The following is a 72,089-nucleotide window of genomic DNA, read 5'->3' on the forward strand; positions in this document are numbered from 1 at the left end:
GCAAAAGAATCATTGTAGTTAAAAATATGTATGTAGCGTATTTCAAAAAAGTGATTATGTAAAAAAGATGTATATTTTAATGTAAAATGATTTATGAAATGGGTCTTAAAGTGCCGTTATAGGAACACAATTCTTTTATCAGTTAGACGCCTTTGTTATTTCAATTTGGATAACATTATTCGTTACTTGGTCGGTAAAGAACATGATAGAGTAACCTAGTGACGGAAATATGATTATAGTCTTTTTCATATTCACCACGTGTATCTAATAGTATTTTATTTGAAATATTTGATGACATTATTAATAACATAAATCATCTAATTTAGTCCATCAAATTGCAGTATTCTAATAGTTAGCTACATGCTAATAGATTTATAGATTTATTATCTAAAAGCAGCTATCATCGACTGTATATAATACAGTTTTTAATAACATAAGAACATCTGAAGGATAAGATCTTAACTAAGAACAAAATAAATATCTTACTTACGAGTATTGAGCTTAGGTTTTAGCTGTTATCTTTTCTCAAGATTGTTTACAATTTTACAAATATATGCGCATAAGTGAAATTAAACAAAATAAAAAGAGGAAATGAACTTCCTGACCCAAAATGACCAGAATAAATTTACAAAACGAAATAAGGGCATCAAACGACTGTTGTGATAGAAAACAAATTCTATAGGAAAATCCCGTTGTAGTATTCTAATATTCCAATCAGATTGTTTTGACCGGAACCTAAAACAAAGGTTTCTAGATTATGATCGTGTATCGCTCTATCAAAACCTCTTAGTATCTTTGAGTAATATCATTATGTTATAAACTATAACATTATCTATGTGGACACAATAAGAGTAACACGACTTTTCAAAAATGGCGTGTACTTATAACGGTAAAGTTGTATCACAGAATCCAATATGTGTCTACCTTAGGTTTTAAACCATTTTATAAAGCAAGCAGCGAAATGCTGGACTAAAACGAAGGAAAAACTCGTATGTGTGGGCCAGTTAATTGTAAATAATAGACTCTGTAATTAAATAGGGAAGGAACGAGGATCCTTTCCTGTCGTGATAACCACGAACACTTCCTTTAAGACACTGAAGCAACATTATACTAACGCATGAAAAAAAAACATAACATATTCTTAGTAAACTGAAAAAAAGATTGCTTTTCTCTGACAGGCAAGTTATAAATTTTTCACGCATGATAACTGCTAAAACTTACAAAAAAACAGTCTGTTATTGCTTTTCTTTAGTTTTGGTTTACGTATATGAGGTCGTTTTACATTCTCATAGACATTTTTAAACAAAATCGCCTAGAAACAGTCAGTGGCAAAACAACAACTTAACAGGTCATCTGTAACAGGACACTTTCATTACTCCGTACCAAATTGGTATGTTTTAACCTTGTCGAAGATCATTTTCTACGAGGTATATATTAAGGACTACATTTGCCGTGATAGATGACGGAAATTAGAGTCTAAAGCCAAATGGAACGCATAATAAATGATATGTCATTCTGTATATGGGAACTAAACATGTATATCTTATTAGTCCAAAAGTTTTTTTATATTTTGATAATGCTGGTTATTGGCATAAAGTTATTGTACACATATTTTTCATAAAATCAGTTATTAGGTTAACAAAATTAGTTTAAATATATTGATACTATTTTTCTTTTATCTCAGCATACTTTATTATATGTCATAGTTCAAACTTAATACATAAGTTAAGTTTGCTTTTCATGATAAAATGGCGTATATAGAAAACATTTAGTTAGCCGTCTTAATTAAGGATATACCGTTAAAATGTATTTCTTTATTAAATATGTTCATCCTCCCAAGCGTTAAGTAATGATGTCTTTAGTTTTTAATGTTTACTGTGGAACATTGTTGCAAGACAGTGATAGAAATCTAAAATGACATACGGGCCTTATTTTATCTGTATTGTAAATGCAGGTATTGCATCACCTTTTTGTAAATTTTTGAGTTATTGAGGTAAATGTCAGATTTCACGCATAAAATACCTCTCATGTTTTTCTGTATTTCATAACTTAAATATCCATGTAAATTTCATTAAATTCGGTTCAGTAATAAGAAAGTTGATATTTTATAGACTTCAGTAATTCGTGTTTTTATCCCCAAAACCACTATAATGGGCCTCAAATTGTCAATTTCAATCCGCGCCAAAGTAGTTAGATTTCCCGGCTATATCGTGAATCCCGTGGAAATACAAATAGTCGGAGTCCACGGCTTAGCGTGAATCCCATGAAATTTAGTTTTTGGCGGGACATTACCCTACAAATAGACTGGACTAGATATGCCTTGCGCACACCACCTTCCGACATTATAGACGAATCTATGTCTGAATTATTTTCTTGCTAGAAATTTATGCTCGATCGAGGTAAGAAATTTATTTGTTAGATTTTTGTATGATTTTTGCATTACGATTTTTATTTGGTAAATTTTTGTGCATTCTACAGAATTCTGTAACATTTACTTTTCGGCATGTGATTTTGGCTAGTTTCGGTATGTCAGGATAATTTATTAAATTTTTCAGACTTTTGTAAATTATTTCGAAAGAGGAATCTAAAACGTTTCGTTTATATAAGATGTTAGATTTATACTGAAATTTGTATCGTGATAATTGTAAAGCACTGTTTCAAAAACTTATGTCAAACATTTTGTTAATTATGGAACGCCATTACTGCATTTTAATGTTATGTATAAATCTATATGGCAAGTCTAGCACCATGTATGTAATATATTATTGTAATTTGTAATTGTGTGCCAGTCTATAGCACATCTAATTAATGTCCGTTGTAGTGTATGGCCTCACATATTATATGGATGCCAACCATGATATTACGTTTGATTTATATTGAATTTTGTTAATTTGTAGTTGTAAATAATAGCTGCAGTTTATCATGTCCGTATCTATAATGTTTCATCATATACTTTTCATATCTTTTTCATACTTTAATTTTAGTCTTTTAAGTAAGTAATTTTTGTAATAATGGAAGTAATTAGTGACGTATTTTAATCATGTGACGTCTGAACTTAGTAGCACATATATTTTGTATAAGTAGTACGTATTATTTATGGGAGCCTACGGAGGTATGGTGTACCCAAAGGAGCAGTTTTATGCCCTGACTTATTTGTTTTGCTATGGTGCTTACCATATGTTATATATTTTAGCTTCTTCCGCCAGACGATTTTCCTGGTGATGTCATAACCCGGAAGTACAATGCCCGAGGTTCACTTGTCTTCACTCGCCTGGATGTGATATTCCCAGCGCAGAGCTTACGTCCCTTGGTTGTGCCGTAAACTGCAAAGACGCTGAAGTCAGCTGAGGGATGCAATCACCTACCACCATAGGGAGCCAATACGGAATCAACGTATTCACGGTTTAAAGGGACTTTATTTCAAGATACGTTTTGATATTGTTTGTGCTACTTAAAGTTCGCAATTAAATTAAAGAACTGTGTCACGTCACTTTAGAATGGAACTGTAAGATCTTTTGTATCCGGAGATTCTGAACTTTGATATTTTTTTCTTTCTTATAGTCAGTTTTTTTTTTTTCATATCATCTATGCATTGTTAAAAATCATCTTATGTAAATAAATTTGTAAATTTTGTAAAGGGTGTTGATTTGTTTTGATGGTTACTGTCGCCGGTACGGCCTTTCCTGTCACAATGGTGTCAGAAGTGGGATTGGTCGACCAGACATAGTAGCTATTCGAACATTATTAACACCCATTTAACTGCAGCAATAATTTGTAAAGATTCCTCTTGTTTTGTTCTATTGGTACACATCTAACAATTTTATTCATTTTTCAGAGTGACGTCTTACCTCAGACAAGACAAGACAGATCCATAGCTTCAGCTAACCAGCTTTAGTGGTCACAGACTGATAGACAGTTGCTTACGACACTTGGATTCTGGGGTGAGTTCGTTCCTTTTATTTTCCTTTTGGGTTTATTTTGTGTCACTCTATGATTAAGCCACCATATATCTGTGCTGAGAGTGACCGCCCTTGACAAGGAGAGTTATCCTACTCACTTTTACTTGTGCGTCGCCCTACTTCTCCCAGTGATCCTATTAGGTATTAGTGTGCTGTATACATACTAGATACAGTATTTCTTTTTTAATTTGTGTGTGTTAGCAAGCTTGTTTACTTGCAAATACTTTTAACCCACGCTTATGTTTTAGTGCTACACAGTTGTGTTATACCTATACTTTATCTTAAGATAAAGCACTTTGGTTTATTTTGTTTTGTTACACTAAAGTGTTAACACTAGTTACAGTTGATTGATATTTAATAAGGCTAGGATATTGTTGCAGCCTACTGTCACTGTACATTGTTGATTGTTGCCTATGCAACCTTGATTGACACATAGTACTGTTGCTCAACTTAGTGTATTATTATTTTAGTGAGGACGTTTTGTGTAGTATATACGTAGAGTATAGTATTTTGTTTTGGCTTCAGTGGTAACTGTAGAGCCTTAGTGTAAACTAGTGTAGTCTAGTATTCCCTCACGTTTGTTTAAATAGTGTCTCAGGTTGTTATAGTAGCTGTTGTACTGTAGTGTTATATAGTGTTAATGTAGTCTACTCATTTAAACATGACTAGTGTAGTAGAGTTAACGAAGGTAGGAAAGGAGTTAGGTTATGAAGGAGAGGAGTTACGTAACTTTGTTAAGGAAGAGCAGGCTAGCGAACGTGAGGAAAGACATAGTAGATTAGGTTGCAAAAAGAAAAGATAGGTTAGAAGCAGAGAGAGAAAGAGAAAAAGATAGGTTAGAAGCAGATAGGGAAAGATTAGAGTTAGAAGCTAGGTTGCAGAAAGAAAAGATAGAATATGAAAAACAAAGTAGTTTAGAAGCAGAGAGATTAAGAGTAGAAGCAGAAAAGGATAGATTAGAAGCAGATAGGGAAAGATTAGAGTTAGAAGTTAGGTTGCAGAAGGAAAAGATAGAATATGAACGACGTAGTAGCTTAGAGGCTGAGAAGGAAAAGTTAGAGTTAGAACGTAAGTTAGAACTAGATAAGTTAGAAATGGAAAAGGAGAAGTTAATGTTAGCTAGCAAGTTAGAAACAGAGAAGGAGGAAGCAGAAAGTAGGAAATTAGAAACAGAGCATAAGTTTAAGACAGACTTAGAAAAGTTGAGTAAGAAAAAAGTAAAGGTTAAGATGTCTCCCTTTGATGAGAAAATTGATTCCATGGATGCGTACTTAAATGTGTATGAAACGTACGCTGCTGCGCAGGATTGGGATAAAGAGATGGTCACTTAACTTACCGTTCCTTCTAAAGGGTACGGCAAGAGAGGTTTTTGATAGGCTTCCGTTGGAAGATAGGAAGGATTATGATAAACTGAAAGCCGCTTTGCTACGTCAGTTCGAACTCACTGACGATGGCTATAAGAAAAAGTTTAAAACTGAGAGGCCTCGTGATAATGAGACCTTTGTGATGTTTCTAGCCAGAATAAGTAGATATTTAGATGGTTGGCTTAGATTGAGTAAGGTAGAGAAAACGTACGAAGGATTATTAGATTTTATACTTAGGGACCAATTTTTAGATGTATGTAATAGAGAACTATACCAGAATTTGAGTAGTAAGAGGTTAGTTAAAGCTAGGGATGTAGCAGAAGATGCAGATTTATTTGCAAAGACTCGTGGAGGTCCCAAGTATGTCGTGAATCGAACCAATAAGGACCGGAGCTATAAACCATATGAAATACCTCAGAGACAGTATCCTAGTAGTCGTAATGTAGGCACTAGTAATAGAGGTAGTAGCAATGTTGCTAATAGAGGAAGAGGTTATCAACCCTTTGGTGTACTGAAGTGTAATAAGTGTGGTCGAATAGGGCATAGCTCATATTACTGTCGGAGTGGAAAGTACGGCGGTAATAGTGCTAATGCAGCAGCAGAGTTAGAAGTAGAGCAGGAACAGGAAAGTAGTAAAGGGGAGAATAGAAATAGTAAGGAAAATATAAATAGAGGTAGAGGCCGTGACCGATCTAGGAGTAGAGGTAGAGGAAGAAATAGAGATAGAGATAGGAGTAAGTCAAGTAGGTCAGAGAATGGAAATAGTATTATAGAACTAATTGATGTTGAGGAGTTAGTTATGCTTAGTGTAAGTACATGTCCTACAAAACCCGGTACTTGTAATGGTAGGGATGTAATCGCTATGCGAGATACAGGTTGTACATGTGTGATAGTGAAACGGGACTTAGTAGAAGCAAGTCAGTTTTTAGAGAAAACCCGTAGATGTAAGTACATAGATGGGAGTGAACATAGGCTTGATGTAGCTAGAATAGATATTGATTGTCCGTATTTCAAGGGTACAGTAGAGGCGTTGGTTGTAGATAATCCTACCAATGATGTTATAATTGGTAATGTAGAGGGAGCTGTAGAACCTCAGTTTAGTAGTTTAGCGTCAGCAGTAGAAACTACGGCGCAAGCCAAAGTTAAGAAGCAAGTAAGCTTAAAGTTCCGTCTCAGATTTTAGATGTTTCTAGAGAGGAATTCTTAGAAAAGCAACAGAAAGATAGCACTTTAGATTTGTGTAGAAAGAAGGCTGAGGAAGGTAAAATTAAGCAGTGTAGAGGTAAAGGTTCAGTTAGGTTTGAGATAAGGAATAGATTGTTATATAGAGAGTATACCGCCCAGAATTTAGACAAAAGTAGACAGTTGATTGTACCTAAATGTCTTAGAGAAACTGTGATGAAAGTTGCACATGATTCGTTACTGTCAGGCCATTTAGGTATAAGGAAAACTAGTGATAGGGTATTAGGCGAATTTTACTGGCCAGGAGTAATGGCAGAGGTTAGAAGGTACTGTCAGTCGTGTAGTATTTGTCAACGTACTATAGCTAAGGGTAGAGTAAGTAAAGTTCCGTTAGGAAAAATGCCTTTGATTGATACTCCGTTTAAGAGAGTTGCTGTCGACATCGTTGGTCCGATCGAACCTATGACTGATAGGAAAAACAGGAACATTTTGACTATAGTAGATTATGCTACTAGATATCCGGAAGCCATAGTATTGAAACTGAGAGAGTAGCAGAGGCATTAGTAGATATGTATAGTAGATTAGGCGTGCCCGAGGAAATGCTTACCGATTGTGGATCGCAGTTTACGTCAGACCTTATGGCAAAAGTTAGTAGGTTATTGTCATTAAGGCAGTTAACTACAACACCGTATCACCCTATGTGTAACGGTTTAGTAGAGAAGTTTAACGGTAGTTTAAAACAGATGTTGCAGCGTATGTGTAGTGAGAGACCTAGAGATTGGGATAGGTATTTGAATGCTATGTAGTTTGCTTACTGTGAAGTTCCTGTGAAGAAAGTTCGGGATTTTCTCCCTTTGAGTTACTTTACGGTAGAACAATCCGTGGACCGATAACTGTGCTAAGAGAGTTATGGGCTGGTAAGACGGAGAATGATGAGGTTAAAACCACTTACCAGTATGTTATGGATTTGCAAGAAAAGTTGGAGGATACGTGTAAGATAGCTCAGAAACAGTTAGCAAAAAGTAGTGCTAGATACAAGAAGTATTACAATAGGAAGGCTAGAGATAGAAGGTTTAAGGCAGGTAGTAAGGTACTTGTATTGTTACCTACGAAACATAATAAGTTGTTGTTACATTGGAAGGGTCCTTACGTAGTAGCAGAGGTAGTAAATAGACTAGATTACAGAATAAATGAAGACGGAAAGTTGAAAACTTTTCATGCAAACATGCTGAAACAGTAGTGTGAAAGGAAGGATGATAGTAAGTCTATACCAGATAAGGGTATTTTAAGTAAGGTTTGAGCAGCTATTGTAGAGGAGGATCAGAGAGATTATGACAGATTAGATCCGAATGAAAGTAGTGATGAGTTTTCGAGTAGAGTAGAAAAGGATATAGTTTTGTGTCCTATAAAGCAGGGTACAGAAACCTACAGAGATATAGAGATAAATCCAGAGTTACCAGTAGAATGTAAGCAGGAAGTAGTAGACTTGTTAGAAAATTTCTCAAATGTATTGACAGATATTTATTTTGTATGTGTATTTTTATTGATATTTTTAAGTTTATCTCAAATTTTGCCGCCATTGCAGTTCCACTCACAGATTTGACGAAAAAGGGTCAGCCAAATGTTGTAGAGTGGGGTGAAAGTCAAGAAAAGGCTTTCCAGACTTTTAACGCTAGCTTAATGGGTCCGCCTATTTTGAAGTTGCCAGATTTAGATCAGACTTTTATATTGAGAGTAGATGCTTCAGATGTAGGTTTAGGCTCAGTATTGCTTCAGGAAAGTCATGGAGAGAAATTACCTGTAGCGTATGCTAGTAGGAAATTGCTACCTAGGGAGCAAAAGTACTCAGTGATAGAGAAGGAGTGTTTAGCGATAGTATGGGCGGTAGCTAAGTTTCACCGGTATTTGTTCGGTAAAGACTTTGTATTAGAGACAGATCATCAGCCGCTCACTTATTTGAATAAAGCGAAACTTAGCAACTCCAGGCTGATGAGATGGGCATTGGCATTACAGCCATATAGGATCTGGATAAGAGCAATTCCTGGTAGAGAAAATGTAGGCGCAGATTATTTGAGTAGAGTGTAGACAGGTGGCTATATTATATGGTGTACAGATAGTGACAGTGTGTTGTTTTTTCTTTTTTTGTTGTGTTTGCTATTTTCAGTATGTCATTTTGTTTTCATTTAGGAAAATTATAAATTTTCTTTTTAAGGGGGGACGTGTGTCACAAATTGACATACGGGCCTTATTTTATCTGTATTGTAAATGCAGGTATTGCATCATCTTTTTGTAAATTTTTGAGTTATTGAGGTAAATGTCAGATTTCACGCATAAAATACCTCTCATGTTTTTCTGTATTTCATAACTTAAATATCCATGTAAATTTCATTAAATTCGGTTCAGTAATAAGAAAGTTGATATTTTATAGACTTCAATAATTCGTGTTTTTATCCCCAAAACCACTATAATGGGCCTCAAATTGTCAATTTCAATCCGCGCCAAAGTAGTTAGATTTCCCGGCAATATCGTGAATCCCGTGGAAATACAAATAGTCGGAGTCCACGGCTTAGCCGTGAATCCCATGAAATTTAGTATTTGGCGGGACATTACCCTTTAAATAGACTGGACTAGATATGCCTTGCGCACACCACCTTCCGACATTATAGACGAATCTATGTCTGAATTATTTTCTTGCTTGAAATTTATGCTCGATCGAGGTAAGAAATTTATTTGTTAGATTTTCGTATGATTTTTGCATTACGATTTTTATTTGGTAAATTTTTGTGCATTCTACAGAATTCTGTAACATTTACTTTTCGGCATGTGATTTTGGCTAGTTTCGGTATGTCAGGATAATTTATTAAATTTTTCAGACTTTTGTAAATTATTTCGAAAGAGGAATCTAAAACGTTTCGTTTATATAAGATGTTAGATTTATACTGAAATTTGTATCGTGATAATTGTAAAGCACTGTTTCAAAAACTTATGTCAAACATTTTGTTAATAATGGAACGCCATTACGTCATTGTATTGTTATGTATAAATCTATATGGCAAGTCTAGCACCATGTATGTAATATATTATTGTAATTTGTAATTGTGTGCCAGTCTATAGCACATCTAATTAATGTCCGTTGTAGTGTATGGCCTTAGATATTATATGGATGCCAACCATGATATTACGTTTGATTTATATTGAATTTTGTTAATTTGTAGTTGTAAATAATAGCTGCAGTTTATCATGTCCGTATCTATAATGTTTCATCATATACTTTTCATATTTTTTTCATACTTTAATTTTAGTCTTTTAAGTAAGTAATTTTTGTAATAATGGAAGTGATTAGTGACGTATTTTAATCATGTGACGTCTGAACTTAGTAGCACATATATTTTGTATAAGAAGTACGTATTATTTATGGGAGCCTACGGAGGTATGGTGTACCCAAAGGAACAGTTTTATGCCCTGACTTATTTGTTTTGCTATGTTATATATTTTAGCTTCTTCCGCCAGACGATTTTCCTGGTGATGTCATAACCCGGAAGTACAATGCCCGAGGTTCACTTGTCTTCACTCGCCTGGATGTGATATTCCCAGCGCAGAGCTTACGTCCCATGGTTGTGCCGTAAACCGCAAAGACGCTGATTTTTGTTATCCTCTTAAGTCAGCTCAGGGATGCAATCACCTACCACCATAGGGAGCCAATACGGAATCAGCGTATTCACGGTTTAAAGGGACTTTATTTCAAGATACGTTTTGATATTGTTTGTGCTACTTAAAGTTCGCAATTAAATTAAAGAACTGTGTCACTTCACTTCAGAATGGAACTGTAAGATCTTTTGTATCCGGAGATTCTGAACTTTGATTTTTTTTTTCTTTCTTATAGTCAGTTTTTTTTTCATATTATCTATGCATTGTTAATAATCATCTGATGTAAATAAATTTGTAAATATTGTAAAGGGTGTTGATTTGTTTTGATGGTTACTGTCGCCGGTACGGCCTTTCCTGTCACACTATTCTACTCATGTTTGTTCCAAACCTGAGCACTTTTGGTGTTGTTCTAGGAGAGGCAGTCTTGAAAATTGTTTACTTGCAATTTATGGCGAGTAATTGTAACAAAACTATGACACAGGCAAAACTCTGCGAATACTGTTTATGTGATGAATATGCAAATAAAAAAGGTTCTTTTGGTGTCAAATTTATAGTTCCATTTTTTTTTTAATCCATTTCTGATAAAAAAAATCTTTGGAGCCAAGAAAGAATATCATGTTTCTAAGATGACAGTTTTTCCCTTAAATCTGGCATAACTGCTTCCGTATTAGATGCAGCGGCAGCAAAGAAGGTTTCCAATTTCGTGCAAATCATTAACAGTGCCTCTTTAAGTCAGATATAACTAAATAGAGATGCATTTACTCATTCTAATAGAAAAATGGAGACGATGGTCGACGCCAAAAAGAACAATCATCACTTAGTTATTGGAACATTATGTCCGTTTTTAAATATGAAATTGAATTCAAAATGTTTTCAGAGATTTAGAAATATCCACATTTGTAATTTGCAATGATGACATTGGCAAATTATGTATCTTATTTTTAGAATATGTAAGTTAAATGGTATAACTACAAACCTTCAAATGATCAAAAATAAAATTACAGATATAAGTTTTATGAAAGTTTTGTTCGTGTTTATTTATGCTTTGTGCGCAAACAAAATGACACCTCTTACCCAGGTAGGAACCCATCAGGTACATCTGAACAAAGGTATCTATTAATTTAATTGACTTTCGCTGAAAAATTAAAACGGGATTGGACTTGATATTCGAATTAACAACAAAGACATATTCGGCTTACTAGAGGTTTCTGTTTACTTGAAAAACAATTTTCAACTATTCGATATTAAAAATCAAAAAAGGTATAACTAAATAAGACACGATAACTCCTAATTTTACTGCAATGTCGTACACAATACCACTAATAATTTTGTCCTTTACTGTAAATGCAACTTCTGATTAAATTCCTAATATAAACTATTAAGGTATTAGAACACTAATAGTAATGTTTACAAAATGGCCTTTGCTTGGTATATTCTGAAAGGTAACCGTGTTTGCACTATTTTGCAATTTTTAAACAACTTTCACCGTGCCGTTTTTTATAAATTGTGTACAACTTATGGTATCTCCTCAGACTCAAGTACAGACAAATTTCAAAGTGATAGCCACTATCCAAAACGTTTGCAAAGAACTCATTTTACCATTAGTTTTATCAAAAGAAACATCAAACTATTGGTAAACAATTATAAAACACAAAATAAAAATGTCAATTTGATTTCTTCTATGGTGCCTCAAGTAAACGGATTTAATGAGACAGAATTCATACTTCAACATTTAAAAAATAAGATCGAATGCTGTGTTTCTGTTTTGAATTTTTCTTACTCCATTTAAAAATAACATTAGGGCAGACGTAAAACCTACCTAAATTTCTACCACAATATATAATCTAAGAGTGAAAGCAAAATAGATAACTTTCACCATGTGTAAATCAATATTTTTAAAGATGTGTAACTCTACCCCTTCTGTTTAAGTAGTAAATTCACTTTGAACACCAAGAAATCGCTTATAAGATTCATTTTTTCCATTTTTGTACAAGAAATCAATAAAAAGTCTTGAAAGAAGTAAAAACTAATTAGAAAAAAAGGAAAATAAGGGGGGAAAAATTTGGTCCCAGTAGAGCTTGAAGCTACGCCCCCCTAAGAATTGCTGTCAAAGTAGGTTTATGGAAGGAATTGAATACAAGGAGGTTCTCTATTAGTGATCTAATACCTTAATTTTAAAATGAGAAATTCTTCTTTATAATATTTGTTAAAACTGAAACAGATTAGCAAGAATATTTGGTGATCTTGTGCCTCGTGAATCCCGTGGAAATACAAATAGTCAGAGTACACGCATTAGTCGTGAGTCCCATGAAATTTAGTATTTGGCGGGACATTTTCCTACAAATAGACTGGACTAGATATGCCTAACGCACACAACATTCGACATTAGACGAATATACATCAAATTGATTTTTCTTGCTAGATATTTATGCTCGATCGAGGTAAGAAGTTTATTTGTTAAGATTTTTGTATGATTTTTGAATTACGATTTTTATTTAGTACATTTTTGGTCATTCTACAGAATTTTGTAACCGATTTAGTTTTCGGCAACATGCCGCATGAGATTTCGGCTAGTTACGGTATGTCAGGTTAATTTATTAAATTTTTCAGACTTTCGTAAATTTTTTCGAAAGAAGAATCTAAAAATGTTTCGTTTTTATAAGCTGTAAGATGATAACATGATAATTGTAAAGTACTCTGTTTCAAAATCATATATCAAACATTTCGCTGTTATGTGGCAATTCTAGTATCATATATGTGATATGTTATTATAATTTGAAATTTTTGTGTTCCAGTCTAAAGCATATCTATACAATGTCCGTTTTGTTGTATGGCATTTGATATTATACTGATACCTGCTATTGTATACGTTTGAATTGCATTGAATTTTGTTAATTTGTAGTTGTAAATAATAGATGCAGTTTATCACATCCGTAATATCTATAATTTTTCATCATAAACTTTACATATCTTTTTCATATTTTAACTTTAGACTTTTAAATTATTTATTTTAGAAATAATGGAAGTAATAAGAGACGTATTTTAATTACGTGACGTATGAACTTAGTAGCACATATATTTTGTATAAGCAGCACGTATTATTTATGGGAGCCTACGGAGGTATGGTGTACCCAAAAGAGCAGTCTTATGCCCTCACTTATTTATTTTGCTATGGTGCTTACCGTATGTTATATATTTTAGCTTCTTCCGCCAAGCGACATGTACCCCGCCGTATGAACACATTTGCGGATGTCTCTAAATTGTTTTTGTACTTTTAACATGTGTAAATGTTGAGTTCTGCTCAACCCGGGGCTAGAGGGCGTGGACGGTAGCATGCATCTCCACTACCGTCCATGAACAGGCTCAATCAAACCGAGCCTGCAACATTTTTGTTTTTGTTGTGTTGAGCAACCTGTGGAATTTCCACTTTTTCTATTTTAACTGGTGATGATGTCACAACCCGGAAGTACAATACCCGAAGTTCACTTGTCTTCACTCGCCTGGATGTGATTTTCCCAGCGCAGAGCTTTCGTCCCACGGTTGTGCCGTAAACCGCAAAGACGATGATTTTTCTCATCCTCTGAAGTCAGCTCAGGGACGCAATCACCTACCATCATAGGGAGCAAAAACGGAGCTGTTGTTTTTTTTTTTTGTTTGTTTGTTTTTTATGGTTATTGTCCCTGGTACGTCCATCCTTGTCACAGAACTGAAGTCGCAAAATGAGTTAACTGACATAAATCATTGCTTGATTTTGCCGAAATTCTGAAATCTTAGTAACACCATATTGTTCAATGCGAACATTGACACTCAAGCGATTGAGATTGATTTCAATACTTCAATGATACATATATATTTATCAATATAAAAAAGGGTAGGTTAGATGTTTTGGTTAGTACATAGCTGTGCCAGTCAATAGCTATGATTATATTCTATTTTGTAGGTCGTCTGTAACATAAGACTCCCATTATCATTTATGTTTAACTTTTGTGCTATTAGATCTGCTTCAGGAAATTCTTTACTTTCCAAATTAACTCGGGAGTCGAAGGCGTCAGACATTTAGAAGATAACGTCACTTGCTACACGCCGCAAAATGTTAGAAATATTCATAACAAATTGCTTCAACTTTATTCTAAGAAGTATCTCTAGATAGAATGTTATCAGTGGTTCCACTAACTCGAAACCTGTGTTGAATATCTTCACTCTTTACTGACTCCGAGGTGAAACAACGTTTAAGTTTCCAGTCCGCTATGGGTGCCTTGGTAACTTCTAACGAACGTTCTGAAATCCCATAATGTATGGAAGTATAGTCACGTAACTTTAAAATTCCCTTGAATGTCAAGCTCGCCTTTATTTTGCTTTCTTCAATGCCGTTTAGATTATAACTGCCAACCCTTCTTGTGCTGCTGTGCGACACGGACGTACTACTTTGCAGAGTTCTCTTGTAACTTGTACTTTCAACAAAAACGTTTCACAGACACTTTCGAAAAGCACAGCTTATAATTGTGATGATTAAATATGCAACAAACTTATGCTGCACAAAAATCTCTATGAATTACATTTAACGTAAAGAATAATAAACGCTTCTTTAAATTGCTGATTTATACTTTTGTCCTAACAGCCCATTAAGTCTTTGGAGTCATGCTAAAATATCATATTCATAAGAAGACGTTATTTCCATTAATTGCGCAAATGAGTGCTTCCGCTACAGTTACGGCAGATTCACTGACAGTTTCTATTTTCGTGAAAAGCATTAACAATACAGCTTTAAGCTATAAATATGATACGGATGCATTACTACACACTAATTGGATAAATTTAGAAGAACGTTGAAAATGGATATTTATCTTTATAGATTAGTTATCGGAACTGCCGTTAGTGGTTTAGAAATATAGTACAAAATTTAATAAGAAACCGTCTAAGGGAATGGCAAAAAAGTGGTCACTTTAAATAAATGGTTATTCTACAAAATCAGTTGTTATTTGATACCACAAAAATGAACTAAAAGTGTTTGTTGTTTCAACGTAAATATATGTGTCGTCCAATGTATGTTTCATATTGCTGCCAAGTTGAAATTAACTTTGAGACAATTACAATTGCTTTCAATGATTTAAAAGCAAACAAAATAATGAAACAAAGAAAAGCAATGCATTTTGTTATAATGCAAATTATGTCTTGATACTATACATAGGCAAGAACGAAACAGTTAGTAAGATATGACTACATGTAAGATAAATTAATAATTCATATGAGTTTACAAAAGCAAGTTTACATTAAGGTAAAACATATGAGCACAAGTGACAAAACGATAACCTTAGTTCTCTACTGTTTTCCCAAATTGACATGATCGGGATGTTTGTTCGTCGTCGTTGTTGTCATTTGTAGGCCTGCGTCCATAGTTGTATCATCGTTTCACTATTGTGACTCGAGTAGCTTACAGAACTATTAAACTCAAGTGTTATGTACAAAAAGGGTTAAGGAAAAACAAGACGTTTCGCATTATGTTAAACGAATCAAGAACCCCTTTTTTGGTGGGGGGCTTCTTTCTTCTCTGTTGTTTTAGAGATATCTAATTCAGGAATAAATCAGTATTCCATGTAAATTTTCGAGGAAAAATACGCTCTCCGAATTGTAATTTTGTCTGATGTTTATAAAAACAAGAAATAGCTATAATACATATATTATACTGAAACTTTAAAATCTAAGAATTTTAGAACAATTTTATAATGAAGTATATCTAAATGGTGTATAACACAACTGCAATTCACGAAAATCAAATGTTACATTTTTGTAGGATCGAACAGTAATATTATCTATCTTTCTAATAGATACATGTAATTTGGTTATCATGGGTTTCTCTACGACTGATATATAACTATCCATTTTACAAGATGCATCAACGTAGCACCTATCACATGTTACATGTATTGATAACGAGTACCTTAAGTAGTTCTTTACGAGTGATAAACCAAAGATTGTTGTGTAACGATGTTTATCTGGTTATGGTAGAATGAATCGTGAACTTGGCAAATTTGGAACAAAACTAAACTTTTATGAATTAATGACAACCCAAGAGTAAATCTGTGAAACAATAACGTTGCTTACTTACAAAGGATAAAGTATGATAAATTCAAAAATATCAACTGATTATATAACAACACTGGGTCCAAATAAGGGAAGACCCTATACTGTCACCACATGGCTCTAAAAGACATGATAAAATCTATTAGTCTTAAGTAGATGCATATTTGAATTTATAACAAAATCTTTGTCAGAAGATCCTTTTGGAAGTATAGAATGCAACTAAGCAGAATATTAGCAGAGAGGAAATGAAAAGTAAAACACCTCTCACTCCCCTTAGCACAGGCTTAATCGGAACGCTATAACTCGGGTCTTGAATGTACTCCATGATTCCATGGTGTCACAAAAATAAAACAACACTGAATCCAAGTACGGGGAGATGTTTAACAGCTGCCACACGGCACTTAAAGATTACTAGTGTGATAGTTGATCTGTAAGAAGATCCTTTGGGAGCAATGAATAGAACAAAGCAAGTAAGTATGATTCTGGCATGCATTTGTCTTATTACAAGCAGATGAATTTGTATTAAGTAAGTTTACAAATAATGACATTATTTGAACTGAATTAAATGTATCATGACCAAATTGCTTAGTCTGCATTTATCTAAAGTCTACATTATAACAACATTGTCAAATAATAATATATCCTTTGAACAACAACAAAATATTATATTATGCTAAAATTTCTATTTGAAAATATGAATCATAACTACACAATGTAAATACGAACATTCATGTTTATGGCATAAACAATAGTGTGTGTTCTGCTAAAACAGCATATATTTAACAATGTGTAACGAAAGACAAAAATAATACAACCATTTACCAATTTTAACAAACGTTACCTTTGATTGTTAATGTAGCTCTTCAACAACAGGAAATAACAAGAGGGCCATAATGGCCCTATATCGCTCACCTGTTATCATTGCACTTAAGGACAAGAAGGTAAAGAAGATCATAACCCATCATGGGATCTGGCCGGTTCAAGAAAGGAACCGACATCTTATAGTGATACAAGTTTTGTGCAAGTTTGATTAAATTCAAAATATAAATAAAGCTGCTTTTGTGCAGACAAGGTCAAAATAGCTAAATTTGGCCTTTTAAGGGGCCATAACTCTGGAACCCATGATGGGACCTGGCAATTTGAAGAAAGGAAACAAGATCTTATAGTGATACAAGTTGTATGCAAGTTTGGTTAAAATAAAATCATAAATGAAACCACTATCGCGCAGACAAGAAATTGTTGATGCACAAAAAAGGCAAATTCTGGTCGATTAAGGGGAAATAACTCTAGAACCCCTAATGGGATCTGACCAGTTTTTGAAAGGTACCGAGATATCATGCCAGTACAAGTTGTGTACAAGTTTGACTAAAACTGCTTTCAAAATGTGGTCTCCATCCTGTTCACAAGAAATTGTGGACGAACAAACGAAGGGCGGCCACAAAATCTCACCCTGTCACGTAGTGACAGGTGAGCTAAAAATAGAGAATATTAGGTTTAAAATATGTTCGACTAAACTAATTTGTTGAAAACAAGAAAAGAACAGATTGTTCAGCGTCATTGAATATTCAGCATATTCATCAAAGCGTAGGCATGTCAAAATGTCAAATTACGGTGACGTAATTCCCTGTCTAAAAAAAGAACATTAATGTATAGTCATTGTTATTAATCTATATTTTTACCAGATTTTGTTTGGTTAAATATATAATGTTTCTATTTGGGTGTGTGGGAGTCTGAAATTGGGATGTTTTATTAAAGTGCGTCACACCAGATCACATGACCTACGATACTGGCTTCATGTTGCTGATGTACGTTTAAATTCAACTTTGTTTCAATACTTATTAATATGGTGGTGCATTGTCCTAACGTAAAACGCTGATTATACTTTAGTGTGCCAGATTGTCATAATGTATAGCGATGTACTGTTGTAAAGTGGTGTTCTGTATTCATAATGGAGGTTGCTGTATTGTCATAATATAAAGTGTCGCATGGTGCTTGCATAGAGTTGTGTATTGTCACAAAGTGATTACTACGATTATGTACATTTGGGTATTGTCATAAATAAAATACATGTAGCTGTATTTTTATGATCAATAGTGCTGTTAGTCATAATTTAGATTGCTGTTTTGGCATAATGTAGAGTGCAGTACTGCCATAAGATTAAATAACGTACTTTCACGATATTCAGAATCAGAATTCGTGTTATACACGGACATTAAAATATGTTTATAGCCTAAATACATTTCGTATCTTAATATTTAACACATAACTGAAGAAATTTGATTTTAAAAAGCGCTTTGTTTTTCATGCCATGTGTTCACATATATGTATTCAACCTAGTAGTTATTCTTTTACAATTTTCGGATTTTATGTTAAGATGTTACTTACTTGCCGATAAAAAGCCACGTCGTTCGCCCTCTATTGCAGTAGGTTTACTTCCTGTATTAAATACTGTTAAGTGAGGATTGTGTCATTACCCGAGAGTAGTTTAATTTTTTTCTAAAGAAATTGTCTTTTTATATATTAATTCATTTTACTCTTATTTGCCAGATTTATTTCTGAATGAACTTGTTGAATCACTGGGTGATTGTGACATTGCGTGTGCGATTTAATCAGCAGGAGAAAACAATCCAAACTGCCTGTCAAATTTGATCTTTTTATCGTTGGCCGTATGCAAAATAATTCCTCTTTACGTTGATTGTTAGCTAATAAGTAATTGAACATGATGTGACATATTGTCTGCGTTGTGTAACATCAATAAACTTTGACGGTTTTCGATAGAAATTTGATTTACGAAGTTTACGAAAATGTTCGTGTTTGCATTCTTTTATTCATGGGATATCAAAGTGTGATGTAAAATTTCTATCAATTTGACAAAGTATTACAGTAGAAACTCCGAAAACCGGACCCTCCAAAAACCTTCCAAAAACGGACGATTTTCAAAGTCCCAAGTTTTTTTCTTATAACTTCAATTAAAAAAGCACTCTGAAATACTAGAAACTCTGAATTCTGAAAAACCGGACGTTTTCTCATGACCACAAAGGACTTTTGTTCATCAAAAATCCTCTGAAAACCGGACAGTAAGTGTAAAACCTTATGCGTATATCACTTTGAATTGATTTTAAAAACATAATCTAAAGCAGGTGACAATTTTTGTTTACCAACTAACAAGCACACATGTTACCTAAGTAGGTGAAAAATTCATTTATTTGTGTGTTTGTATTTTGTATATTAACTATGAAAGATAAGCTTATAGTATTTAGAACTAAATAAGTACAGATTCAATTGTATTACAGAATCATTGATGTGGCCGATACGCGAACAAATCTAGCAGGATATTCTTGGGAAACCTCTAGGAGTGCATTTTTTAAATTCTTTGGAAAATGAAATTTATTATAAAAGAATAAAAGTTTTACAAAACCGTAGAATTTTTCATAAGTAAGCTGTATGTGATTGTGTTTTGTTTCAAAATAGAATATATTTTTAAGATATCTTTAAATACCAAGAATAGTTACGACGTATCTTTTATTCGTTTCTTCGTTAGTGTCAAAATTTCTGAAACAAACAGTGCCTTAAACTGTACTAAAGAAATTATTTTACTACTTTTTTGCTGGGTTCAACGTCGCATCGACACAATTATAGGTCAAATGGCGACTTTCAAGCTTTGATGTTGGGAAAAGACCCCCATTCGACAAAGTTGCATGCGAACTTCTACTATGCTTGTTGAAGATAGGGTAAGCGCGAGGTTGGCCTGCCCTAAACGCGTTTAAACCCCAAGTTTCCTTTATTTAGATTACTGACCGTTCCAAGGCGGTGCCCCTATTTTCAACAGGTTGTTTTGTTTGTCTTGTATTGTGTGTTGCGTATGTTTTCTTGTTTGTTGTAAGCGTTTTTCCTCCGTCTCACTCCCCCTTTTGCCCTCTCCTATCTCTTGCATTTATGCTACATTTTGCATCCCATCCCCTTTAGTTTTAGTAAGTTTTCGTGGCTCCTCTTTATTTTGGCAGCCGAGTCCCAAGACGGTAGTTGATTGTTTTTTCCTACTTGAGTGGGTGCGATTGTAAACTCGTGAGTCTATAACAATGCCCTACTGTTTTCTTATGTGTTGCTTGCTCGTTTTTTTTTTATGTTATTCAGTTTGATCGTCGTTGTGTGTTTGTCTTCGGTACATAAATGTCTGCGCTATTGTGGATTACGTTGTAGTGCGACTGTTTTTAAAGAACATGGCATTCTCTTGTATATTTTTCCTTGTTCAACTTTCCCCTTCCCTTCGGATTTCTACCCATCCCCGACCCCATTTCGCCCCTTACAATTTCCTTCCCCTTTATCAATATTTAGCTTAATATTAATATGTACTTGTTGGATGTTTGAAGCAACCCGTCTATTTTTCCATTACAGCTTTAATTGTTGTGGGCCTACTATGTAAATGCGTGGCTCTGTTTTTGGTACCCTGTGCTTCCGTGAAATCTACCTTTACCTATTGTCTTTTGATATTTGCTTTAATTCTTTAATGCACTCTGGCATAAAGATAAAATGTCCTTAAAAATCACTGTATGCTGGTTTAGATTCACTATGCCACAACTTTCGATAATTTTCGGAAAATAAAAAACAATCGAGGATTCCTTCGATAAGAAGCAAAATCAACCCTCGCATCTATTTGCAAACGACCTTCTTCTTCCATGTACAAAGCTGAAAGGACCCAAAAGGAGATTAAATCACAAAAAGTGTATTAATATACCAACAAGACATAAGCTAAAACGGGCCCTTACAACAGGATAAGAGCACCTTCATTAAAAGGTTTTGAATGGTAATCATTAAAAACACATTAATGTTTTACAAATTCAAATTAAAGTTAAATGGAAACGGAAATCAACCTTGACTATGATACCATAAACAAGCAGGACATTGGAGTAATTGGGCAAAAAAACAAGTTCCGTTCACATACTCATTGATAATTAATACAAATATATATTGGAATCAATCATTATTTATCCGTTTGTAATTATCTACTATCAAATGTTGTACATTCACATTACTGAGAAAATACAAACAAATACACAATACATCTACACGAATAATATTAAATGGCATAATCCTATCTTCCTACGTCACAGTTTACGACTCGTTCAACAAAGATTTTGTGAAGCTGTGTTGCTTGTTGCTATTCTGTAACATGTCACTGATGTTTATTGTTCTACGTACCCACTGACTCACATAATGTTATATTGAAAACAACCAGTGTTTTTATTTTGATATATTTCAAGCAGGAATAAACCTTGATGAACTAAAGTCCTAATATTATTTTACAGAGTCGGAAAATCTGAATGTGTACGGGATAGTTCTCGATTCCATAATGTTTCATTTTCTACATTTTATAACGAATTAATTACAAATGTGTAGGATCGAAGTAAACTTGCAACGTCTGTCAACATAGTCATTATCAAACAAAATAAAATCACAAGTACATATATAATTTTCAAAACGTCACTGCTTAAAATAATTCGTATCTATTTATACAAACTAGATTACATTTGAAATTATACTTTTATATTATTAGAGTTATTTGCAAAACAATGGTCTTTAAAGCAAATCAAAATAAAACAATGATACGTATTAATTCGTAAATAATCTGGAATAAAAATCATACATGAAAGTAATTTCTACTTCAGTAGATACTGTATATTGCCGCAATATTCACAGACATATACGAACGATCTGAAGCGCTTACAAAAAATTTTTTGAAATGTCATGACATGCAAACACGGTGATCCATTTTTCATCTGCATTTTTTAAATCATTTAATATACTTATTTACCATATACTTTTTTACAAAACAATTGTATGGTTACTGTTGTTTCATATCTATCTTTATATTAACGCGTTTACAAACTAACAAAATAATATTTATCCGCTCTTAACTGCGACATATTTGTTGCCAAGTTGGTCAACTAAATAGACAACTACATATCATCCAGGCAATCTAAAATGACGTCTGCTTCTTTTCCAGATGCTGTATCTTTGGCTTTAACTTTTATCTCTGTTCCGCCAAATATGAACGACACGGTGAAACTACCTCCGGTTCTAAAGCCAATCAAAGCCCCAAGTAGATCCGGGGTGAGAGATACTTTCAACGTTCCGATGCGTTTACAGCTCTCGTCTGTAACGAATGTTGGATTTTCTTTGGTTGACGAGAAGATTTGAACATTTGTTTCATCCGCTAATGGGTGTATTGGCATGTATTCACGCTCGGCTTGCTCTTCACCTAATCGTACAATTTGACCAATGCGAACATGAACGTCAAATATGTCGATACAGCATAGAACTCCCATTATATTTTTCCTTTTTCCACGTCGATGATTACATTCACTCCCTCCTTTCTTGTGGATGACAACTGTTCCATATGTAAACTTCAGTTTACGCTCTGCAATAACTGAAGGATCATGACCAAAGATGACGGCTCCTTTGATAATGCTCAGTTCAGGTTCAGGTGGGATAACGATGCTTATGTCAGGAAATGCTTTTAACATTTCGTCCTGCAGTATGATAGAATCGGAAAAGCCTCCAACCATTAGAATTGTTTTACAGTCCGACACGTCTGGGTGTTTCAAAATTGTGGAGACATGCTTCGTAGTTTCTTTCACGGATATGTCGAAAAATCCCCGGAAAAGTTCAAAGTCTATTCTCATCTTGTCGCCCGATACAACTATATTTTTCTTGTAGCAAGAACGCTCTATCGATTGCTTCAGTGTCAAACCAGACTCGTTTTGTAATAGCTCTTGAAATGAGGCAGGGATTCGAACAGTGACTTTCTGGCCAAGGTCTGCTTCTGACAGACGTTTTTTCACTTCAAAATCACATTTCATTTGCAAGCAGTCTTCCATGTGACAGCGTTCCATCTTTTTAAGAATAGCTTTTCCTGCAATGATTATTGAGTACGTGTATGTAATTATGTCTTATTCAATATCAGTGCATACGTTTGACAACAAACTTATATATGAAAATAGTGTAATAAAAACAAGCCATAACTGTTGATAAAAGATATATACGCACCAAATATTTTTTGTAAGAACGTGTGGTATTCTTGGTCAACTTTGGTACCACCCCAGTTTCCTCCAGAAGCCTTATGTTTTTCTTTTAGCTTTCCTTCATCACCAACCTCGTGGACTGTTATATCAACAGTGCCACCTAGACAAAAATGTTCGTATGTAAATATATTGCACATACAATGATACAGTATACGTATCATCTAAATAAAAATAAAGTAATTTAGTAGAAAATATTGTAACAGAAAACATATGTATATCTTAGCTAGCTGACAAAAATACCCAGGATATTGTTATAGTTTTGGTTCTTTTGGATGAAGAAGTTCATTCAATATTTGTTTAATAGAATTTTGCATTAGCCAGTGTTAGGTGGCGTTATCCTATTACAGTTTCCGTCAGCTATCGTGAACAGACTATAGACACAATAGAGAAAGTGGAAACTTCACAGGTTGCTCAACACAACAAAAAAGGAAATGCTGCAGGCTCGGTTTGATTGAGCCTGTTAATGGACGGTAGTGGAAATGCATGCTATGGTCCACGCTCTCTAGCCCCGGGTCGAGCAGAACTGAATATTTACACATGTTAAAAACAAAAAACAATTTAGAGATATACGTAGATGTGTTCATACGTTGATGCACATGGGACCTTCAATGCTACACTAGTGTGTAATTCCATGAAAATCGGCGTATGGTCCCCAGTTAAAATACGAGGGGCGTCCAATATGTAATAATACTCTGTATGTAGTTCCATAACCGCTTGTTATTTTTAGATGCGGTTTTCAACACATTATAGAGCAATTTATTTGAATCACAGTGCTATATAAATTATAAAAAAATTGGTAGATTCAAAGTAAAAATATAATCATTTGAGTAAGGTGGACTCGGGTATATACTGGACAATTTTATGTCTAAAATTTGGAGATTTTAATATGCAATTCCTTGATTCTACTATTCAACAACTAGAACTATAGTTCAATTTTCAGTTTAAATAGATTAAACAAATCATGATTTTCACAAACACATTTGAAAATTAAGATAAAAAAAGTTTATAACGTTGTTAAATTGAGTGTATATATTTTTACTTGAAAATGATAAGATGAGTACAATAAGCCTCTGCAATTTTGTCAGGCGCGAAAATCATCATTTAAAAAATTCTTGTATCTTAATTATCGATTGCGAAACTAGTTCTTACATTCCTTCAACTTAGATTAATCGCTATCAACACCAATTCCATATGGAATCAACCTCGAGAAGATTTTTAGTTGTGTTGTAAAAATTAATAAATTGTTTAAAACAAACGCAAACACATCACAAATTGCTGTTCCTCGTAGAAAAATGATAGAATTTTCTGATTTTACTAGTTATTCTATTTTTCTGAGACTCTGGATGCCCGCGACAAACATAAAGTATAATTATGGTCCAGTATACCTGAGTACACCTCTCTCAAATGATTATATTTTCAATTTGAACTTGCCAATTTTTACAATTTATATAGGATTGTGTTTCCAATAAATTGCTCTATAATGTACGAAAACCGCATCGAAAAATAACCAGCGGCTACGGAATTACATATAGAGTAGCATTACCTATTGAACGCCCCTCACAATGTTTGCCTTAAACGAGAAAACAATGGGCAGAACTAAACAACCTGGAATTTAAAAAGGGGATCTGAGGTTATGAAGCCTGCATATATCAGGAACTGCCAAAAGACAAAATAAAAAAGCAAGCACCATATCCAAGGGGTGCTTAAACAATACCCAAAGCTAAAAAAGCGGGAGTATTGGAACCACCTGGTTCGAAATGTTCATGCTGAGAAATTAAACAGTACCAATAACATAACATAATAGTCGTGCCGAACGATCTGAGAAGATCGAAATATAACAACCCTGACTGAATGTACGGGGAGACTTTTTACGGTCGCCAAACGGCACAAACAACGCTGCTGTGATTATAAAATATCTTAAACCGAGTCTGCGATATTGCTTGCTTAATTGCATTCTATGCTTCCGAAGGATCTTGTTAGAGATTTTATTCCTGTTCGCTTATTCTTTCTGTAAGAGGTAGTCTTTACAAGTTTTTATATGTTTTACATTTACGTTTTATTTGTCTTGTAGATTTTATTTCTATTCATACTAAAACGGACTGTTCATAGTTCATGCTGTTTCATATAGAAACGTTATTATATCATATTTTGATAGGAAAACCAACTTGAAGGTGAACTGATATTTTGGTATCGAAGATGTTATTGTTGGGTACTGGTTTAATTTTTTAGAATATAGGTACGACACTGACTACTTAATAAATATATCTGGACTAATATAAATAAGAGACGACGTGTTAATTCTACCGTAATCATATATTGATTAATTTTCCAAGAAGATACCTTTGAAAGGCAAGATACAGACCGCTTTTTGATGTACGCATACGTTTAATATTTTCTAGAAAGACTATATGCTGTATTTGAAAGCCTTTAAAGACGGGTATAAAAACCACTCCAATTTCTGATAATTACCTCCGGCATCTAGAATCATGTATTTTGATCCTGGTTGAAGATCTGACATTGAGCCTTTGCGGTCCATAACAGGGAGGAAGCGGCAAAAAATTGAAGCAGCTTCTGGTTCTAGTCCAATATATAGGTTGTCTTTTGGGATTCCAGCCTGTATATTAACGACTTTTGTGATTATGGCTATTATATGTGTGTGTGTGTTTTGTTTTTTTTTTTTTTTTTTTTTTTTTTCTTTTTTCATCTTCATGATGTTTTTGCAATATCTCAATACACAAAGTGTCACACCGTAAATCTTTTCATTTTTTGATGTCAATAATTTCTAACATAAATGCTGTGAAGCTAAAACTATACTACGTATACTATATGTAAAAGCAAAATATTATATATCTCTTTACACCAAGTTAAAATGTCAGTAAAATTAAATCATCATTTTAGTTTACAAGGGACTTGTAATCTTGGCTAAATACATAAAAAGGACCGCAAAAAGCTCATGAATAAGTATGTAATTTAAGATTTGAAAGACAAATTTACTTCCTCTGCAGCTTCCCTCATAAACTGTTTTGCAGCATCATCCCAGATAGCTGGAACAGTAAGCACCCATCGAATATCATGTCCTTCTACAGCAGACGATCTTTCTGCCTGTGCACCCTCCTCAACACTATTAGCCTCGTCTTTCTCTTTCACTTCACAAGTGCTTTCTTTCTTTATAAGGCCTTTGTTGACAGTTGAAATCAAATCATCTTTGAGGAACTTTATTGAGAGAGCAAAGACAGTTTTAGCTAGTAGTTGCTTTCCGGAGACATCCTTTAGTTTGAGGCGTCTGTCTATTGTCTATAATGAAAACAAGAGGTTATCGTAGCAATGAGCATTGGTGGTAATAAGATGAACAGTGTTATTAGTTTGTTCTGTTATTCTTGCTTTATATTTCTGTCAGAACCTTAAAGTTGTTTTATCAGATTTTACTCAAATAATGAATTTGCTGGAAAGATTACACTGTATATTCACTGACAACTTAATAGAATTTAGGCTATCTAGGTTACAGTTCTTAAAGACTGGAGTCATTAACAACTCGTGCGTCCTTTATTTAATACCGATGAAATCGGTAATAGGAAATGCGAGTGGCGTTTCACTTTTTATAGCTTCTCAGAAACATACTTAATTGAGCAATTTCCTTGTTGCAGTCTATGGTTCGAATAATGACCTTGCAGATGTTTAAAGTAATGTAACACGAACTCGGGGTTTCCTGATAAAAATTAAAAACTTACACAATAAGAAGACCGTTTGGAAGGAAGGATATAGCGCAATCAGGTAAACTATTTACAGACTCGGTTTGACTAGCTAAGTTCATGAGAGGTAATGAAAGGTACCCGTCACATTTCCTATCACCGGCGAAAGTAGAATTCTATCAAGGAAGTTTGAAGTTTACCTGTTTTATTTCTTAACTGACGTTTAAGATTAAAGATGCACACTGTTAGAAAATTGAACGGTTTCTTAAATTAAATCGTACATTATTATTAAATTAGAGGTTAAAAATATCTGAATATATATGTTTCATGTTTCTTTCGTTTAATTCCAAAGCACTGGAGCCTTCAAACTATAATCTTGTACTAATACTTCTTGAACTTGTTTGTTTAAAACGAGCAATATGTTAGATGCAACTTAATAATAGTGAGGTGTTTGCATTATCTTTCGAGCTGTAACACATTTGATCCCAAATGGAAATTTTGTTCTTCTATCGGAGGGATGTTTTTGTCTCATCTATAATCAATGTGGTTACTACAACTTTAAACATATTCATGTACAGTGTGAATAAACTTAATAATATTTTTCTACAAATTCTACAAATTCAAACAAATGACTACCTTAGAGTATAACTGCATTTTGAACCGTTGGAAGAAATACCATTCTGTATGTGTATCTTCCTCTGATAATGTGGCGTACTTCCTCTCAGCTTCATAGCCGAATGAATCAATTGTTTCTCCATCAGGCATAATCAAAAGAGATGTTGGTGCTATGTATGACAATATAATATTAAAGCAAAAATCCAATATTTCAAATACGGACCAAAAGTAATTATTTTATGTAAAAAAGTGGGCAATACGGCAAAACTATGTGCAGTTCACTGTCTAACAGTCTGAAGAGAATGCAAACGGTTTTGCCATTTAAATTGCAGGCATAACTACAATATGTAGTTACTTGATAAAATATCTACCTTATTAACCATAAATGGAAGAAAATAAACAATACTGACTTAGAACTTTTGTGAATATGGACATCTCTGTTTATATATGTTTGTACCAGACATTTGCGAATTAAGACGAAATGGACTGTGGACACCTAGGACGATCAATATTTTAGGGGAATCATCTCAACGTAATGAAATTGTATTATGTGCGTGACATAAAACATGCCAATAATGCTGATAATATCTAACTAATGGTGCTAACATTTCTCGGTAGGGATATAAATTTGACTATGTCTGTTTGTCTATCAGTCTGTCCGTCTGCGACAAAGTGGTCAAGGTGAGCTAGTATGATCGCCCTGTGATTCTCTTAACAAAACGTCGGACGAGACTGACACTTGGTCAAAGCTGGGTAGGCTACTAGATTTCTAGATGGTTATTAAAAAGTTTTTAACCCCAGACAATGCAATATCTATAATAAATTTTAGAGTTCTTTAAAATGAATATTCTGACTAAACTTCATGAGATCAAAGTTAATATACAATATTGCCGCTATAGTGTTAAGAAGGTTTTCCCATGATTTGACCTAGTGACCCAGTTATTGACTCGGGATAACCGAGTTTTAAACTTGAGCAAGATTTTATGAAATGACTTTCTTGCCAGACTTAATGTAGATCAGGTTAATAAAGACTTTAAATGTGTAAAGATTTTTTTCTATTTTTCTATAATGTGACTAAGTGACCTAGTTTTCTATTCAAGTTAACCCAATTTTAAATAAACTCTTCTATTTATAAAGAGAAATGTCAAGACTTAATTTCTTGTAGAAAATTCGACATTTCAAGCGTGTTTATTATAAGATCTTAATAAATTAGTTTTTTTATCCAGATTCAAAGTTAACCTATATTCGATAAAAGCAAACATTCTGACCCGGTCATAAAATCCAGTAGAAAATATTGTCTATTAATCGTTGCTATGTTTGCTTGTTGTTATTTTCTTTCTTTTTTTTTTTCATGATCAAACCTCATGATCCTAGATACTCCAGTTTCGAACTAACTTAAATAAAGTCAAACATTCTAACCTATTTTCATAAATATTAGAGTATAAATCATGGTCTCTAGTGTGTTTACAATGTTTTTCTATAACTTCACCTAGTAACATCATTTTTGGATTGTAGATGATGAGGTTTCAAATTTGATGTAGATTGTATTAAGGTAAACATTATGACCAGGTTTAATATAGATCCAGTAGACTAAATTATATCTAGAGGCTTAACAAGAGTTGTCTATAATTTGACATAGTCGACAAGTGTTTGAGCCAAGATGACCCCGTTTCAAATTCTGCAACGATGTTCTTAACACAAGCATTCTGACTACGTTTCATGACGATTTTACAAAAATTGTAACCTTTAGTGTCTTAATAATCCGACTGTGAACGAGGACGACGATGGAGACAGTGCTCCCATGGAGCATTTTGTGCTCAGGCGTGCTAAAACTAAAAGTGCGTAACTCTTAATTTTGAATAACATTTCTATACAATTCCGTGACGGTCGTTTAATACTTTCGGCGATATGTGTAACAGAATATTTTTCTTACGGACGGACAAACAGACAAAACTCGATACATATTCACAATCGTATAGTGGTGGCATAGTTAAGCAGGCCTTGCTACCCTTAAACGCATGTTTTGGTTGCTTTTTTCTACAGCACATAATATAATCAAATTACATGTATATTGAATCGTCCTAAGTGTTCACGCTCAGTTTCGTTTTTATTCACAAAGTCTATTACCTTTTTGAGAAATGGAATTCCCGGGACTTTTCCATCTCCTTGCTGTAACTCTTGTTGGTTCTTGTTTAAACGTATGTTTAAATGAAAACGCCCATGATGAGAAGGTTGTGCCAAAGTCGATTGCAGCGGAAATAAATACGTCAGACATTACTGGAAAGATTCCCATTTTTGTTTATATATGTATTAATTAATATAATTTTACAGTTACGAGATAAACAACAAAAACTGTACATATGTCACTTTCTTTACAAATATATCGAAATCCACTTATAATGAAAACGACAAAGGAAAGCTTTTTGTTATAATAATGTCAAAGACAGTATCTCGATCGCTTTGTTTCTTATCTTTTTTTTTTCTATTATTCTGTTGACAAGTTATGCCATAATTTGTGTTTTTGTCAATGTAACATTACGTTATAGAAAGTACTGTACAAAAAAGAACATATTTAATCTATGTCTCGTGTGGCCGCTTGTAAGAATTATTATTACAATCTACGAGAATAAGGGTCGATCCAGAAGTAATGTCACTGCATTCGTGGTACATTAACATCTCCTTGTATCATAAATCATAATCGGAGTGCGCATACGTGCAGTCTGATCAAAATCTGCAATGTACGCTATTTTGTCAGTAACTTTTTAGTAAGGACCCCTTTAATAGATGGTCAAATTTATTTTAGAAATTTAGCAGGCTTAGAATTAAACTGCCCGTTCCCATGTAAATATGTTTTTTATATTAGCTATACTGTACAGTGACCGCTATAATGTTTCCGAGATACGTTGAGCACTGTGTCATTTTCTTAAGTATAGAGAACCATTCCATTGGCAACATGATGCTAATTGCTTGTTATATCTGTGTTGTATCTTTCGGACTTTCACTGGTATTGATTTAACAAACTGACTTAGATAATGTATCTAGTTTCTAGATTTTCAAAACCTAAACTTCAACATTACTTTTACATTTATTAGACAAGTTATCATTACCAAACGTTTTACATACACACAATTTCAGATGAGAAAGGATGCTCTGAGATAAACTGAGATAACAGGGAAGATTATCTTCCTGCGTTATTAAACGGCTTTTATCAGTTTTATCATTCGTCATGTAGATCTATCTCAACTTTCCAAAATAAGCAATGTACTCTCACGTACACTCAAATTTCTGAAGTTTAATGTCAAAATCAGGTGTGTGTATGCAAATAACAAGATATATAATTTTGAGTTTTGTCTTAAATTCGATAAGCATTTTCAAGGTATCATAAATCATTAATATTCGTGGGGGACGTTTAAGTGTTTATATGTCTGTTTAAAGGGAATTCCTACAGTTTTTTATGCGCATCTTTCTGCGCAGCCGACACTTTCTATGGAAAACTGAACTGAAGTCAACATTTGTTGAAACATGTGAAAGACAATCTTAAATATGAGGAATCTTGAATAAAATAACATTTTTGATAAGTTTTATCAGTAATCAAATGTTGATACTGGTTTATGTTGTATTGACAAGTATCGTGTCTGACAGGTATCTTGCTATTTTTGTGGTTGTGTTTTCACATCGCATTTTACTACAAAGACAGTGTTGTTCATATAATGTAAGATAATTGACTTAGTACTGATAAGACAATATCACCTCTCAGATTATTTAGTATTCAATTATAGAAAGAATTAAGAACTTTTAAAACTTTTTTTAACTTTTAGCAGACATACATGTAATCAATTTGGCCAGGTTCGCGCCATCTTCGTCCGAACAGGTGTTGTATTTTAGCGGTCTTAACATAGAATTTAGCCTTGTGGCCCATACATTTTAGCCATTTTTATGCTCACAATACAATTATCTATACACAAGAAAAACAGGAAGAAATTCTATGAAAGAGTTTTTTCAAAATTTAAAAAACATATTCTTCACTATGGGTATTTTTCATTGAAAAAAGTTCACAAAAGTAAGTATGAAACAATTTTTTTTTCATTTGTACCTATTATTGTAAGGATAGAGCATTAAATATGACTATGATATCAAATGAGTATATAATAAGATCTGTAAAAAGAAAAAAAACAACCGTATTGTGCTGTCTTGATGTATATTTTGGTTGGTATTTATAAAAAAGCAGAAAATTATGAAAATGTTGAAAAATCGCTGGCAGTTTCAGCAACAGTGGGTGTGTTCAAAACATTTTTTCACAAAAACAAGCCTGGTGACCTATTGTTTTTATTTGTTCATTGTTTTCAGCACCAATTTTCCTATCATATATGTGAATTAAAAAAAAAAATTCTATGAAAGGAAAAAAAACTATAGGAATTCTCTTTAATATAAACATTTCTTCTACCAGCAACTATATTGTCGTTTATATGGCGTTCACTTAACAGACAGTAATATCTTCGTTTTCAAGTTTGATGGACGATACTCGCCATATTCTGCCTGTAGCGTTCTTGAATCTAGGTAGCGAAAGCTTAACAAAGAAATACTCAACTTTTACGACATTAAGTCTAACACCACCTCATTAACGTCTAGTTAACTTGCTTTTCTGTTTTGGTCAGAATTTTAATACATACAGCTTATATTGCTTCTGCACATGCTTGATAAATGAAACCCTTAAATGACTTTGTTTGAAGAGATACATAAAGAATGTTTATATAACTTGTTATTGAGCCACTTTAAATCATGAATTCCTTGGTTGATCTTTACAACGTTTGGTACACATCTTTCGGACATGACCTTTAAAGTTCCTCTAAACAGTTATGGTACTTACATGTAATTCTAACACGACCAGCGAATAACCTACATACATGTAGAGCAAAATCTATCTCTGGCTATTCTGCAATAAATCACTCGCGTGCAATGACGTCATCCGAACCATGTGCGCAGCACGGTCATTAAAACTAATTACCATTTTTAACACTGTTGATAGTATGTCGTGTTAGAATCGAAATAACAAGTTCCCAGGTGTGATTTATCGTAGAATAACCCTAGTTTTTCCTTCTTATGCGAAATAATATATCACTCAGACCTACGGCTTTCGTGATATATTCTTACGCATAAGAACACGGGTTACTCTACGATAAACCACACTTGGGGACTTATTATTTCTTAATTGAACAGAGTCAAATACAAGAAAGGATATTCAGTTTTAGTAAATATGATAAAAACAAGGACTTATCCCTGAAACTGCTAAATTTCTATAATCAACATGTCCATCTTTCAGTTTTGACAGTATCATTAATTAAAAGGGTGCTTACCAAAATGATACTGACTGAATGGCGGACAGTGCAGATCATGATCAGACTGATAGGAAGTACAGTGTAACTTCCGAAAACCGGACCTTCTGAAAACCGGAAACCTTTGAAATCCGCACGAAAGTCAAGGTCCCGTTTTTTTCTGTTCTTATTTCTATATATTTTTAACCTCTGAAAACCGGAACTTCCGAATTCTGAAAACCGGACGATTTTTGAAGCACCGTTTATATTTTAACTCTAAATTTGACTTCCGAAAACCGAACAGCAAAATATTTACAGGATTAAAAATGTCACCTGATAATCCAGAAACGCTGTCAACATGTTCTTTTGTTTATTTATTAGCGGTGCGCATTTATTTTGACACGCTATATAATCAAAATGGTCATTTGATGCAAAAGTAAGAAGTAATTAGCGATTATTTTCATTTGTATTCAATTTATGAAAACGTGATGAATTAAGTATATGTGTTAAAAACTTTCTTAATGTTTGAACAAATAAAAAGATAGATGTTTTAAATGATTAGTTACATCGATTAAACTATGCAATATCAACATTAATTAAAATTTAATGTTGACGAACTCGGGACTCCAAAGATGGTAAAATGTAAGTGGAAAATGTTTGAGTAAATGCTATTATTAAAGTTCTGTTGTTTCTTTTTATACTTGTTATTTATGTATTTATTATCCTTAATGTTTGTAAATAATTAATTAACTATTTATTTAATTAATTAATATGAAATTGTAAAATTAAAAAGGATAAAAAACTCCTTCATCCTACGTGTAAGAAAACATAACTCTTGTGCACCACGTCCACTTTGCCTACAAACTTTCAAACTTCTGAATTCCGGAAACTTCCAAAAACCGAACTTTTAGGCTGGCCCGGAGGTCGTTCGGTTTTCGGAAGTTACACTGTATAGGCTGATCATGATCAACACTGCTCGCAAAGGCAGAATCAGTCGTGTCCAGCATGATTAGGGTTTACACAGTCATGTGTTGCACATTGTCGCATCTTTAATAATTATCTTTGAATGACAAAACTGCAAATTCTTGACAGTCAATGACTTTGAAAGTGACAACCTCTTAATATCATTGTACGACCTCTTAATATCAATGTAAGTAAAACGTAGGTAGTGCATTGTTGATTGTAGCGTCACACCAGCAATTACAGATCATATTGTGATAATCCCGTTTCATTTCAGACACAGACAGGCACCAGGTTGGAACTACATTCTCTAAGCCAGCTAGTTGGCTTCATCACTTGAAAGAATTATACACCCAAAGCGGAGTTTCGAGCCCGCAGCATTGACGGGTAATTTATTTCAGTAAGCGACCTTTATAACTCAGCCTCGGTAGGCTTACTGATAAATTGACAAAAATGAAAGTTAAAAAGTATACATACTGTCTTAATCCTGTTTAAATTCAAGCACAATGAAATAAGAAATAAATCATTTTATCATATGATATTGTAATTTCGAAAAATGATATAAAGCGATATAGGATTTTCAGAAAATGATTTCTAATGCACAGGACAAAACTTCCTCATTGTTAGCAAGATAAAGACGTGCGTTATTATCATGAATTTATTTCCATATAAGGCGTAAATGAAAGATAAAATTATTTTTGTTCACGACAAATTTTCGTGTGACATTATTTCATAATAATTGCATAAACCGGATGTCAAGTACAGGCCTTGAATGAAATTAGAATTAGAAACTTGCATGTTTTTGGTCATAGACCATTATAATTATTATTCTAAGCAAATTACACAAAAAGCCTTCAAATAATTACGAGTTTTCACCTACTGTTTACTTTTTATGCTCCCCAGGTAAGCTAGTTAAGTAAAGCTAAAATCTCATGAAAATGACGTTTTAAAGAGAATTTGCACATTCAATGCCTTTCATTACATTTACTTTTGCTTCTGAGTACACTGTGCCTCCAAATAGTTTCGTTAACAGTTGACCAAACTTTTCTCCATCGTACGTCCTAGTTCGGCAGAACATGAAATGGTCAGGTAGACTGTCGGTAAAGAGGTTGTCCTTTTATCAGTATTTTATTCCCGTCGCCCCTCCCATCCCTTCTTCTTGCATGTGTGCTCCCTTGCAATTACACCTCCTCTCCTTTAATACCGTACAGTACCTGAATAAATGGGACACCTGAATCAGCGTATTTTGTTTAAACATGCGCTTTGTTTGAATAGAATGTCTAATGACGTAATAAGTTTTTGCACTGGTTCTGTAATCTTACTAACTTCATCACAGCTATCAAACTTTGCACGGATTAGGCGTATATTCTCTTTGGCGATTTGATAAATGACGTTGTGTCTCAAATTATCTGTCCACCGCCTCTGATTTCGCGTGTGGACGTTGTCAGTTAGGCAGTTACGTGCAGAAAAGAGGTTTGTACTGGTACAGAATCCAGTAACACTGGTAAGGTTAATTTACCGCCGTTAGATATATTGTTACTGAAATACTATTTGAAAACGGCGTATACACAAAAAATGGAAAAAAAAGACATCCTGTTATGTCAACTGGTTACACTTAGTTACACAAAAAATAATTGTACTTCAGACCATGCTAAACTGATTTCTTGTCTTGGAATTTTTTTAATTGGAGCGAGCAAGCAAGCAGGCGGAATAAAATATTTTTTTTTCTTTTTTAGTTTTTTTTTTTTTTTTTAATATATATATATATATATATATATTGGGACCGCACGAGGAGCGATATGAAGAAAATAATAAGCACTGCATTAACATATCAGAAAGGGTTGAAAATACATAAAAGAACAAAAGATCCTTAAATATTGAAGGTTTCATGACAAACTGTCCAAACAAAACATGGCAGCCACTCAACACCTGACTCCAATATTTCTTTGTATTTATGTGACGCGCTACAGTGTAATATTTACAAACAATGAGAAATGTAAATAAGCTGAGGGACAGCAGCCGGAGACAACAAAAATCTGGCAATTTTTAAATCATATTTCTAATGTATAGAACTAATTGTGTTCGCTGTGTTTGTATCCTAGGCAAACTAGTGCCCTAATAACATAAACAAAGGGTTGTTCCTTGGACTTTGTCTCACTACTAGGGTAGTCAACTCAACTTGAAAACTAGAGATGCTTTTGAGAAAAGCGCATGTCTCCCACAACTGCCCCTAGGAAAAATGTTAGTTTCTCTAGATGTTTTAGACGAGTGGATCCAATTAGATGGTCTGGATGAGTGGATCCAATCAGTAATTCAAGGGCCATAAATCAAAAGTGCCTGGGCGGATTTGGCTAGTTATCGAACTTGGGTAAGGTCTTATGGCCAAAACACATTTTGTTCAAGTTTGGTGAAGATCGGAAGAGAAATGTTCGACTTAGAGAACGGACAAGAGTAAACAGACGACGGATTTTTTCGGTAATTCAAGGGCCGTAACTCTAAAATGCCTGGACCGATTTGGCTAGTTATCGAACTTGGATGAGGTCCCATGGTCAAACACATTTTGTACAAGTTTGGTGAAGATCGGATGAGAAATGTTCGACTTAGAGTGCGGACAAGAGTAAAAAGGCCGATTTTTCGATAATTCAAGGGCCGTAACTCCAAAATGCCTAGACCGATTTGGCTAGTTATCAAACTTGGCCGAGGTCTTATGGTCAAACACATTTTATTTAAGTTTGGTGAAGATTGGATGAGAAATATTTGAATTAGAGTGCGGACAAGAGTAAAAGGACCGATTTTTCGTAATTCAAGGGCCATAACTCCAAGACGGCTGGACCGATTTGGCTAGTTATCCAACTTGGCCGAGTTCTTATGGTTGAACACATTTTGTTCAAGTTTGGTGAAAATTGGATGAGAAATGTTTGACTTAGAGTGCGGACAAGCTTTGTGACACACACACACACAGACACACACACACACACACAGACTGGAGTAAATCAATATGTCTCCCACACCACTGTGTGGTGGGAGACATAATAATATAAAAGTAAGCCTTTAATGCATGTTTTCTTGGACTGAGAGAGTGTAAGCTCTTTAGTATTCCTTTGCCCTAATTAAGTTCCATACGTGTACCCCTTCTCCGCCGAAAAAAATGTGACGTTTTTGGTATCTAGGTATGGTTTGCACGTCATGGACAGGGTAGGTAAGAAAACTTTATTCTTCCTATGTGTAATAAAATGTACTAAAATTGCCGACATTGAAATTCTTTCTCAACCAATATGATCTCTTGAAAAGAAATTGGCCCGCAAAAACTCCTTATGACCTTTCCAAAATTTAATTTCACCATGTAATCGTCATTTAGACTTTCAATTATGCATACTGGTGCATTTGTGCTGAAACATTTTTCCCGGTGTCTAAACGGACATTTATGATTAAAAGTATAAAATTTTATGAATTCCTGTCGCTTTACAGCAAAAAGGACCCCTACACGATGTAAAAAGGTCAGTTAAAAAATAAATTCTTTAATCAGTTTGCCAAAATTGAAGCAAGCGAAAGCTAATTTTCAAATAAAATAGATGTTTTTGAGTAAGAAAAATGTGGAGCGGGGAATTCAGTTCACCAATATGTCCTCGCATAACCATTGATGTTGTTTTATTACATTTATTTACTTGAATTCATTGACCTTGTTTATTCACCTAGTTGTGAACCTATAGTTTAACTATTGTTGCATCGTGCTTCTAGTTAAAGGATACGACGTATTTTATGACCCCGAAGGTTAACATATCAAAATCGCACTGTCCGACCATCCGTTCATAAAGTCCATGTTATTCTTGTCCGGGCTGTATCTCTGCTATCCATTTAGGGAATTAAAAATAACGTAGCATAAACGTTCATCATAATGAGACACATTAAACAAAGTTTCATGGAAAAGGCCCAGCTCCTATCTCTAAGGTGAAGGTCACACTTAGAGGTCAAAAGTTATAACAGAGCCTGTTTCGTGTCCAGTCCATATAAATGGATTTCAAAATAATTTTACATAAATGTTTTCCATAATAAAAAAAACAAGGAAGAATATCCAACAGGGAAAGCCACGTTCAAAACACGCAGCCTCCCCAAAAGACACACACGAACAACCCTCGCACACAACACTAAAACTGAAACACAAAAAGACAAAACAAACAAATATAGGAACACAGTGGGGCACCGCCTTGGAACGGTCAGTGGCAAAACCACCACTGGGGAGTTTAAACCGGTTTATGGTGCACCTAACCTCACTCTTACCCCCACCATGTTCCAAAGTCACAAGACAGTGTAAATAAAAGTAATCCCCGCAAGGTGAAACTCTAACATACGTAAAGGCAACAGAAGGTATGTTATGTAAAACAAAAAGATGCCCTTGTAAATATAATATAAAAATGCAATCCTTAAGAACCTAAAACGCATGTACTCAGTGCCTTTGCAGAAGACAGAGCAACAAGGAAAACACCCTTAAGGGCCCGACGAAACAGGCCAGAAGACGGAAATCAAAATAGCTCAGTCCTGGTGGGATTTAAGAACTACTAATCATAGAGTCCTCCACCTGATCCGTCAGACACAATCAAAGAGGAAAGCGTAGCGTCCAACTGTAAAAGGGTTGAACACCAAACATGCGGTGTGTCTCAAAACAGTTGGGTCATAACCTCTTTTCATAAAACGTTTAATTACTTTATTAAATACAAATGGAAAATTGCCATGACCCGAAATCTTACGAAGTTTGTAAACCACATCCCCATAAAAAGCGGGTTTTGATATACCTTCCTGCAGAAGTGATTTTAAATTGCTATTGTATTTTAAAACCAAATCTGAATTACGATAGTAAAATTTAGAAAAGTATTTACGTAATTTATAATAACGGTAGCCCTGCTGAAGAAGCCTATTTGTAATAAATAAGCTACGTTCATTGAAATCTTCAACATGACTACACGCTCTTGCAAACCGAATAACCTGAGAAATATATACCCCCATAAGATGTAGCCTGGGGTACATCTCCATCCAAATGTGGAAAATTTACAATACTGAAATTAAAATCATCCCTCTTGTCATAAATTTTGGTATGTATGAAATTGTCGTTAATAGAGATGTGTAAATCTAGAAATGAAGTAGTATTATCCGAGTTGTTAGTTTTATTTAACTGCAGCTCTCTGGGATATATATTCCACTAACTGATCAAAAAAACGGATTATCCATATTAAGTATATCATCCAGATAGCGTGAATTATTATTTAATGCAGTTAAAATGTCTGCCTGTGTATCTTGAGAAAGGCTCAACATAAAATTTCTTTCAAAACAATATAAAAACAGATATGCAACAAGGGGTGCACAATTTGTTCCCATGGGAATACCAATAACTTGTCTGAAAATTGCATTCCCAAACCTGACGTAAATATTGTTCAATAAAAAGGAAAGGGCTTTACAAACTTCGTCACAGGTCCACACAGTAAAATTCTTTACAATGCAACTAGTAAAAAATGCTTTATCGAAATTGCAAACGAGGAAAGTAGCATTTCCCCTGGCAAAAGTTTTTTCAATAAGGGCAGTAAGTTTTTCCTTTATTAAGTTATGAGGTAAAGTCGTATAAAGAGTGGAGAAATCGTAAGTACTGACTGAAGACACCCTGTATTTTTTTATTCTAAATTTATCCAGGATTTCGCCAGAATTTTTTACCGACCAAAATAAGTTTTTACCAGTGTTTTCGTATACTTTGTCACAATATCTTTTCACGTGGGCTTTAACAGCAGTAAGGCATGATGTTAATAACTTGGAAATATTTGTGGTGGTACAGGAGCTTGAATTAGCGATAAAACGGGCTTTATATGGTTGTTTATGTAATTTTGGAATCCAGTACATAGTAGGGAGTTTAATTTGCTGGTCCCCTATACGAACATTTAAATTAGAAACTTCAGTGATGTGAACATTGATCAATCGATGTTCATCAGAATTACTCGATGCGTAAGTTTTGGTACTGTTAAGTTCGTTTTGAAAAACATTTATATAGATTATGTAAGCGTCAAATGATGATAATGGTGTTAGCCGCCTTGTCTGCTGGAACTAAAACATATTTAGAATGAAATTCTTGGAACGTGTCAAGCGCAAGATCCGGACTCCTAGGTCCAACGTCAAAAATCACACTCAAAGGCCAAAGTTTAACAGGGTCAATTTCGTGTCCGGTCCATATATATAACTCTGACTTTCATGAAGAGATTTTTAAATATCTTAGGATAAATGTTTACCATTTTGCGAAAATGTGTCGTGCGCAAGACCATGAGTTCCAGAGCTAAGGTCAGACTTAAATGTCAAAAGTTAACTGGGTCTGAGACGACGTGTATGCGTATGAACAGATCCCTAGCTCTAAGATAACGTTCACACTTAGAGTTCAAAAGTTAACATGGTCTGTTTCTTGTCTATTCCAGAACTCTTTCGTCGATGTACGGAGTTTTAAGTTATTTGACATAAATGCTCGGGAGCATTTGTCACTAACAGCGGCAGCTCTTGTTATTCTAGCGTCAGAGCGTAGTTCTTCTTGTTTCAAAATGGCAGAAATAGGTTACAAATATTAATAAGGCTATGAAATAAGAGAATTTTAATGTGTCATTTGAATTTATTGTTCTTAACTGCAATTTAAAGATAGCTTGAAAAGTACGATTTGAATGAAAATAAAACAGTGTGTCTGAATGTGACCGGTTGGATCGTTTAAAGATGTATAGAAATAAGGATAAACGAACATTTTTGGGAGCCATATTAAAATAATCGTTGGCCTCTAATTCGATGTAGACGTTTTTGGCTGTCATACTGTCATATGGCCCGATACGTTCAATCAGACATAGACATAACAATCCGATTGAAATCTTACTTTTATGATAGCATGATATTTTTCTACCTAAGATATTACATCCAAAGCTTTCCGTATTTACATTGTAGAAACACTATTAGTCTTTAAACAAAATGACATCGCATAAAATCTAATTACTACATTTTTTTTGTGTTTAATTTCACATAGTCTGCAAAGTTCTAACTACGTTCTCATAAATTCTTTTCAACTACATCATGGGGTGTATTTCAATGTGTTATTTTTAGATGGTGAATCTCCTTATTGTAGGCATAGGAAATACTAACGAATATAATTGAACCTTTACTAATCCTACCTGTCAGGTATCAAAACATCTAACATACATAATTGTATAAGCTGACATAAAAATCTGATGCAGTTCTTAAAGGGTAAATCAAACACATGTGATTATATTGTAAATATCTTTGTTGCAAAATAATAGTATTTTATGTCTAAACGCCTTTTCCATTCAATTGCAAGGGAAGCAAATTAATGTCTCATCTTGTAAAAGGCAAGAAGTATCATTCTTTGTGGTGACAGCACTGAAGTAGATATAATTATAATTTTCAGTTTCTTGAAAAAAAAATAACTTTCATAAATTTCACATAAATATTTTAATATCATGTTTGGTTATTTGAAGGACTTAGATTTCTCGACTTCATTTAATGTTTTTCTATCTAAAACAAATTTAGGTTCTATATCTAAATATTGTACTGTTGCAGCACATGTACAACAGGTGATAATAATAATAATAGTACTTTTCTGAGTACCTAGCACGAACGAACAAAATACACTATCTGTTTCCGTGTCCACTTGTAGGAATATGCGGGGAGTGCAGGCTGCGAGAGATCCAAATTCAAATCATGATACTATAGAATAATAATAATACAAAAGCGTAACGACCGCATACAAAAACAGACTTCTCATCTGTAAATCACCTTTAACAATTCTTCTAGTTCAATCTTCTGACGAAACATTTAACATGCTTCTTCGACTGTCCATGTAAGAGCATTGCATGTCTTACTCTGAAATCCTCAAAGAAGTTGTTCGTTGTTGTGAACTTGCACCATTCGTCCATTTTGTTGAATTAATTTCGATATGCAAACCTCAGCCAAGTCTCATGCTACAGGACATGAAAGATCACGAAATGATTGAGGTTTTCTTTGTTAAATTTGTACAAGTATTGAATTTTCAGAAGCCTTACACAGTCTTTATGTCAAATTCATACTTTCAATACTCACATCACATCATTTGTCAATAACAAAATATAATTTGAGCAAAACAACAAAGTATATTGATGCGATTAAAACTGATTCATACTCTAAGTATTATTCCTCATATATTGGAAGCCAGTAAACAACCACCAAATTTGTAAAAATAATCCAGTCAGACCTCAAAAAGCAAAATCATTATACGCCAAATTACAGAACACAACCATAGCATTCTAACAATTAAATTAAGTGTTGAACGTAAATAAATACCTAATCAAAATATTGGACTGAAGACAGGTTCTGTGGAGAAGAGATATAATGAGGCAGACATGGTAACAAAGCAAAGATATTCCTCTAAACTTCCATCCATCCTACTAAACCGTCAAGGAAGAATAAGAAATTACAATGCAACAGTTTTTTTTTTTACTTTGGACTTCGAGATATAGAGTCATTTTACACTGAACATACAAAGAATTAGCTCTTGGTGTTGTTTGACTAATAAAAATACCAGAAACTTAATCATACTGCCATATGCAACATGAACCCATATATGAGAATAATGCAATTACAGCTTTTTTTCATTTTTACATTACAGAAAAGACTCAGCGAATATATGTAATAAACAACTTGGTTGCAGTTAGAAAAAAACTTCTCTTCTTATTTGTTGACATAATAATAAAGCTGAACGGCATAAGAACACCTTTGCAAAGGAAAGTTCCTGTGTTCGGACTTGTCGAATTATTTTTCTCTATTGGGTTAAATCTTTCCAGTGTTGTTTTCTACTGACCGTTCCGAGGCGTTGACCCTCTGTATTTCTTTATTTGTTCTTTTTGTTTGGGGACGCTGCGATTTTCTTTTTTCTTTCCTTGTTGGATATTCATCCATATTTATTAAACAAAACTGCACCAGATGCATCTCATTGTATTTTCGTTTACTTTCTCCGGCTTGCTGTGCGGTAATCTAATCTATAGAAAGATCCTTTGGAAGCATTAAAGTAACAAAACTATTTAGGATAGTGTCTGTTAATGAGGAATAATTAGATGTGCAACACTCCTAGAAGCTTATTGTTTAATTATTTTTTGTAATGCTATCGTTTCTTCGGAAGATAAAAGATAAGGGTAGATTTCTCTGAAGAATCTTTAAACATCAGCCAAGAATATCGCATTAGCTTAAAAATAAGCGTATTGTCTGAGTCTGAATTTTATCTTTGATGTCATTACCTGTGTGATATTACCAAGTGTCAAAAGAAATCATTAAGTTCAGATTAACGTCAGATAGATTTCGGTCTGAAACAATATATAATTCAGCTAAATCTCATTGGATTAAGACTGAGGTAAGTATGTCTGATGTGAAATATTTGCATCCATTATGTATTTGCTTAGTGGATATCCATATCAGTTCAAAATACATAAAAAGGTGAACTGTGCTCAATTCTTGCTCACAGATGTGTTAGAAATAGTGAATAGGTTAATAGAGAAAAGTGGAAACTTCACAGATCGCTCAACACGATAAAAACGAAAATGTTGCAGGCTCGGTTTGATTGAGCCTTGCCTTCTTTAAGATGTGGTATGCCTATTATGGACGTGCCAGCTTTGCTATATGAACCATGTTTAATGACAGTGAATAGCAAGAAAAATATTTAAAAAAAAAACATGAATTATGTAAGAATGTTCATTCTTATAATTGCCTTCCTTCAGCTAATAAACTGGGGCATTAGACTCATTTCATTTAATTGATTCATTGTCACCGTCATGAAGTTCCTGTTTGCCACATTTTTGTAAATCTAACGTTACTGCCAAGCCTGCTACAACATTTATAAACGATATTTTACGATTAATATTTGATTGATATTTGAGACAACGCAATATCCTACGGCTTGCTTGATATATTTTTGAAACAACAGTTTCATATGTAATATATATTATGTTTAAGCAGCAAACTACTGAAAATGAATTCTAATTGCATTACCATTTTACACATAAATGTTATGAGCCGTGCCATGAGAAAACCAACATAGTGGGTTTGCGACCAGCATGGATCCAGACCAGCCTGCGCATCCGCGCAGTCTGGTCAGGATCCATGCTGTTCGCTTTTAAAGCCTACTGCAATTAGAGAAACTGTTAGCGAACAGCAAGGATCCTGACCAGACTGCGCGGATGCGCAGGCTGGTCTGGATCCATGCTGGTCGCAAAGCCACTATGTTGATTTTCCCATGGCACGGCTCTTATTATTATCATAGAGCTAATCAGTAGAAACGTCTACTGCTTGATGTTAAGGAACGCTTTTGCGAAGAAGGACAAAAGAAAAATAAACGCTACATAAAAAGGAAAGAAAGAAGCCAGCTATTTTTCCCTAAACAAAAAGATAGGAATACTTGCAAATGCATTCACATCCACACAGACTAAGCATATGATTGTATACATAAAGACAAAATAGTTATAAAATAAGTACGCTCATTGAATCTTGCTTTTCTGGAGTTTTGTACTTGATATTTATAGGTTATTAGCTTTGTATCGGGAAATATGCACGAATTCTTCAGCGGAAATATTGCGCGGCTTTAGGAGCGCAATATTCTTCCGCTGAAGAACGAGTGCGTATTATTATACCGATGCAAAGATAATAACCTTTTTATTACATACGCATCTACAAGTATTAATATTATGTAAATATCATAAATATGTTTAATAGCCTGAATAGAATTGACAATACTGAATTAAATAGAAATAAAGAGTGCAACAACACTCACTGAATTACGTCATGCACCCGATATGAAATTCTGGGGTCAGTATATGGAAAAATATTGACGTTTCCTGTACTAGTGTAACTTAACGGGGAATAGAAACGATTATGTAATATTTCTGTTTAATTTCTTTTGTGTTCCGTCGTAGTATACGTGCCTATAATTAGAATCAAACATGATTGCCTAAAAGCTGCGTTACTTCGTTGTACAATAGCTATTGTAAAGGCAACTGTTGGAGTAAGGTAAATGGTGTGGAATGTTTTGTTCTGAATGACATTCTAATTTTGTGAATATGTGGTTTTTAACATTTTAAAGGTCACTGGAGCATTGCAAAAAATACCGGAAGAGTCAAAGGTTGCCTTTTATACTATATACAGGAGATTGATTTTTTCAATGCGGTTTGTTCATCAGCACTTGAAATATCAGGTTACTTTTACTACATATTATATTATTACGTAAGCATGGAATAATTCGGTAATTATTTCTGGTGCCTATGTGGAATAGGAATTCCATTCATTTTCAGATCAGAAAAGAGGTCCGATAAGCCTGTGTTGTTGGAGCTCGTTATGTTTTGAGTCTAGTGTTCTTTTGGTGTGGTGTTTTAGTAAGCAGTTGTTGTTGTTGCGTATTGGTTATTTTTAACCGAGTTTGTTTGGGTTTTCGGGTTTTTTGCAAATCGGTATTGTTTGGGCTTTTGAGTTTTTTCAAGCCGGTGTTATTTAGGCCATTGGGCTTTTTGTAAGCCGGTGTTGTTTAAGCGTGTGGGTTTTTTGTAAGCTGGTGTTGTTTGGGCTTTTGAGTGTTTGCAAGTCGGTGTTGTTTTGGGCTTTTGAGTTTTTGCAAGCTGGTGTTGTTTGGGCGTGTTACTTTTTTTATTATTATTATTTGTTTAAGTGAAGAAATATTATACTTAAGTTAACAGACATATTTACAAATATATTATAATCTGCAAACTAGAAAACTGCAATTAGGTATTTGACTAAATGATGATAAACTAGATTAAGATATAGGGGAACATCGCAGAAAGAAAATACGGATTAGGAAATTAGGTCATAAGCTTTGTAATAAGACATATGCACGGGTTTTAAAACGGGTATATTGCGCGCAATAATGTTGTGCGAAAAACCTAAATGGTGTATATTTCTCGTTGAAATGAAAGCTTTTTATTACATACGAATTTAAGGAGTATGAATTTTCAATTAGATAGTAAATTTTATATGACACAATTACATATATTTTAGATAAAGTAAGTTTTCATTTAGTGACATCTACCCAACTTCTGTTTAAATTACTTTTGACTGGTCATGAGCATCATGTAGTTTGGCGTATGGTTACCATAAATATTAAAATTGAAAACTATATCCATCAGCTTAATGAAAACCCTTTCATAATTCTAATTCATTCAATTTGAAATAAAACCAATTAAACGCAAATGACTAAATGTTGGTATCTTAATAGACTTAAAGGGCAGGTACTAATGTTTGTGGTACAGACAGGAACGTACAGTTCTCGTTATAAAATCATGCCTGCCATTGCGTGATTCTTTTCATGTTTCAGCTATAAAGAAGTTAATTTAAAGGCGTTGTTTGATGGGAACTTCAGAAAAATAAGAGGACAAAGTGGTCATTGGTCGCTCACCTGTAGGAAATTGACGAGCTCGCATGAGGAACATCTGCGAAAGTTATTTTGAAATCAACCATAAATTTGACGGTTTTGGCTCGTATAGATAATTTCTAAACATTTTACCTTGAACTATGACCTTGACCTTTGATATATGTACCCAAGTATGTGGTTTCGCATTAATATTGGACTCAAGTTGGCTTTAATATGGGTTTGATGCAGGAACAAGTCCCACACGGCTCCGATTTTATATCCTATGTAAGTTCAAGATAGGCTAGTGAAATTCATTGTTTATTTCAGAGGCGTTCAGTGGACCGACACTGCTGGTTCAAGAAAGAAACACGATGTGCAAGTTTGAACAGCTTTCTTGAAATATCTGACCTCAACATTTGATGTTGTAGGCATGGTCTGTTTATATTTTGCACCTTGGAATGGGGAAAATTATTGCCAATTTATTTTAAACTATATCACCAAATAACGCAGGTTTTGCAAAGACAAAAAACTTAAACATCTTAGTCGAGAGGTCGAAGGTTCTAGTCCTGTTAGAGGCTGGTCTTGATACAGAAAAGAGACCAGTTGGTGAGCCGCTGGCAAGTTAAATTAAAACTTGAAATAGTAATGTTAAAAAATGAAAATTACATCAGTGACGGCTCTTGACCTTAATTCGGGTCAGTGCAATTTTAAGGAAAGATACGGAAATGTAACCCCGAAACCGCTTAAGGCAAATTCATCTCCAATAGTGCAATCGAACGTACACTTGAATATAGATGTTTGATCAAATCGCATCTTTTATTCAATTTTTTTATTCAAAAATGTATTCATTAAAGCATAGCTGATATAGTTTGACTATTATTATTATTATTTACCAGATTTTTATAGCGCTCTTTTCATCTATAAAATAAACGTTCAAAAGTGCTGGTTTACCGTCCGGTTCATCCTTTTCATATATTATAGATGGTACTAATTCAATGGTTTGCAAACAAAGCGGACTGAAATAATGTTTTAATACGACTGACGTTTTACTTTTGTTCTATAGAAATTATATGCCGACGTATTTAAGCGCCCCTTCTCTTCACTGAATCTGCACTTGAACGTCATTTCCATTGAACGTTATCTCATGCTTATACCACAAAAAGGACGCGTGAATGATACATCTGAATATATTTTGACGTGTTTGACTTTTCTTTCAAAGTGCAAATTTCGTTTTTGCAGCATAACATATCGTAAAACTATACTGGTTTATTGTGCGTATTTTATCTTATCAAAAACAAACAAATAGCAATATTTTCTCCCTACCCATATGTTTTACGTGTATTAGTTCATCTCTCGCTGTCAATTATATTTTCTATTGTAACGTTTGCTTTATTTTAGAAAGGGAAATATGCCTAAATGAACAGCCATGTTCCTAGTAGGCAGCCCTTTAAAGCTCTATACGTAATTATGTGGACATAACGAACAAGTTTACACAGATTCACAACGTGTCAATAAACGGTGACCAAATATGTATACATATTTCTCGTGTTAGGAGAGAACATCTGACAGATAAGGTTATCGAGTAACATATTTCATTGCTAGGGCGCATGGTATAACTCTCATGTATAGAACCGAGAATCAAACCGAGTAATCTATTATTTTGCTTCTTTAAGTTCTATGATTTCAAATCATCTTCTTATGTACTTCACTATTTATTTCAGAAGTTGAAAGTATTTCTCAGTTTTGCAATATATATATTTGTTTTAGCACGCTTTTTACTCGAAAAGGAAAGTATTTTAAAATAAATGTCTAAATTCAACGACAGTAATGAGACAGATTTTGCTGTGATACAAAAATGTTGATTTTGCAGTCTTCGTGTTAGGTATCCTGGAATGCGATACACACGTAATGCAAAGTAACAGGCAAATGCCATTATTATATAAAAAATAAAATAAAAATATCTGATGAAGCAGACCATCTCATATGGAAGCAGTTATTTGTAGCTTACAACAAACTCTGATTATGTTTATTCATTTACTTTAATACTTTCATTATGCACTTGATTTTCATCGCTATTAAAATACGTTTTTTTCTTTTCGATATAAAATCCTTTAGATTATCCATGCGGTGCATGGATTTCAAAGAAATATTTCCTAAAACATCCGTTATAGTTATTAAAATTGAAAACATCAAAGGGCATTGAATCAGTAACCTTATGTTATGTTCCTTTCTCATTTCCTGCTGTTTTTCTGTAGCTCTCATATATTCAGTGAGTCGTAAATATTTAAACTATTTTCTACCGAACATGTTCTAACATTAAAGCTCATCTCGAACAGGCTGTAATCAATATTAATTATTGCATAAACTTCAAAGAAAAAGCTATAACCTATTACTGTTATTAAACATATCTAATATTCAATTTTCACCACATATTCTATCTTCAACTATAGAAAATGAAAAATCCTCAACAAACGTATTTATGTTTACTTTATATTTAAATTAATTGTGTATTTAGAGCTTCTTTCGTAATTAAAAGACATGGAGTAACAGTCGTTTGTTAAAGAACGTTTGAGTGGTAGTACACATTTATAATGTGTTAAGCTATATACATGTATGTATTAAGCGTGTACCATCTTCAACCTGATGCGCTGTTCTGTTACATATAAACTTTTTTATCTAATGTTTACAATGCAAATATATGTAGTAAATGTTCATATTTTCAAATACTAAATTTCAGTCTACTATGTTTTTAACCGAGTCGTGCTCATTTCATTGATATACGTTAACATCATCATACTTTAGAAATGATCAGTCGAAGAGAAACATTAAAGATGTCCCATTAAGTACCTATTTCCAATACATTTCACGATTATTTCAGGGAACTAGCTGCAATGTGGTGTTTATCAATTATAAACAATAGGGTGTGAAAACTGTTCTGGACAAATATGCGAAATTGCAATTTTAAACTTAAATTTAAATTTCAAATTGCAATCAATTATGGAAGAGGTCATTCCTACAGTAACGCTACTTTTATTTACACTGTTTTGCAAATATGATTGGATATGAATGTGTGGGGTTTAAAGGACCCAGTTGTTCTTTTTGTTGATGTAACTGTAACTTAGTGTGTCTTTGCTGTTTGTAACTTCTGTGTTATTGTGTACATTTGAACATCCACTGTGTACGTGTTTACATTTATACATACCTATATTCCCATGTTGGTTGCTTTACTGTCAGCTGCGTTCTTTGAATGTGTCTTTTCCTGTTTAACTTTTGTCCTTTTTTATCCTACATATTTGTAGTCTGAAAAACTTATTACTGCTAGTGTCTTGAAAAATAAATGGTTTGGATTTTTTTTCTTTTATAATGTCCGGTATTTAGCAAAGGGAAAACCTATAGAATATTTCATCGTAATATATCATCATGTCCGGACACTATGTATACGGGACACTTAATGTTGACTTATATATTAAAACATGAAATTCACATTCACAGAGAGGCTTACAAGTATGTAAACTGATCATTCATTTTCTGTCATAATGCAAAAATGGATTGTTGTTGTAGCAGAAAATACACAAACAAAAAAAAGAAAGAAAACAAACGAATGTGTATTTCAATTGATGGAGGTTTTATCGTTATGTTTCAAAATGTGTTTCCTTCAAATAAACACGGCAGTATCAATAACAAACAACCAATCTTTGGGTACATTTCGATCATATATGATCAAATATATTCATGCTCATTTTTTACTTGTAAACCAAATGGTCAATAGTGACCGGTGATCTCCCTTTCTGACACAGTCAACAAGCTTGTATGTCTGACAATGTCATTGGTGCTTTGTTAACTTTTACAAATTTTCGGCATTTAACCACATTTTGATGTGTATCCAAGTGAAAACTGTATTTTTCTGTCTAATTAATATCAGAGACATAAATTAAGCTCATGTGAATGAATAATATATTGTTATTTTCTTCTTATGTCTTTCCTTTGTGAATTGCTGTTCTTATCTTAACATTAGTGCTGTCAATTTAACTTGGAATATATATTTCGTTTACACGGTATATTCCTTCTTAAATGATACTACAAATTCTGAAAACAAATATGAAGATTTGAAACTCTTAATTTGGAGAACATATCAAACACCAACTCATTAAAATACATATTATAATTTCGTGTATGAGATAACTGCTGTTAATGCTTTGTTTATGGTCAATAAAAGTGACACATTGTGTAAATTCTTGTAGCATTTGAAAATACGTACTTCTTCAATGTAGCTCAACAGGGAAAGCGCAGAGCTACAAATTGTGTGGCCGCGAGTTCCGACTCCCGGGTGAGGCTTATGTTCACCTTGACGATCCGTATTCCGACTTTATGTTGTGTTAGTATACTGTTTAAGTTTTCAGCTTTCACATTTCGGCTTGGGTGGATCCGATACTCGTGCTTTTAAAGGTTTAGGTGTTGTTTAATCACCCCTTGGATATGGTGCCTGCCTTTTAATTTTGCCTTTTGGTAGTTTCTGTGATATGGACGCTACATAACCACAGATCCCCTCTCTAAATTCCAGTTTATTTAGTTCTGTCCATTGTTTTCTCGTTTAGGGCAAAGCCATTATTTTATCTGGGGACCATTACGCCGCTTTTCATGGAATTGCACTCTGTGCATCATTGAAGGTTTCATGTGCACCGCCGTTCTAAATTATATCCTAGTACTTATAACATGTGTACTTGTTGCCTTCCGCTCAACCGCTCACTGCTGTCCATGAACAGGCTCAATCAAACCGAGCCTGCAACATGTTCGTTTATGTCGTGTTGGGCGACCTGTGGTTTTCCACTTTTTTATTTTATTTATGGGAAGACGTTTACATCTACCTGCGGAGAACAGTATAAAATCGAGAGACTGGCCACTAGTAGGCTAACTGCATACCGTTACATAACTGAAATACAGTTTAAATTTAGCATCTGTTCAGTGTATGTTTTCTGCATCTGTTAAGAATATTTTTACTGCCATGTTTATTTCTCTTATTCTTTTAAGCCACATTTGGTAAGCACTCTATAAAACGGATAGTGATCGAAAACTGTCAATGCGTAAACAGCATTTTTAAAATATGAAGACATGCAAGTTTAGATTTAATACTTATTTCGTGTGAATCTTTTTTCCAACTTTAAACGCTTACTGGCTTGATTGGTACAGTCAAGTAGCAATCATTTCCTATTAACGCGACATGAAGTCTTTATCAAAGTATCAGTACATCTGGCGAACAAGAGTAACGTAAACCAACTTAATTAACAGTTGTTTTCACGATAACTGAATTGTCATATTATATCGTTAATTAGAATGGGTTATTGCTCTTTTATGTCGGGACGTTATCAGCAAATCAGGTCTTAATGATACTTTTTAAGGTCTTCCTATATCATAATTAGAACTTTCGTTTGATTAACGAAGAAAACGAAAATAAACGGAAGTTAGGTTTTCGTATCTGAAAGTAAAACATATTGAACATTAACATGGTTAAGAAACATAAAGCTCATAAAGTGTCTCTAACCTTTAATATGTCTGGAAAATAAATGGCTCAGATACCATCTCATAACAACTATCGAGTGTTGATAAAAAGAACAGTTTTTACTTTGGTGATGAATAGATTGGACCCTTTACGTCTGTTCAGACATATATTTTATATGTAACAGGTATACAAACAGCGGTGGTCGTGAAAGCCTGATGTGTGGAAACATCACATGTAGAGGTCACATTTGTAGATGAGACGTGTAAAGACAAACACAATAGAGGATACTCATTGTGTATCTGTTATGTTTTCCTGTGTAATCAATTGATATATTTCATCAGTTTACTGACGAAACAAAAAGAAGAAAAACAACAACAACAACAAAAAAGAAAAGCGTTAAAACACTTCGATTTCATCTTAATGTGATCCCGTAATTACAATTTACCATTTTTCTGATATTACGTATTCTAGTTAGGCATTTTAGCAATTAACTCAAAGCGCGCATAATTGCTCGAAAATATCAGAAATGCTGAAATCTCTTACGTAGAATGCGTAGTTTGCCAATTATCATTATGCATCAAATATTTTAATGTAATTCTTTATATTTAAATAAACGCCGTAATGAAAAGTCTTAAATAAGTTTTATAAGTGTAGACAACATTGGTTACCACGTTTTACAAATATATACCACTTAATTTTCCTTTGGTATCGAATTGTTAATTTTGTAAAAGTAACAGCTGTCTGGTGATTTTCATCTGTGGTGATAGACAAACATATTCTTGTTTATAATACACACTCACCTAGTTTCAGCAAAACACAACTTTGAATTTCAAAATAATTCAGTGAACGATGACCAGCCCCCAGATTCTAACAATTTGCATAATTGTAATGTAATGAAATAAAACTAAGTTCAGAGTTAGTATAAAAATGTTATCTACACTGGGACTGACGTACTTTATTATATAAAATAGTTTATTAGCATAATTCTCATGTGCTTGAAATATATATCGTATTAGCACGCTGAGGTATTCGTATAAGTATAACAGAGGATTCTTAACTTTTCATTATAAAGTGCATACTAGAGAATTTTGTCCATTCTTTTTCAGAAGAACATTTCAATTTTCCCCTCACGTATAAGTATTAATGTGCGATTGTTTATATAAGTACACCATTGTTTGACATGCCTTATAAATGATTCTGTATCGTCACCATGTAAGGCCAAACCTTTTCTCATAGCCTGCATCATAACATACTACACGGATAATTTAGTCGAGAATGAAACCTTTACCTCTGATTTCGTTTTTCTCGTCGTGACATATTTTGTTCAGACAGCATAACAAAAGATTTATCGGAAAATAAGTATTTGTTAAATGTGTATTTGCATGTGGCTTCTCTTTCTCTCTCTCTCTCTCTCTCTCTCCATCTCTCTCTCTCTTTCTCTCTCTCTCTCTCTCTCTCTCTCTCTCTCTCTCTCTCTCTTGCTCGTGCATGCTCATAATTCAGACGATATATTTCGTCTGATATTAAATTTTCATATGTTCATGTTTTCCACATCTTACTTTGATTAATGATGATTTTGTATGTTCTTTACCTACGTTTGAATATGTTTTATTTAGTTTTAGATCTGCTTAACTGGGACTGAGTTACGCATCACACATAGATACGGGGTTCTTTCAACTGTCATTTAAGTTGATCTTCTTAATGCAATTGTCTGCGCTATTTGCTAATGACAATGGGTAATTCCTCAGATGACTTGGGGCAGCCGATAGATCTTTTTTACAACAGATAACAGACGTTTAAAAAGCCGATGTATTTTCATTTCTGTCCTTTACAAGAAATAGGTGTATTCTCTTATTCTCATGGTTATGGGTTACGCTATATTGGAAAGCTAAACATCATCGTAGTATTTTAGTCAATACCATTGAAGGGAAACAGCTGCTTCCGGTTGTTTTCACAAAATGTCTTCATGATGCAGTCCCTTGCCCTTTTATGCAATATAAAAATATTTTCAATTCTTTTCCTATATATTTTAAGTGGTCATGTGGAATTAAATCCAGACCCGGGTTGTGAATCTAACTGTAACTGTCTATCGATTTATAGTCAAAACATATGGAACATAAGACATAACTTTAATTACATTAAAAGCAACTGGCCGCTTGATTTTGATGTTTTATTGAAAATAGTAAGCAATGACAATATCAGCTTAGATGTTTATTCAACAATATATCGTAAAGATACAACATGTCACTCTGGAGGTTATCTCAAAACATAAATTTGAAAATATGCTGCCAGAATCATTCTTGGTAGAGTTAAAAACCAAACAAACAAAGTATCTTATTTCTAAATTATACAGACATATTAGAAAAAATATATTGATATAATTATGTGATGATATAATAGAAGGAGGAGAGACAAATGAGGACCAGCTGATCATCAACAACCATAAATTCCAAGGTATTCTTCTGATTAATTATTTACAGAACATAAATAAAGAACCATTATGAGCTAAGTTGGAGTAACAGCATATGAAATGGAAAAGTACATGAAATTTGTCAGTTTGTTGAAATACACAGACACTTGGGGTAAGAATACCGTTCCCCCACGCCCACCCCACCATCCCCCACCTCTGCTAACGGTTAGCCAATAACTTTAGCACTATAACACGTAATGAGCATAGGTGACGATCAATAATGAGTTTTGAAACAATATTGCTCAAAATTGACAAAAGACGAGTATCATACATCTATGACATTACGAAGTTGCTGATAGTTTTGTATTACACGAAGCGTGACTTCTGCTATTGGAGGTTATTTATTCGGATTAGTTGCATTCGGACAGAGGATATGTCATTAGTATTAGTTCACCAAGGATTGGTCTCTACATAGACTGTATAAGAATAAGCGTTGCAGTAGTCAGTCAGTATAGAAGTTGAGTAAATAATTCAGAACTATACTGTGGATCTCCGTAAAAATTTCAACCGCTGAAATGTCTCAAACATGAAAAACTATGACAAACGTACATTCAATGATGAATTCCGTGCATCTCCGAAACCTACATAGAACATCTAACAAATTGATGAATTGGCGAAAAACATCTGAAGTAGCAATACAGGCAGTGTTTTAACAGAATTCACTGGGACTCGGATTTTTTTAGTACAATGGTGTCCTCTATAGATATGATGCCCAGCGTCGTGTCTCCGTATCGTTATATCGTTATCCATAAGGAAAAGTGTAATCTGAATATGCTATAGAGTCGAGCTATTGGTCCCAGTGTGAAGAACGGAGACCATATGGCGCAAAACGCCAACATAGACGCAATGACAGAGGATAAAGAATTACTTATAATAATACGTGTTTAACGTTTGCATATAAGACAACAACTCCAAAATTTTAAAGGGTGCTATATTAATTTATAGAAAATGATTTTCTGAAGAAAATCACAATTGCATGACTGCATAAAAAAATCTATCGTGTACGCAACAAAAAGTGAACCGGGTAAATCTAGAGATTGTAGTTGTCTCCCTTTATTCGGTAGTAAATGTTTATCATTAATGAATGTTTATCACATATATGTTTATAAAGCGTCTGTAATTTCTTGCTTGACATCGAACTTCAGCACGGCTAGTGCATTTTTTGCTACCAGTCATATAAATTTTAGTATCATATAATAATTGAACCGACAGGACAACATTTCTTGGGTGATACAGAATACATGTTGGTCTGTCGTTGCTTAAACATTACCAACATTTATTTCATACATACAGAACAACCAATTCTGATAAATGCTATTGTTTATATCTACACGGTTAAAACATAAAGACAGTATTAAGTTTACAATGCACGCAAGTGTCCTTTATGTTGATATATACCTGCTGAAATTCTCGAGATCTATAGGAATTTTCAATGCACGCGTATGTTTTGTATTTTGATATGTAGCTGTTGAGAATCTCGAGATTGTATAAGAATTTCAATGCACGCGTATGTTTTGCATTTTGATATGTAGCTGTTGAGAATCTCGAGATCCTATAATAATTTCAATGCAAGCGTATGTTTTGTATTTTGATATGCAGCTGTTGAGAATAACGAGATTCTATAAGAATTTTAATGCACACGTATGTTCTGTATTTTGATATGTAGCTGTTGAGATTCTCGAGATTCTATAAGAATTTCAATGCACGTGCGTGTCCTTTATTCTAATACTTAGATGTTGAGGTTCGTCCGGATTTAGGCATTTAGCAATCTTGTTTACATGTAAGCCTCAATGAGACAGAGAGTCATGAATAAATCCAATGTTCCTATCTCAAATGTAGAGGTCACACATTGAGAACAAATAACATGTCAGATCTTTTCCGGGCCATACCTTTGACATGCATAAATGAATATTGTTTATATTTGGCATGAATGTTAGCTTGCATGAGAAAAAGTGTCGCATGCAAAAGTCAGATTCCTATCTCAAAGGTCAAGGCCACAATAATGGGTCAAATGTCACTTTAGAGCTTGTCCGTGCCATAACTTAAGTTAAAGATAAAGTTAAATAACTAAAGTATGGAGCAATTTGTTTATTTAGCATAATTTTTTACATCTATGAGACTGAGTGTCGTGCGCAAACTCAAGGTCCCTATTTCAAATGTCAACGCCATACTCAGGTTCAAAGGTTAAGAGCTTGTCCACTGACATACACTGAACATTCTTTTTTTTATTTGGCACAGATGTTATCGTAAATGAGACGAAGTGTCATGCGTTTACCACACCCCACCCCCCATCTAAAGGTCAAGGTCACACTCAGGGGGTCAAAGGTCATATAAGGCTTAGTTCATAACTTTGGCATGCATTTATCATTTCTTTTATTTGGCAGATCCTTTTTTATGAACTTACAATTTGTTTTTAGAATAACATCACATTGTTGTTCCTATAAATAGCTTATTTTGCAATTTCTTTATTGTTGGCCTTATAGAAAATAAAACACCACTTTTCTGCGGCACAACGTGGATAAAACATCACATTTTAGGTTTATTATGTCTCCCCCATCTATTATTTTTGCCTTCGCCGTCTGTCTGTATATCTATCCGTCTTTCCGTCTGTCCGTCTGCATTAAGCTTGTCCAGCTTTCAAAGGTCAAACTGCTTGCCAGATTTCGACGAAACTTAACAGGAGTTACTAGTACCAAACCTAGTTGAGCATATCGCTTGCACGTTCCGCTCCCCTGCATAAAATTGCCGATAGAGCTAAAAATAGAAAAATCTTTTCCGGCTTTCATAGGTCAAACTCCTGGCCGGATTTCGACGAAACTTCACAGGAATGATCAGTACTTAGCCTAGTTGTGCAGGTCGCCGGCACGTTCCACATCGCTGCACAAAATGGCCGCCAGAGCTAAAGTTAAAATTTCTTGTCCCGCTTTCACAGTTCAAACTGCTAGCTGAATTTGGACGAAACTTCACCAAGCCTCAAGCCTAGTTTTGACCTGTCTTTGTTTAGATATTGAAATGAAACTTTTTTGATTGACTGAAATGTTTTAGTCAACTAGGCGATGTGTTAACAAATTATTTGCTCGACATTGTTGCCCATTGGGCTTCAACATTCTAGTTTACCATAAATAAGCTGATATAGACATTTGTAGCAGTATTTAAAGAGTAACTCAGATATGATTATATTCTGATTGTCTTTGATGTTAAAAGAATAATGATATTGTGCCTAAAACCTTTTTCATTTTTCACTGAATTGTTAAATTGCAAAGGAAGTAGACCAATAGATATTTCTGTTTGAAAGTACTTGCTAAAGGTGTCTCTCTTTGTAGTCACAGCTTTAAATTCAACATTTAAACTTCATTTATTGATATAATCAATACTTTCATAAATTCCATATTGATAAATAATAATAATTATAAAACCATTTATGGTTATTTTAAGCAATTAGAAATCCATTTCTATACTTTAATTAATGCCTTTCTATCTTTGAAAAAACGGGTTCTATCTCTAGATATTTAGCTGCTCCTGACTGTACATGAGTTGTCAAATATGGACCGGTTTTTACTGTCTACGTGTTGATCTAAAGTTCATTATTGTAAATGAGTTCGCACTAGGTGTTTTGACATCAAAACATCAAAGTCTTACCCAGTTCATGTTGAGCGTAAATATATTATATTAACGCCGTTAATATTATTATTCACCTATAAAATTGTATCTATATCTTCACCGCTACACGCTTGATTTATTTGCAATATCCAAAAGCGGTGTATGATAATAAGAACACTACTTTGATCACGTGTGACAAGCTAACTGACATATCTTGAAAATAAATCGTATCATAAATATATAAATACGTGCTATCCCCTGATCCATTCAGAGATGAAATGCATTATTTTGATACATGTACAATGGTAGAAAAAAATGTTCTTTTAACGTAAATATTGTATAGTTGTATAACAAAACTAAATATTTCAGACAAAAAGTCGTCTTTGAAACCATGAATAATCACTTCAAATTATCTATGTAAACATGAAAATAAATTATGTGTGTGTATAATCCGTACTATGTGTTTTATGCAACTGTAACTGGTACTGCTAAGTATTGCTTATTTGTTTATACCACTGAAAAACGGAACTTTTTTTAAAGCGGCATGCCTCCAGATCGTTCGACAACAACAAAACGTATTTTTTAGATATCTTGAAATAAATGCTATATTTCTTAAGAAGGCTTTAAAACTTAATTCCTGACAAACTTTATGATATGGAAACACATAAGAATTTGCTGTTTTTACTACTTTTTACGATTAAAATCGAAAAGCGTTTGTCACACTTTTACTCTAGGTAAACTGTCTCGATTATAAATATCTATATTTTGCAGTCATTACTTCAGCTATAGTGCTATTTGTTACGACGACGGGAAAATGTCTTTATTGCCGCGGCGGTCCGGGGTTCGATTCCCGACGCGGTCATCTTTTTTCTTGATTTTGGAAATTTAAAAAATATTTAAGAAACAAAAATTCATATTGTAGTGTTCATAATATGACCAAACTTCAATTTGAAAAAAAAAGAGATTATTTTTAGCCAAATCTGGAGGTCAATGCCTTTAACATCTGTATGTTATACATGACATGTTATTGTGAAAGTGGCTATACAAACACAGGTAGTTTGAACATTTAATCAAATATTTCATTTGATTGGGATTTTTACACTTTGATTTGTATCTAAAAATTAACTAAGTGAAAGATTTTCCTGTTGAAAACTAACGTATAGAATTATAGAGCGTTAAAAGTGTGGTTCTGTTGAAATAGAATATGAAAACTATAATTTTTCGATTTATTGATATTCTCTCAACGCCAAACTTAATTATAACATTTGTTTAAATTTTTAACGACAAAAAGCAATGTTTAAAAGATTCTGGCCAGTCCATTTCAGTTAAAATTACTTCAGTCTGCGGCGCTGAAGAGCAGTTGTACTTTGCTTTGTACTTTTAGTTAATAAACGGTATAAGTACAAAATAATTGATATCAAGCCCATAACGTGTTGTAATCTGTCAGTAATAATTGGTACTAGCTGTCTTAAGAGATAATTCTGACAATTATATGCCAAGGTTAGATTTAATAGCTTTATACCTTTGTGTAGATGAAAGAGCCACAGTAAAGCAACACGCATTATGTCTGCCTAAAATGTCCGTATATAAAATAAAACATTTCATATGCATATAATGTTGATGTAATGATATTTATAACATTAAATGTATTGAAGATCGTCGGTCCTTAGTTAGTGCTACATGACAAGTCTATTTTCAACAGATGTTGTGACCTTGGCTCCGCTCTTGTGTATATTATACAATTCAATACTAATTGCTATTGTCTGATTAGAAAACGTTATTGTTACGAGTTACGAGCTTTATATCACTGTGATTGCCATTTCTTGGACTAAGATCACAAAGACACAACCAACTTTAATTACTTTCATTTATTTGAGGTCTACCGGCTTTTGCTTAGTGAACATTTACATAGCACAGAAGTACCAATTTCACGGGTTGTACTACATCGGTTTTTCAATGTCTGTTTAAATGAGGATTAGGTAAGACATGTCTTATCTTAGACCTTTCAAAATAACAGTCTTTATAATATATCGTTGAATTTTTCAAAGTTGTTTTTGATAAGATACAATGAAGCCGGATTATAACTCAACTAGCCATACATCATGTACATTAGTAATAGTTTCTACTTATGCTTTGCATATTTTCTATGTCTTACCATCAGCATTAAAACTTTGGAATGATCTTCCGTTAAATATTCGAGACTCAGAATCACTATCTTCTTTTAAAAGTAAACTGAAAGAATTATATCAACCGCCAGTAGTTCCATCTTTTTTCACTAAAGGCGAAAGATTTTCAGCCGTTCACCATGCCCGTATAAGAAATAACTGCAGCAAACTAAATTCTGATTTGTATAAAATCATCTCTTTCCGAGCCCGTCCTGTGACTGTGGTGCTGAGAATGAAAATGCTGATCATTATGTTTTATTTGCGAACGAGGCGAACATTATTCATTAATACTAGAGCCTTTCATCCTCTAAGCTCAAAGAAACTTTTATTTGGCATTGACACTTTAACAGAATCCCAGAATGGAGAACAAAAGATTAAAATAACGAAAACGCTAACTCGAGTTCATCAAAACATGTAACTGCTGCAAAGTTATTTAGCGAAAACTAGGGACGGTGGTGTCAGTACTAGCGGCAACTAAACAATGGTATATCTTCCTGTATGTTTATTTCTTTATTATTTTTACACTTTTATAACATTTTGTTTGATATCTAGCAAAATAATTATTAAACTTCTTTTCAATACTTCTTTTCGATGCATATTTTCTAAAATTCTTTGTTTAAATTTTGAAATTGTACAACCAATCACACAACCTTAACACATTACTTTTGAGCTACTTATAAACTGACTGTGCTAGGGAGGGCCCTAGATAATGTTGGAATAACTTTTGGCCCAACCCATTTGTATGTATTTGATTTAATGCTTGTATTAAATGTGATGTATACATGTGTGAATATATATATACAATAAAATATGATTAAACTAGAAAAAAATCCAAGATCAAAAGCAGAAAAATCGCCATAATTATGACATATTATTGCGTCGGTGTGATGTTTAACCCAACAAAAAACGTTTATATTTTGACACAATTTGATTTGACATTATTTGCTTCTCATCCATTTAGTTGACATCCTTAAGATGACTTACAACCTCTGCAAACGACTGAGAAACAAGAAATAGTTGACTTTCGTTTCTACATTTAAACATCCTTACTGGTATGGAATAGCCGAAAAGTATGTCTGGAAAATGGACGTTTTGGCATGTTTTTCCGTCAATTTTCTCTTTTACCTTCTCTATCAATTCGATTACACACTTGGCCATGCTGTATTTTGTAGGACGTATATGTGATAAAATATCATGTATCATTACTGACTTTATTTCAGTGCTTGATACTGGAGACGTTTCTGGATTGAAATATTTTACAAGCTTATAACACTGTGTCAGATCCTTTCGCAGTTTTGTCAAAATAAGCATTATGTTTAACTGCATATGCGAATATGAGGGACAAAATGTAAAAGTTCCATGCTGTGGAGCAACCTTAAACAAATCATGAGTTGACGGAATGGTCAGGCTCAAGTCAGAGTGTAATTTGTATGACATCTGTATAAATACTGGATGTAATCGTTTTGATAGTTCCGGGGAAGAGAGAAATATACCTGGAACGCAGTCGACCTTCACTGGGAAAGGCATTTTCCGACGATGAGATCTCCACAGGAAATGAAATGTTAAACAAATCTTTCCAGCTCTAGCGTCATCCATTGTCACAGTACTTAATGTCCCACCTTCCTTTTCTAAAAAGAAGTTGTTATGATGCAAGATATTAAAAACAGGTGACACGAGTTCTCGAAACAAAGTGATTAAATACTTAGTAACCATTCCATCATGAATAACCTTTCTTCGCAAACCGTCATGTAGATATGTATACGACTCTTTGATATACTTCATTTTTGCACAATTTTCAGTATTGCTGTCCCAAGAAATATTAATGTTTCTGTTTGAAAAATGTGGAAAATACACCTCAAAGTCAAACTCATCTGGACTTGTTATCTTTGTACCTTCAGCCATGCTTCCCATTATAGTAACATATTTTGATATCTGGTCCCTCGGTATATGGAACACTCCAGAGTTTTTGAAAGCTCTGAACACAATTTCTTCCAGCACTTCTTTCACGGCCGTCAATACAGATTTAACTTCAGGTTCCGACCAGTCCTTGTCCATGATAACTTTCCTCATATACAGCCTTTGGAGATGGTTTTGTATTTCTGAAACAGTCATCTCATTTAGGTGTTTTGAACTAGATTGTGCAGAGTTTATAAATTAGAAATTTATGTACATCGTAATCTGGAATCAAAAGAGAGAAATCTACTTCTTTCTTGTACAAAATAAACAAAAATACTTTTCAGATGTGTGTTAATGTTATGTGAACGTTCCGTAATATTTGACACGTTACCTTTATAATTATATTTATCACCTTTGTCAGCATCTGCATCTTCTTGTTTGATAACGAACCACAGCATGACTGTTACAGTGACCAATATCAAGGACACAACAACTTTAATCTGAAATAAAAGCAAGTAATTTAACGACAATACTAGCTACTGTTTACGTTTCTTAGACGGGCTATTTGATAAGTTGCCGGCTCTGTCCTTATTTCAACTATAACCAAGACAGAAAATGCACATGTATACACAAAAAAAGAAATCCAGAACTCATTAATGTAAATGCTTCTATAAATTATAATCAACATGAGGCGTTTTCCCCGGCGATGTTTCATGGTTTGCTGGCTGTTATTTTGGTTGACCGCCATGAAAACGCAGTAACGTTACTGACTACACGTGATGTAATAATAGTAATAATAGTAATGACAAAATAGATTTAATCACTAATTACAATGGCCGTCATCTTGAATACCAGTATCAGCATATTTTGCTTTGATGCTGATATTCTCCAAGGAAAATAATTCTAATTTAGACTCTTACCTCGAGTTCACTGTTAAATCTCGGTATTTCCTTTCAATTTCTCCACTAAAATAAATGTTTTGAATTGTTTTCAATATGCGTGCGAAACAAAAACATCCTTTTAGGACACATCAAAAAAAAATTATATTTTATATTTTGTAAATATGTAACTGTATACAAAGTATATGGTTTGACAGTAAACTAGTTTGAAAGGATACAGTGTGATAATGTAGTTTGTATGACGTCACTAGTTCAACAGTCCGGAATCATGTAAAGTCTGTCCGACTGTTTTGGGCTGCCCGCTGATTAAATGAAACTTACGTATTAATTAGAGGATATATGTTTGTTTCCGTGTTAGATTGAAATATCGTTCAGGAGTGAACACCAGATTTAATATTTGGCAACGAGTGAAAATGTAAAATATGGTGTTCGTGATTGAAAGATATTTCAATTGTACTTGTAAAACAAACAAATTTTCTTTTAATCGCATGTTTTTGACTATTTACCTATTTCATAGTTTCTTACCGGTTACGAATATGTTTGTTGTTTTTTTACTGTGAAAATACCAGATATGCTTCACTCTGATATTTCGATAGTGGACGGATCCAAAACTGTCAATCATTAATGTTTACATAAAACAGACTGTCCAATCGGGACTGTCAAATATGATTAACCTAGTTTACACAATAGACCACGTGCGTTTTGTTATACCGATTGTGAGCACTTGACCTTGGTATGAATACAATAATAATAGAGGGAGAAGTTAGATGAAATTTATCGACAAACATTTGAACTGTCCATTTACTAAAAGAAATATAATTAACACTACTATTTCTTTGCTACTTTCCATTTCGTGATAAGTGCCTTCCGAGTGAATAATGTTCATCGTGTCCATGGTCCTCAGGTTATCATGCACTTCGGGCATTGTCAAAAAATGACTCAAAAACAAATATTAACCAGTTATTTTTTTATTGAACAAAACATTTTTCACACTAGATGCCGTTTTAAATTTATGTAATGCTATCTGCACCAACGTTGATCAACATTGCAAGACAAAAAGTTTAGTTTCAGGCATAAAACCAGTAAACTGCTGTTTTAAAAGCAACACATACTTCAACATTTACGGACATTTTTAATTTTTTACTAATATTAAGGTAGTGGACCTGTAATGGTAATTAGGAATTTCCGTTTGATTCCATATTTTTGCGATTTCTGAATTTCTCAGCCTGCTCTTTTGAGCTACAATAACGCCCGAAGAATTCTGATGTAGGATACGGATATTACGTAATAACACGGACATTGCCGAACGACATTACAGGTCTAATACCAAAAGAAGAATTTTCTGCTTCATACGATTGTTTCAAACGCCTACAATGTATCTATATAAACCAAAGTATTTGAAAGACATCAGTTGAAAGCAGCGTTTTCTCAAGATTTGAAAGCCTTACCTTATTCATGGCTTAAATGTGTATCCTTCTTTTTTATTTGTATGTACTTTAAGTGTATTTATTCACCTTTATAACAATTGTTGTTTCACATAGATACACATCATTAATTTACAATATCTAGAAGCAATGTATAATCAGGCTATGTATAAATTAGTGTTAAGTTATACATGCTTGAAGCGTGCAAGTATCAAAAAGAATATTAATATTTCATCGGACAGTACTAAAAAATTGTTCAAGAATGAAGTTTATCAATGAACCGTACGCATATCCACATGACGGTTTGCGAAGAAAGGTTATTCATAACTGAATGGTTACTGAGTATTTAATCACTTTATTTCGAGAACTTGTGTCACATGTTTTTCATATCCTGCATCACAACAACTTTTTGTAGAAAAGGAAGGCGGGACATTAAGCACTGTGACAATGGAAGACGCTAGAGCTGGAAAGAGTTGTGTAACATTTCATTTCCTGTGGAGATTTTATCGTCGAAAAATGCCTTTTCCAGTGAAGGACTGCGTTCCAGATATATTTCTCTCTTCCCCGGAACTATCAAAACGATTACATCCAGTATTTATACAGATGTCAAACAAATTACACTCTGACTTGAGCCTGACCATTCCGTCAACTCATGATTTGTTTAAGGTTGCTCCGTAACATGGAACTTTTACATTTTGTCCCTCATATTCACATATGCAGTTAAACATAATGCTTATTTGACAAAAACTGCGAAAGGATCTGACACAGTGTCATAAGCTTGTTAAATATTTCAATCCAGAAAAATCTCCAGTATCAAGCACTGAAATGAAGTCAGTAATGATACATGATATCTTATCGCATATACGTCCTACAAAATACAGCATGGCCAAGTGTGTTATCTAACTGATAGGAAAGGTAAGAGAGAAAATTGACGGTAAAAAATGTCGAAACGTCTTTTTTCCAGAGGTATTTTTCGGCTTTTTCATACCAGTAAGAATGTTTAAATGTAGAAACGAAAGTCAACTATTTCTTGCTTCTCAGTCGTTTGCACAAGTTTTAAGTCATCTTAAAGCTGTCAACTAAATGGACGAGAAGCAAATAATGTCAAAACATCTAAACATCACATCTAATATGTCATAATTATGGCGATTACCCTGCAGTGAAACGTAGAGGAAGACCCCCGTGTTTCTTCGTGCATTATTTTATCATGGTCGCGTACTTGGGTATAACCACCAACTTTTCGTAAGCCGGCTGGATTGCTTCCTTACATGAAGAATTCTATGCCCCAAATGAGGCTCGAACCCACATCGGGTGTGGATACCCCAAGCTATAGAAGCACTAGAAAGCGCTCATTAACAAATATCTATTAAAAGATGCAGCATTTCATGTATTCAGATGACAAAGTGTAATCGAATGTAGCATTTGAGTAAAAGCCACTCTCAGACTTTGTTCGAGATCAACAAATCATACGAGGAAACGTTTTCCTATCTTATTTGAGAGACATATCAGGGCCCGTATTCATAAAGAATCTTAGATAGAAATATATCTTAGAAGTCATCATTTTCTAAGTTTTTCTCATTTTTGACTTAAAATGTGTCTTAGAAACATTTTTGCCTAAGAATTGTTCTAAGAACGAAATCTGGCTTAGAAATTATCTTAAGTAGGTGATTTTTCTCTTAAAATTTAAGACAGGTGGCCACTTATCTTAACTTTTAAGAATTATCTTAGAAAAGTAAAAATGAAATGGATGCCAATGACCGCAGTTAACAGTTTTTCATGAATTGCATCTTTACTGTATAGACTTTATTAAGCTTAATTTAACTTGTGACGGGCTTTCCGCGTCATAGGTAGCACCTAATTTCGTATTAAATATAGACATTGAAAAGAAACTAAGAAAAACATTTTCTTATACTTTTTTCGCTAAGATTTTTCTAAGTCGCTTTATGAATAAGAACTTAAGAATTTCTCTTAGCTAAGTCTAAAAAAATAAGATAAGAAATATCTTAGAGTTGATTCTAAGATTCTTTATGAATACGAGCCCAGGACGACAAGACTCGTTAACACAATTTTTTCAGCTGCTTTCATGATATATAAAATATATCTTATGTACCAAATAGATCGAATGAGTATCTTGAAAATATTATTCTATTAAAGGTGTGTAATCAAATTTCTGTCAACAGTTGGAATTGTTCAAAGCTTATCATTTATACGTTTCACCGAGGTCTAAATACGCGTCTGAATTTTACTGGAAGTATTTTCAAAACTTGATGTTCCTATCCTAGTTGTCCAACAAAAATAACGTTGTTTTAGAATAAGTTGTATACATATTGTGACTATGAAATAACATGAATAGAAGCACTGATGTATAAAATTGTCAAAATGTGCATGCCTTTTTGTTTCAGTTTGTTGAAAAACACAGACACTTGGGACCAGAATGACCACCCCACCATCCCGCACCCCTGCTAACTGTTAGCCAATATTTGTACAAAAGTTGCTAATATTTCTGTATGACACGAAATGTGACCCGCTATTGGAGCTTGTTTATTCGGATTAGTTGTATTCGGACAGAGGATATGTCATTAGTATTAGTTCTCCAAAGATTGGTCTCTACATAGACTGTATAAGAATTAGAGTCGCAATAGTCAGTCAGTATAGAAGTTGAGTAAATAATTCAGAATTATACTGCGGATCTCCGTAAAAATTTCAACCGCTGAAATGTCGCAAACATGAAAAACTATGACAAACGTACGTTCAATGTTGAATTCCGTGCATCTCCGGAAACTACATAGAACAAATTGATAAATTGGCGAAAAACATCTGAAGTAGCAATACAGGCAGTGTATTTACAGAATTCACTGGGACCCGGGTGTCCTCTATAGATATGATGCCCAGCGTCGTGTCTCCGTATCGTTATATCGTTATTCATAAGGAATATGCTATAGAGTCGAACTATTGGTCGCAGTGTGTAGAAGGGAGACCATACGGCGCAAAACGCCGACATAGACGCAATGACAGAGGGCAAAGAATTACTTATAATATTACGTGTTTAACGTTTGCATATAAGACAACAACTACGAAATTTTAAAAGGTTCTATATTAATTTATAGAAAGCGATTTTCTGAAGAAAATCACAATTGCATGACTGCATAAAAAATTTCTACCGTGTACGAAACAAAAAGTGAACCGGGTAAATCTCGAGATTGTAGTTGTTTTCCTTTATTCGGTAGTAAAAGTTTATCAGTAATAAATGTTTCTCACATATAATTATGTTTATGTATAATAATTGAACCGACAGGAAAACATTTCTTGGGTGATACAGAATGCTGTTGGTCTGCCGTTGCTTAAATATTACCAACGTTTATTTCATACATACAAAACAACCAATTCTGATAAATGCTATTGTTTATATCTACACGGTTAAAACATAGACAGTATTAAGTTTTCAATGCACGCAAGTGTCCTTTAGTTTGATATATACCTGCTGTAATTCTCGAGATCTATAGGAATTTTTAATGCACGCGTATATTTTGTATTTTGATATGTAGCTGTTGAGAATCTCGAGATTCTATAAGAATTTCATTACATGCGTATGTTTTGTATTTTGATATGTAGCTGTTGAGAATCTCGAGATTCTATAAGAATCTCAATACACGCGTATGTTTTGTATTTTGATATGTAGCTGTTAAGAATCTCGAGATTCTGTAAGAATTTCAATGCACCCTTTTGTTTTATATTTTGATATATAGCTGTTGAGATTCTCGAGATTCTATAAGAGTTTCAATGCATGCGTATGTTTTGTATTTTGATATATAGCTTCTGAGATTCTCGAGATTCTATAAGAATTTCAATACACCCTTTTGTTTTGTATTTTGATATATAGCTGTTGAGATTCTCGAGATTCTATAAGAATTTCAATGCATGCGTATGTTCTGTATTTTGATATGTAGCTGTTGAGATTCTCGAGATTCTATAAGAATTTCAATGCACTTGCGTGTCCTTTATTCTAATACTTAGATGTTGAGATTCGTCCGGATTTTTTTGTCCATACAATAAATTTGAAAGGCATTTAGCAATCTTGTTTACATTTGGCATAAATGTTAACCTCAATGAGGCGGAGTGTCATGCATAAATCCCATCTTTCTATCTCAAATGTAAAGGTCACACATTGAGAACAAATAGCATGTCAGACCTTTTCCGGGCCATACCTTTGACATGCATAAATGAATCTTGTTTATATTTGGCATGAATGTTAACTAGCATGAGAAAAAGTGCCGCACGCAAAAGTCAGATTCCTATCTCAAAGGTCAAGGCCACAATAAAGGGTCAAATGTATCTTTATTTGGCATAAATTTTTACATCTATAAGACTAGTGTCGTGCGCAAACCCAGGTCCCTAAAGGGCAACGCCACACTCAGGTTCAAAGGTCATTTTAGAGCTTGTCCACTGACATGCATTGAACTTTCTTTTTTTTTATTTGGCATAGATGTTATCGTAAATGAGACGAAGTGTCATGCGTTACCACAGGCCCCCATCGTAAAGGTCAATGTCTTAGGGGGTCAAAGGTCATATGAGACTTAGTTCATAACTTTGGCATGCATTTATCATTTCTTTTTATTTAGCAGATCCTTTTTTATGAACTTACAATTTGTTTTTAGAATAACATCACATTGTTGTTCCTATAAATAGCTTATTTTGCAACTTCTTTATTGTTGGCCGTACAGAAAATAAAACACCACTTTTCTGCGACACCTCATCTGTTGTTTTTGCTTCGCCGTCTGTCTGTCTAACTGTCCGTTTTTCCGTTCGTCCGTTCGTATTAAGCTTGTCCAGCTTTCAAAGGTCAAACTGCTTGCTAGATTTCGACGAAACTTAAGAGGAGCTATTAGTACCAAACCTAGCTGAGCATATCGCTGGCACGTTCCGCTTCGCTGCATAAAATGGGCACCAGAGCTAAATATAGAAAAGTTTTGTCCTGCTTTCACAGGTCAAACTCCTGTCCGGATTTCGACGAAACTTCACAGGAGTGATCAGTACTAAGTCTAGTTTTGCAGGTCACCGTCAATTTCCGCTTCGATGCACAAAATTGCCGCCAGAGCTAAAGACAAAAATATCTTGTCCCGCTTTCCCAGTTCAAACTTCTAGCTGAATTTCGACGAAACTTCACCAAGCCCCAAGCCTAGTTTTGAACTATCTTTGGTTAGATATTGAAATGAAACTTTTTTGATTGGCTGAAATGTTTTAGTCTTCTAGGCGGTGTGTTAACAAATTATTTGCTCGACATTGTTGCCCTTTGGGCTTCAGCATTCTAGTTTACTATAAATAAGCTGATATAGACATTCGTAGCAGTTTTTAAAGAGTAACTCAGATATGATTATGTTCTGATTGTCTTTGTTGTTAAAAGAATAATGATATTGTGCCTAAAACCCTTTTCATTTTTCACTCAATTGTTAAATTGCAAGTAAAGTAAACCAATAGATATTTCTGTTTGAAAGTACTTGCTAAAGGTGTCTCTCTTTGTGGTCACAGCTTTAAATTCAACATTAAAACTTCGGTTATTAATATACACAATACTTTCATAAATTCAAAATTAATAAATATATAATATTTTTATGGTTATGTTAAGCAATTAGAAATCCATTTCTAGATTTTAATTAATGTTTTTCTATCTTTGAAAAAAAACGGGTTCTATGTCTAGATATTTAGCTGCTGCGACTCTCCTGACTGTACACGAGTTGTCAAATATGGACCGGGTTTTACTGTCTACGTGTTGATCTAAAGTTCATTATTGTAAATGAGTTCGCACTAGGTGTTTCGACATCAAAACATTAAAGTCTTATTGTCCGTAAGTATTGACCTGGCACTCATGAATATTCCGTATATTTCCGTAAATTAATCTTCGGTTTCCGAACCTAAATAGCGTTACTACTAAATATTTCATATATCATTCTTAATTGATATACTGTCGCAAGTACAAGTAGCTATGCAGACAAAGCGTTAAGCTACCAATATCAGAGTTGTGGGTTCGAGTCCTACGTCTGACCATATCTTTTTCCCCAAATTTTATATGCAGACTTTCTACTTATTTGATCAAACATATCGTGATATTTATGGTTCATTTATTAACAGTAATTATATTGACGCGTTGTTAAATATGAAATAAGATTATTTTAAAGGTATCTTAGATAAAAAGACAAATTATTTGTCACCAGCGTTCCAGAAAATAAATAGTACAAGAGAAAACAATTAAAATTCATGAAATATGATACAAAAATAATTTTAAAGATGACATTACAATACATTTAATTGAAAAAAACATATAGATTTCTTAGCGATTTCGAACCCGTAGTAACATGCGTTGAAGTCAGACAACTTACCTCTACGCCACCGTGTCATCGATGTACTTTTCATGTTACTTTAGTAATTTAGATACTTTCAGGATAGAAAGTTTGCGTAAATTAACGAAAGCGCCCGAAAATATTGGCGAAGATTAATGAGTGCCATGTCAATACTTACGGACAATACCCAGTTCATGTTAAGCGTAAATATATTTTTATTAACGCCGTTAATAGTTATTATTCACCTATAAAATTTTATCTATATCTTCACCGCTACACGCTTGATTCATTTGCAATATCCAAAAGCGGTGTATGATAATAAGAATACTCCTTCAATCACGTGTGACAAGCTAACTGACATATCTTGAAAATATATCGTATCATAAATATATAAATACATGCTACCCCTGGTCCATTCAGAGATGAAATGCATTATTTCGATACATGTACAATGGTAGAAAAAATGTTCTTTTAACGTAAATATTGTATAGTTGTATAACAAAACTAAATACTTTAGACAAAAAGTCGTCTTTGAAACCATGAATAATCACTTCAAATTATCTATGTAAACATGAAAATAAATTATGTGTGTATAATCCGTACTATGTGTTTGAGGCAACTGTAACTGGTACTGCTAAGTGTTGCTTATTTGTTTATACCACTGAAAAACGGAACGTTTTTTAAAGCGGCATGCCTCCAGATCGTTCGACAACAACAAAAAATATTTTTTAGATATCTTGAAAAAAAATGCTATATTTCTTAAAAAGGCTTTAAAACTTAATTCCTGACAAACTTTATGATATGGAAACACATAAGAATTTGCTGTTTTTACTACTTTTTACGATTAAAATCGAAAAGCGTTAGTCACGCTTTTACTCCAGGTAAACTGTCTCGATTATAAATATCTACATTTTGCAGTCATTACTTCAGCTATAGTGCTATTTGTTACGACGACGGGAAAATGTCTTTATTGCCGCGGCGGTCCGGGGTTCGATTCCCGACGCGGTCATCTTTTTTCTTGATTTTGGAATTTTAAAAAATATTTAAGAAACAAAATTCATATTGTAGTGTTCATAATATGACCAAACTTCAATTTGAGAAAAAAAAATAATTTTTTTTAGCCAAATCTGGAGGTCAGTGCCTTTAACATATGTATGGTATACATGACATGTTATTGTGAAAGTAGCTATACAAACACAGGTAGTTTGAACATTTAATCAAATATTTCATTTGATTGGGATTTTTACACTTTGATTTGTATCTAAAAATTAACTTAGTGAAAGATTTTCCTGTTGAAAACTAACGTATAGAATTATGGAGCGTTAAAAGTGTGGTTCTGTTGAAATAGAATATGAAAACTATAATTTTTCGATTTATTGATATTCTGTCAACGCCATACTTAATTACAACATTTGTTTAAATTTTGAACGACAAAAAGCAATGTTTAAAAGGTTCTGGCCAGTACATTCCAGTTAAAATTACTTCAGTCTCCGGCGCTGAAGAGC

General features: G+C 33.8%; 1 protein-coding gene across 1 annotated transcript; it reads right to left on the minus strand.

Annotated features, from left to right (window-relative positions):
• Nucleotides 1–15,692: 15,692 nt before the first annotated feature.
• LOC123539397 (heat shock 70 kDa protein 12B-like) lies at nt 15,693–34,508 on the minus strand. The gene is made up of 7 exons (XM_045323966.2): nt 34,370–34,508; nt 29,748–29,897; nt 27,642–27,790; nt 26,311–26,610; nt 25,786–25,930; nt 23,282–23,416; nt 15,693–23,147 (listed from the first exon to the last, which is right to left on the minus strand). The coding sequence occupies exons 2-7, from the start codon at nt 29,893–29,895 to the stop codon at nt 22,192–22,194; spliced, it is 1,833 nt and encodes a 610-aa protein (XP_045179901.2). The 5' UTR covers nt 29,896–29,897; nt 34,370–34,508; the 3' UTR covers nt 15,693–22,191.
• Nucleotides 34,509–72,089: the final 37,581 nt, after the last annotated feature.

This window comes from Mercenaria mercenaria, chromosome 18 (genome assembly GCF_021730395.1).
Source record: "Mercenaria mercenaria strain notata chromosome 18, MADL_Memer_1, whole genome shotgun sequence".
Lineage (NCBI taxonomy): Eukaryota > Metazoa > Mollusca > Bivalvia > Venerida > Veneridae > Mercenaria > Mercenaria mercenaria.

Bases quoted from the DNA above. Each gene is read 5' to 3' on its own strand.
- LOC123539397 (XM_045323966.2), bottom strand. From the start codon at position 29,895: ATGTCTGACGTATTTATTTCCGCTGCAATCGACTTTGGCACAACCTTC. The intron at 25,931-26,310 runs GTAAATTTGTCT...GTTAATATACAG, and splicing joins TGAGGGAAGCTGCAGAGGAA to GCTGGAATCCCAAAAGACAA. The intron at 23,148-23,281 runs GTGCGTATATAT...TAATCATTGCAG, and splicing joins GTTCTTACAAAAAATATTTG to GAAAAGCTATTCTTAAAAAG.